The following is a 72,089-nucleotide window of genomic DNA, read 5'->3' on the forward strand; positions in this document are numbered from 1 at the left end:
TTGCATTATCTTCTGCAAAAGCAGAGTACATTTCAGCAACAAATGCAGTAGCATGTGAAGCAATGTGGCTTAGAAGAATAAGTTCCCAGTGGTTTTTATTGTGATAATATATGTCTATAATTGTAATGAGCACAAATCCAGGATTCCAGTTTTTCACATGTTTGTGGTATGAGCTCTTTATTATAAACAAGTGAAAAAATTATACTTATTTTGGATGGCCCTTGTTATATGAATTATTGAATTATGACTTACAAAATCTTTTATTTCCTGTATTTCTTTGTGTTTCCATGACTTGCATTTTCAGTTGGCACTATTGTCTATTTTATATGGATTTTTCAAAAGTAGTTGAAGTACACATGTCATACACATTATACTAGAACATGAATAAGTACATACACTTAAAAAGCATATCCAATTATTTAATTTTGATATAATATTGCTTCAAAATGAGTGGAATACCTGTATTAAAACATACACAAATTAGTTTACTATGTAAAATCAAATAAAAATACTAGATAATATGAAAATTTAGCAGTGTCCTAATGCCCTTATGTTTAGTAATTCACTAAGGGCCTTATTCTTCGGCGAATTCCTCTTGTTCCTGTTTAGTCCTCTTCGTTTCGAAAATTATTTCTTCCGCACTTACTTTCCTTTCTTCTGTTTTCGAGGTTTTTTTCACTTTCTTAGTAAAAATCAGTGACGGTATTTAGCCTAAAAAAAAGAAAGATTATATCATTAGGTTAGATGTCCTTTGACAAATCAGACCAAAAGATCACCTTATATATATATATATATGTATGTAAAAAAAAAAAAAAATCATTGCTTTTTTTAATTAGAACATTAATGCAAAGAAGGCACTAGACAAAATGTAGTGGGCACACGAGGCGGAATTAAATCTCTTAACTAAAGGGTAGAAGGATCCAGTCAAATATAAGGTTGCTCAAGGGAATAATTAAACGCGATTATCGATTTCCAAAATTATGAATTCCACACATTATGACTACATATGTGTGTATGTGTATATATATACACACACAATATGATAAGTAATAATTAGAAGAAATTGATATCAATTAAGAGATTGCAAAAAAATATATATATATATTCTCAATTAAGAGAGACTAAAACGTGTTCAGTACTCCATTATAGGTTCATAGATTTGTAAGTATCCATTGGTATCACACTATGATAATATATATTGTAATATTTTCAATTTTTACCATTTTCTGGAATTTTTCTGATTTTTTCGAGGGTATTTTAGTCTTTTCTCGTTTTGCGTACCGGACACCGTGGAGTGTACCAGGTGTGTTCAAAAGTTGGTTGGGGCATTTCATTGAGTTTATGACCTTTTGAAATGCAATGGTTGTCATTTCGGTATTTTTTCGTTTTTCAGACCGAAAAGTCCCGGGTGAGGTCTGCTACTGGAATTGTTGTGCGCGGTGGTTATGTCACGGGTTCATTGTATTTCATGTATAATTTTATTGTGTATAATTTATTGTTGTAAGTTTAATTGTGTGGTTGAAATGTAGTTAGTGCATGTATATGAAATTGTGGTGTAAAATTAAAGGTAAAAGATATTTTTTTTAGATGGACCCACCATTGACTTTTTTTTTTTAATGGCCATAAGGCCATTTAGGCCTCAAATTCTATCTCTGTCTCTTGGCAGATCTCTCTCTCCCTCATTTCTTTCTTTTTTCTTTTTCTTTCTTCTCAAATTTCAAGCTTTGATTACTCTCCAATCGTTGGGAGTTTGTTGGTGTCGTTTGCGGCAAATCGGAGAACTCGTTGAGATCTACGTTTTGATAGAAGCGAATCACATTTTTGGCCTACCTAGGGATTTCAAAAATTGAGCTTGGAATTGGGGCTTTCCCTCAAATTGAGGTATAGTTTGTCTAATTGTCAAATTTTTTAGTTGTGGTAGTTAATTGAATGTTTTTTTTCCCCCTCTTTAGCATGTCAATTTAAAGCTAAAATGCATGATTAAATTTTAGGGTTTTGGTATGTATATGAGTTTGTGAATTGAGGTGTTTTAAGTGATGATCTTGTTTTTAAATTGCAAATGACATGTTACTGGGTTGCTATGTAATGATTTATTTATTTTCCCTCATGTGGTTGTTGTGATGTTCTTGGTTATATACATGCTAGAGAACACTTAAATGTTGAAGTATGCTAAAATTATCAAATTATCTTGTTGAAACCTGAGAAATGTAAATTGTATTATGAAAGCATGATGATTATTGAGTATTTGAATTTGAGACATTTCTATATGCATGGCATAATGTTGTTCTTGGGTATGAGGGTTATGTGGAAGTGGAGGAGGGGTATGCGAAGGCGTGGGTGTGGTGGACTAGTGCATAGAGCATTTCATACAATTTATTGCATATGAATAGAAATGATGGTTGGAAATTGGAAGTGTCGCATATGAATCCCTTGCATGATCCCTTGCTCTTGTTTCTATTCATTGTATGTAAGACATGTGATTACTTAGCTTGCTTGAGGAAATGCCACTTAAGCAATCTCTACTGAGCCGTTGTGCTCACTCCTCTACTTACCATTTTTTGTCAGGAAACGAAAAAGGAGAAATGGATAATTCACCACCTTATTGATGTATTAAGGACTTCTTTTGTCAATTTGATGTTTAGCTTATTTTGAAGCATGAATAACATTCTTTTTGTAAAGACTAAGTGTAATTTGTATAATGTTGGAAGGATAGATGTTATAAAAATAATTAAACCCCACGGACTGTAAATTTTATAAATTTTTGTTCTTTTGTAAGAGACTATGAGGAATCATGCATGATCATGTTGTTAACGGACTTAAATGGGTATTGTAAATTCGTATCTCTATGATTTCATATGCGTTTGGACAGGATTTATTCAGTATAATGTTCGTGGTAGCCCCTTTATTCACTTCACATTCATAGCAGTTCATTTCAGTTTTCACAGCTCGCAGGACCATTTCGGTCGACTGATTTTTTCAGTGCCCTCACAAAAATTTTTGCTCATAACCGGCCGACCGGTTTGGCCATTTCAGTCGACCAGTTTATGAGTCATTTCGGTCAACCGAGGTTCCATTTCGGTCTACCGGTTTGCTGCCGACTTGTGTATTTTGTTTCTTCTTTCGGTATAATTAATCTTGAGTTCTGGAATGTAACTGCGATATCCATCGAAACCGAGACATAGGTTGATCAGGCCTAAGCCCAAACCTGAGGGAATATCAAACAATTAATATATAAACGAACACAGAATACAAATCGAAATAATAAGAAATAAATAATTAAAGGCTAAAAGAATTCTAAAACATAATCCTTTAAAATTAAATACCTAAAATTCAATAATCCAAAACCTCCATTAAATTAACAACTAAAATAAAATCTAAAGCTAAACATGGGAAGTAGTCCTACGTAGTCGGAGGAATGAGTGTTTGTATCTGCTCTGCACGATCAACCTCTAACCCTGGAACTAACGAGCACCTGAAAAATAAGAGAGTGGGTCTGGCTCACATGCAAGTCCTATTCTATTACGATCCATACAAAAACCCGATACGCAGATACATCCTAGATAGTTCAACAATATCTATAGTAGTCTACATATGTATAAGTATACACTATAGAACGCTCACTAGTCCAATAGGTCTGTCTTAGTCTGAGTAGAGATACCATACAAATCGCACATAACGTGGTCATGTGTATCTAGACCTATCAGGGAACAGCAATTGTTGTCCAGTTATCCATCCTAGGCGATATACGCACCCTAACCATGGTCCTTAGACTCAAGCTCATACCATGGCACCATAGCATAAATATATAAAGTCCATATACTCTTAATACAAAATATCATCCATATGGTATAGTGGCTTGATATATGTATAACAATCCATCCAGTAGGTCATTCAATTATTTTATTGACATGACACAAATATGAGTAAGACTTAACCTTTATTGTTAATCTATACTTCAATCCAGATTAGGTAGGACTTAGTATTTGAACTAATCCATCCCTAATATGCCACCATCCCATACCGGTGCATACAATCCTCCAATAAGTATAATTGATAAAATAACACTAGGAATTCATCAACCATTCTCCAAAATATGCATCAATATAAATTAATACCTATATAACGATATTAGGCATTCATTATAGAACCTAAAAATCATGTTCCAACTATTTAAATTACTAAAATAAATAAAAGCATTTAAATCCTTCAATTCGTTCATAAATTGATACAGTTTATAGCAAATTAAATACCAATTTAATCCCAGCCAAGTATAGTTAATTTGAAGCAATTCACTATAATTATATCTCTATTTAAATATGTTTAAACAGTATTAAATCATATTTACAAGAATCTTCAAGTTCTAGTATGTAAGTTGATCAACAACCAAAATGCAACATGTAGGATTTTTCCCTAGGTTCACACTGTCCATTCCTTAATCCATTCATGAATTATTGTTTTCCTATATTTTTACAGGTCTATGACAATCATATACGTCATTTAAAACAATTTAAACGAAGTAGAAATACCCTGTATAGTCCAAACGCAGCCTAAAAACCAACAGTATGCAAATTCCGGGCGAGAGCAAGCTCTCACAAATTGAGAGCCTGCTCCATTGGCATGGGAGCCAGTTCCCTAACTTTGGGAGTAGGCTCTGTGGAGCTAGGAGCCAGCTCCATTGATGAGGGAGCTGGCTCCCTCCTTTTGGGAGCCTGCTCTCTCACTCCCTAAAGCCGTTCTGCTTTTTTTGTTTCGTCTTCCTCACTTCCGGCGATTCCCATGGCCTCTATAATATTTTAAACACTTGTTCTAATGTTCATGTAGTGTCCCAGATTATTTTAAAGACATCAACATGCATCAACAATCTCAATTAAACAAGGCTTAACAACATATACAGAAGGATACAATCAAACGCTTTAAGAATTTTTAAAACAGTTTAATTCATCAAAGCAAATTACAGTTTAAACATGCATCACAGATATGTTTTAGCATTAATTAAACCCTCGGAGTCTACCTAGGCATGCACAAAACACAGGTTTAAGGGAAAGAGTTAGAATAGAGACTTGCATTTAGGTTTCCGTTCAAAACCTTAAACCTTCGTCTTTGAAATTTCCGACCACTTCCTAGACTGTCGTTCCCCTCCTCTGTTGCTCTTGGTTCAACCAAGAAGCACTCCGTCCCGTCCTCCTTGAACCTCTCTGTTTATCTCTCAACCTTCCCTCTCTATTTCTCTCTGCCTCTCAATACTTTCTGTTCGTGGTTTATGTCGTAAACCCTAGACAAACCAACATGACAGTATATATAGACTAATAAAAACCTTAGTCCACTTATAATTAGAGACGGCCTACCCTAATTATCCCACCACGTGAAACATATAAGAAAATAAAACCAAACCCTAATGTATACCAATTAACGTATTTAACTAATTAAAGCAATTACGTCCGTGAAAGAAAAATAATAATAATACAAATAATGTAACTACAGAAAATCAAAATATAATTAAACAATTAATTAATTTAAATAAACCCAATTAAAGAAAATAATTCATCAATTAATTCAAATAAACATGTAAATACACAATTAACCAATTAAAAATGCGATTAAACAACTAATTAAATACCAGGACTATCCTTTTAAAATTAGGGGTATTACATTCTTCCCCCCTAACAAAAGGAATTCCGTCCTTGGAATTCGCTCTTACCTTCTTTCAATATTTCAGGAAACTACGAGCGAATGACATCGTCCCGTTCCCAAGTAGACTCAGCCTCATTGTGATGACTCCACTGAACACGCACCAAAGGGATAACCTTATTACGAAGGATCTGATCTCGACGGTCGACAATACGACATGGTGGCTCCAAATAGGTTGCATCCGGCTGCAACTCAATCTCCTAAACATCGATATGCTGATACCTATCTTCATCTCACAGAAATTTCTGCAACATGGAAAGATGGAACACATTGTGTACGCGATCCAAATTATCCGGAAGTGCCAACCGATAAGCTACAGCGCCAACTCGATCCGTAATCATGAAAGGACCGACAAATCACGATGACAACTTCCCTTTCTTCCCAAAGCGCATTACTCCTTTCATAGGAGATACCTTGAGTAAAACCTGATCCCCGATCTGAAACTCTAATGCACGAGTACGATGATCTGCGTAAATCTTCTACCGACTTTAAGAAGTGCGCATGCAATCCCTAATAAGAGCAATCTTGTCAGAAGTATCTTTAATGAACTCAGGACCTAAAAATCTGCTCTTACCAACCTCTATCCAACAAACAGGTGATCGAAACGGTCGGCCGTACAATTCTTCAAAGGGTGCCATACCAATAGTCCTCTGGAAACTATTGTTTAATGCAAACTCCACAAGTGGCAAATAATTCTCCTAGTGGTGAAATCAAGAACACACGACCGAAGCATATATTCCATGATCTGATTAACCCTCTCAGTCTGTCCATCAGTCTGAGGATGATGAGCAGTGCTAAGATGTAACTCTATACCCAAAGCCTGCTGAAAACTCTTCCAAAATCCTGACACAAAGCTCGAATCCCTATTTGATATAATAGACAACAGAATCCTATGCAACTTCACAATCTCTGTAATGTAAAGTCTCGCCAACTGCTTCGAAGTAAAGTCTATGCGAATAGGCAAAAAATGAGCTGATTTAGTCAACCTATCCACGATGACCCAAATGGAATTATGATCCTTGTAGAAAGTAGGCAATCTTTCCACGAAATCCATAGAAATGCTCTCCCATTTTCACTCCGGTATAGGTAGTGGCTGTAGAGCTCCTGGCGGCAGCTGATGATCAATCTTGACCATCTGACAAGTACTACACTGAAAGACAAAAATAACAATGTCCTTTTTCATACCTGCCCACCAAAACTGCCGTTTCATATCCTGATACATCTTGTCTCCTCCTGGATTATTAGAAAACTTAGAGTAGTGAGTCTCAGTCATCACATTTTTTCTCAAATCATCAGCAGAAGGTACCACTAACCGTCCCTTGTACCTCAAACCTCCATCAGTCCCAACATAGTAAAATAGGACCTCACCAGAAGTTATCTCTGCAATTTTGTCTATGCACTGCTGATCTGTGAGTTGCGCCTTCAACACTTTTTGAATAATAGAAGGTGTAACTACCACGCAAGCTATGAAAGCATTTAATAACTCATCCACCGTATTCAAAGCGTTCCACTCAGTAGTGAATAAAGTAGAAAGACCACCAACAGGTCGACGACTGAGTGCATCTGCCACCATATTCATTTTCCCTTGATGGTACTGTATAGAGAACTGATAGTCTTTCATAAACTCAAACTATCGACGCTATCTCATGTTCAGCTCCCACTGAGTGAACAAATACTGTAGACTATTGTGATCACTAAACAGTCTGAAGGATTCCCCCAACAGATAATGCCTCCAAATGCGTAAGGCAAAGACCACAGCTTCTAACTCCAAATCATGTGTTGGATAATTAAGCTCATGAGGCTTAAGCTTTCGAGATCCATTAGAAATCGGTCGCTCTTCCTGCATCAAAACACATCCAAGACCTTACAAAGAAGCATCTGTGTAAACAAGATACTTAATCCCGCTCTGTGGAGTAGACAGAACCGGTGCAGAAGTCAACTTGCGTTTTAGTTCATCAAAAGCTTTCGGACAATGTTCATCCCACACGAACTATACTCCTTTCTTAGTTAGGTAAGTGAGCGGTCCCGCTATCTTCGAGAACCCCTGAATGAACCTACGATAATATCTTACCAATCCGAGGAAACTCCGAATCTCGGTAAGTGAAGTAGGCTGTCCCCACTCAACCACTGCTGAAACCTTGGTTGGATCTACCACTATTCCCCTTTCTAACACCACGTGACCCAGAAACTTCACTTCTCACTGCCAAAATTCACACGTCTCGAACTTGGCATATAACTAGTGCTCACGAAGCGTCTGCAAGACTATGCGAAGATGTCTAGCATGATCGTCCTCTGACTTAGAATAAATCAAAATCTCACCTATAAAGACAATGACAAACTGAATTAAATAAGCCTTGAAAACTCTATTCATTAAGTCTATGAAAACCATAGGTGCATTAGTCAGTCCGAAAGGCATAACACGAAACTCATAAGAACCATATCTAGTGAGAAACGCTATCTTGATGATATCCAGAATGAAGATCAATCTTAGAGAAGTATGTAGCTCCCCTCAACTAATCAAAAAGATCATCAATCCTGGGCAAAGGGTGTTTGTTACGAATAATAACCTTGTTCAATTCCCTGAAATCTATACACAGGCGAAGTGAACCATCCTTCTTCTTCACAAACAGAACTGGTACTCCCCAGGGTGAAGTACTCCTACGAATAAAACCCTGGCTGAGTAATTGCTGAATCTGATCCCTCAGCTCTCGCATCTCTATTGGTGCCATCCTGTATAGTGCCTTAGCAATAGGCGTAGTGCCTGGAGCTAAGTCAATCACAAAGTCGATCTTGCGACTAGGCAGCAACCCTGGAATCTTCTGAAATACATCCAAAAAGTCATGTACGATTGGTATGCTATCTAATGACACAGTAATGTCCTCCTCCGTTTCTTCCTCCATATGGAGCAAATATGTTCTAGTAACCCCGTTAAAACGCAGCATAGCGACGACGTACTTATCCTGACCAGGTATGGTAAAAATAACAGACTTATCATAACAATTAACTTGGGTATGGTAGTGCGATAACCAATCCATCCCAAGTATCACATCATAAGTGTGCATGTCAAGGACCAATAGATTGGCTAGAAATCTGAGTCTACCAATATCTAGTGTCACAGGCCCATCACTCTCATGTAAAATGGCTGTATTGCCTAAAGGTGTTGAAATATCCTGAGGTCTACTGCATACCCGCATCGTCATCCTAGATAAAACAACAAAAGATCTAGATACAAATGAGTGTGTAGCACCCGTATCAAATAAAACATAACCTTTTGAACAGTGAATAAGAAACATACCCTTAACAGCCTAGGGTGCCTGAATATCCAGTGGCATAGGGTTGTACACCCTGCCATAATGCAACTGCTGCGGTGCCTGTCCCTGAGGCTATGGCGGTGTTGGTAAAGCCGGATATGTTTGTCCCTGAATCCGTGGAACCTATGGAGCGGGTAAAGGTACTGGCGCCCTCTGCCCATACTGTCCCTGTCCCTGTCCCTGTCCTTGTCCTACTTTAGAACATTACAGGGAAGTATGACCATACTCACCATAAGTGAAGTAATTATCCTGGAAAGTACCAAATGGCCTTCTTTGTCGGTTAGCCGGTGGTTGACCCTGCCCTGCCTGTGGTCCACCATTTTGCTGCCTCTGAATATGTGCCCCATCCCTGTGAGCATCTGAACCACCCTTGTGCTTCTTCCAAGACTGATGTCCCTGGAATTTGCCTTTATCATTCTGTCAGTGTCGATTGCCATTCCCTTTCTCAGCTGACTGATTAGCAGAGTCTCTGTCACCCCGTTTCTCACCCTTAGCCTGTCTGAAGTCCACGGTCAACTGATACTGCTATAAAGCGGCGTCCACCACCTGAGCATAAGTAGTGTAGGCTAGACTACCTGTAATAGCTCGCTTAATAGACCACATAAACCCCTTAATGAAACTATTTCACTTCTTTTCCTCTGTATCCACCTCCTCTGGAGTAAAAAGAGATAAGCGTGTGAACTGCTGCTCATACTCTGCCACTATCATGTTTTGCTGCTGCAGATTAAGAAACTCTATCTTTATAGCTGCCTTGACTGCATAAGGAAAGTACTTCTCATCAAAGCGTGCACTGAACTGTTCATAAGTCAATGACATCCTCTCCTTTTGTAGTGGTAACTAACTCCCACTACTGTAGTGCATCTCCGACCAGCTTGAAGATAGCAAGCATCTGCTTCTGAACCTCCGTGCACTGAACCAGACGAAGATGTCGCTCGATGTCCTGTTTCTATTGGTGAGCTGCTTTCGTATTGGTTGAGCTTGAAAACTCATGTGGGCTCCCTTTTGTAAAAGAACTCCTAGCCTTTTCCCAAGTATCAACTTGAACAACCGGTGCTAGTATAAGCGCCTACTGAACCGGTGGTTGATTCTGAAGTGCAGCTATCACACTTGCTTCTATAGCCCAAGCAATGAGGTCATTGATATGAGGAGGATACTCTGGATCTCCTCATTGATCCTGAGTCTACTGAACTTCCTCCTGCTCCTCATAAAACTGACCATCATCCTCCTGAAGCTGCCTACGAGCCGCTTCCCTTCGTCGCTGATTGTTCCTTCTGGTTCTAGCATTAACCATTTTGTTAACATAGAAAGACAGACATCAGTACGATTTAAACCGAACCGTAAAGGAATATAATGAATCCTAAACTTAAGCTCTAAACAAGAGAATACGCTACGCGAAAGTCTTATACGATATAATCCTAGAGACACTTGAACCTGGAATGCTCTGATACCAACTGTGATACCCCTCGAATCCGAGACATGGGTTGATCAGGCCCAAGCCCAAACCCGAGGGAATATCAAAGAATTAAAATATAAATGAACACAAAATACAAATCGAAATAATAAGAAATAAATAATTAAAGGCTAAAAGAATTCTAAAACATAATCCTTTAAAATTAAATACCTAAAATTCAATTATCCAAAACCTCCATTAAATTAACAACTTGGAAATCCATCTCGTGGACCCCTAAATAATATCAAAAACCGAAACTGAAACAACTGAAATAAAATCTAAAGCTAAACATGGGAAGTAGTCCTACGTAGTTGAAGGAATGAGTGTCTGTATCTGCTCTGCACGATCAAGCTCTAACCTTGGAACTGACGAGCACTTGAAAAATAAGAGAGTGAGTCTGGCCCACATGCAAGTCTTATTCTACTACGATCCATACAGAAACCCGATAAGCAGATACATCCTAGATAGCTCAACAATATCTAGAGTAGTCCATATATGTATAAGTACACACTATAGGACGCTCACTAGTCCAATAGGTCTGTCTCAGCCTGAGTAGAGATACCATGCAAATCGCACATAACGTGGTCATGTGTATCTAGACCTACCAGGAAACAGCAACTACTGTTTAGTTATCCATCCTAGGCGATATACGCACCCTAACCATGGTCTTAAGACTCAAGCTCATACCATGGCACCATAGCATAAATATATAAAGTCCGTATACTCTTAATACAAAATATCATCCATCTGGTATAGTGGCCTGATATATGTATAACAATCCATCCAGTAGCACATTTAATTATTTTATTGACATGACACAAATATGAGTAAGAATTAACCTTTATGGTTAATCCATACTTTAATCCAGATTAGGTAGGACTTAGTATTTGAACTAATCCATCCCTAGTATGCCACCGTCTCATACCGGTGCATATAATCCTCCAATAAACATAATTGATAAAATAATACTAGAAATTCATCAACCATTCTCCAAAATATGCATCAATATAAATTAATACATATACAACGATATTAGGCATTCATTATAGAACCTAAAAATCATGTTCCAACTATTTAAATTGCTAAAATAAATTAAAGCATTTAAATCCTCCAATTCGTTCATAAATTGATACAGTTTATAGCAAATTAAATACCAATTTAATCCCATCCAAGCATAGTTAATTTGAAGTAATTCACTATTCTTATATCTGTATTTAAATATGTTTAAACAGTATTAAATCATATTTACAAGAATCTCCAAGTTCCAGTATGTAAGTTGATCAACAACCAAAGTGCAACATGTAGGATTTTTCCCTAATTTCACACTGTCCATTCCTTAAATCCAATCATGAATTATTGTTTTCCTATATTTTTATAGGTCTATGACAATCATATACGTCATTTAAAACAATTTAAACGAAGTAGAAATACCCTGTACAGTCTAAACGCAACCTAAAAACCAACAGTATGCAAATTCCGGGCAAGAGCAGGCTCTCACAAATTAAGAGCCTGCTCCATTGGCATGAGAGCCAGCTCCCTAACTTTGGGAGAAGGCTTTGTGGATCTAGGAGCCGGCTCCACACTCCTTGGAGCCGGCTTCATTGATGAGGGAGTTGGCTCCCTCCTTTTAGGAGCCTGTTCTCTCACTCCCTGAAGTCGTTCTGCATTTTCTGCTTCGTCTTCCTCACTTCCAGTGATTCCAATGGCTCTGTAATCTTTTAAACACTTGTTTTAATGTTCATTCAATGTCCCAGATTATTTTAAAGACATTAACATGCATCAACAATCTCAATTAAACAAGGCTTAACAACATATACAGAAGGATACAGTTAAACGCTTTAAAAATTTTCAAAACAGTTTAATTCAACGAAGCAAATTACAGTTTAAACATGCATCACAGATATGTTTTCGCATTAATTAAACCCCTGAAGTCTACCTAGGCATACATAGAATACAGGTTTAAAGGAAAGAGTTAGAATAGAGACTTGCATTTAAGTTTCCGTTCAAAACCTTAAACCTTCGTCTCTAAAATTTTCGACCACTTCCTAGACTGTCGTTCCCCTCCTCCATTGTTCTTGGTTCAACGCAGAAGCACTCCATCCCGTCCTCCTTGAACCTCTCTGTTTTCTCTCAACCTTTTTTGTTTCTCTCTGCCTCTTAATACTCTCTGTTCGTGTTTTATGTCGTAAACCCTAGACAGACTCAACATGACAGTATATATATAGACTAATAAAAACCCTAGTCCACTTATAATTGGAGATGGCCTACCCTAATTATCTCACCACGTGAAACATAAAAGAAAATAAAACCAAACCCTAATGTAAACCAATTAACGTATTTAACTAATTAAAACTATTACGTCCATGAAAGAAAAAAAATAATAATACAATTAATGTAACTAAAGAAAATCAAAATACAATTAAACAATTAATTAATTCAAATAAACCCAATTAAAGAAAACAAATCATCAATTAATTCAAATAAACATGCAAATACACAATTAACCAATTAAAAATGCAATTAAACAACTAATTAAATACCAAGACTATCATTTTAAAATTAGCGGTATCACAGTAACCTAGAGTCGTCATAGGACATAATTAAGACGTAATAATGATGTATCATCATTGGATTAGATGGCATCGACTTAGGTAACCTCAGGTTCGGGTAAGGACCCGGTTAGCGTCTCGGACATACGGGTTCGGGTCGTTACATATATGTACCTCAATTAAGAGCAATTAAAAGTTCAAAATTAATTTGTTGAATATGAGAGGCAACGAATCAAATATTTTTCACACCACATATATCCATATTGAAAGAAAATTTTAAAAAAGTGTAATGATACAACTATAGGTAGTATTTTTATTTTTATTTTTATTTTTATTTTTGTGGTGCTAAACAGTGTTTAACATAAGAATAAAATCCCTCTTCGCTTATGTTGATTATTATTATCTCAATAATGGCCATATCCCTCTTCGCTTATGTTCATTATTATTATCTCAATAATGGCCATATCCACAAAATAAAAAAATAAATAAATAAATGGAAGAAAGATGAAAAGATTGCAACAGAAATAAGCAATGGATTAACACAGAAGGTCAGGTCATTAATTGGCTACTCTGTGCATATTATGAAAACCTAAACCTTGGGTTAGAGGAACTCAGAAGGTCACACCATATCCATATTAAAAGAAAATTTTTAAAACGAGTGAGTAATGATAAAACTAGTTTTTTTTTTTTTTTTTTTTCTTTTCATTTGCTAAATAGAATATAACATAAAAATAAAATCCCTCTCAATAATGGCCATATCATTCAATAACGAAAATCAATTGCATTTTACTGTCACAGAAAAAAAAAAATGATAAAAAATGTTTACAAAGTAGGAATTTTGGTTTGTTGTTGAGGTGGTACTTCTGAAAGGCTCCAAGAGCTTATAACCAAGTTGACTTTCATATTGTCATGGGGCATTTGAGGAATCTTACAGAAGAAGGGTATAATCATTTGATGGAATTGCCAGTGTCATCATGGTCTAGCCAATGCAAGTAGTTCACACGCAACTTCAAGCACATCTCAGGTAATTTAATTATTTGGTTTAATTTAATTAAGTGTTTCAAACTGGTTGTAATTAAGGGCACCCCCAAGTATCTACCAAAAACACACATGACTGACCTAATCAAGTTCATTTGCATTGCTCAGGCTCTAAAGACCATAACACCTTACAATAACAACAACAACAATTATCCGTACCAGAAACCCTAATTACAAAAATATTCAACAGGCAAAGGCAATATGATAGTAAAAATACAACAACAACAATAATAACAATTATCTATACCAAAAACCCTAATTACAATAATATTCAACAGACAGAGACAATATGATAGTGAAAATAGTATAATATTCAGCAAACTGTAAAATATAGTATGTTTTGATGGTGTATATGCTATAGTGTGTGAAGCATGTCATGAAAAAGTAACTACTATGTAAATTTAGGAATTCTTCTCATTCATCAGCATCATCACCGGTTCCAACATGATATTCAATGGCCGGAAATGGAATTGCATTGGGCACCTCCGCAACTACCTCATCTAGTCCTGCGTTAGGCACCTCCGCAACTACTTCCTCTAGTTCTCGGGTGAGCGGCAAGCCAGCCTTGATAGAAGCCTCACAAATTACGACCATATCTAATAAGCGTACACGTTTGCCAATTTGGTGAACTGGGTACAAATTTGTCCATTCGCACATTCTAACGATTACCTTTATATCAATTGATTTTGTAATGGTGATTTCAGTCTTGATCTTAAATTTGTACATATTAACAATGGATGTCTTCAAGGATTCAGCTACTGATTCCTTTTGGCTGATTTCATTTTGAAAATCTGCTACATCTTTCTTCAATTCCTCTGATTTCCTAATTCTTTTGTTTCTAACCTTCCTTCCAATCCTCCTAGATCTGCCATCTACTTTCTGCCTCAAAACTGCAATGGAAGACTCCATCGCCTTCACCTCTCCTTCCTTTTCTGCTAATTTAACTTTTGATCTTTGATTGTGAAGACTTGTGCATTGTACCTATCATACGATATCGCAATCCCACTGCGGAAGGTAACCATCTCTCTCTCTTCACTCTTCTCTCTCACTAGTTCAATCTGTGTCGCGATCTGTACAATTGGGGACTAAATAATACCTTAGCATTTGAAAGCCGATCGTTGGCGGCAACGTGTGTAAGCTTGGGCCAATTCGAGTCCTGGTCATTTTTTATGGCTTGGAAAACTACTCGGGTCCACCAGAGTTGAATTCATCACCAAAGGCCTTATTCTTCGATGAATTCCTCTTGTTCCTGTTTATTCCTCTTCGTTTCAGAAATTATTTCTACTTCTACATCTATTTCTTCCGCCCTTATTTTATTTTTCTTCCGCACTTACTTTCCTTTTTTCTACTTTCGATGTTTCTTTCACTTTCTTAGTAAGAATCAGTGACAGGATTTAGGCTTATATATATATATATATATATATATATATATATATATTCTCAATTAAGAGAGACTAAAACATGTTCAACACTCCATTATAGGTCTATAGATTTGTAAGTATCCATTGTTATCACACTCTGATAATATATATGTACCTCAATTAGGAGCAATTAAAAGTTCAAAATTAATTTGTTGAATATGAGAGGCTACAAGTCAAATATTTTTCACACCATATATATCCATATTGAAAGAAAATTTTAAAAAAGAGTAATGATACAATTATAGGTAGTATATATATATATATATATATATATATATATATATATATATATATATTCATTATTTTTTTATTTTTGTGGCGTTAAACAGTGTTTAACATAAGAATAAAATTCCTATTCACTTTGTTGATTATTATTATCTCAATAATGGCCATATCCCCTAAGTCACATAGAGCAGGAGCGAGTGCGAGTGCGAGTGCGAGTGCGCGGGAGTGGGAGCGAAAAAGAGAGCGGGAAAGCGTCAAAGCCAAAAAAATTTGAGAGCGGGAGCGTCTGTATATTAGGTTTAAATAAAATTATATCAGTTGATAACATATATATTTTATATATTTTTATTTATTTAAATCTGTATGCAAATATATTCATGATTATTTATTCCATTAATGATATATGTAATAAATAAGCTAACTTTTCTCACATGCGTGATTTATTTGTAATATTCTCTAATTGGGAATTTTTTAAATTTAATTAATTAATGTATATATTGAGTAATAATGTAAGTAATAAATGCATATATGATAATATAGGTGTTCCATATTATTGAAATTTTAATAAATTTAGCTATATAAAGTAAATTAGTAGGGAAATCGCGAATTAGCAAAACAAATTAGCGAATTACAAAAATTGAATTCGCGGATTTTGTGCGAATTCGCTCCCAAATCGCAAATTCACCGTGTGGAGTCTCTTTCAACGGATTGTGTGACTAGGCATATCACTCAATACAATTTACTTTCCACAAAATAAAAAATAAATAAATAATGGAAGAAAGATGAAAAGACTGCAACAAAAATATGCAATGGGGGAACACAGAAGGTCAGGTCATTAATTGACTACTCTATACATATTACGAAAACCTAAACCTTGGGTTGGAGGAACTCAGAAGGTCACACCATAATCATATTGAAAGAAATTTTTTAAAACGAGTGAGTAATGAGAAAACTAGTCTTCTTCTTCTTCTTCCTTTTTCTTTTTTTTTTTTTTTTTTTTTTTTTTTGTCATTTGCTAACTAGAATCTAACTTAAGAACAAAATCCCTCTTAATAATGGCCATATCACATAATAACAAAAATAAATCGCATTTTACTTTCACAGAAAAATAAATAAATAAATAAATAAGAAAGAAGATGATTAGAAAGTAGGAATTTTGGTTTGTTGTTGAGGATGTACTTTTGAAAGGTTGCAAGAGCTTGCAACCAAGTTGACTTTGATATTGCCATGGGGATTTTGAGGAATCTTACACAGAAGAAGAGTATAGTCATTTGATGGAATTGGTTGTGTCATCATGGTCTAGCCAATGCAAGTAATTCATAGGCAACTTCAAGCACATCTCAAGTAATTTAATTATCTAGTTTAATTTAATTAAGTGTTTCAAAGCGGTTGCAATCAAGGGTACCCCCAAGTACCTACTGAAAACACACATGACTGGCCTAATTAAGTTCATTTGCCTTGCTCAGGCTCTAACGGCCATAGCACCTTACAACAATAACAACAATTATATATTCCAGAAACCCTAATTACAATAATATTCAACAGGCAAAGGCAATATAATATTAAAAAGACAACAACAATAACAATAACAATTATCTATACCAGAAAGCCTAATTACAATAATATTCAACAGGTAGAAACAATATGATAGTGAAAAGAGTATAATATTTAGCAAACTGTAAAATATTTTATGTTTTGATGGTGTATATGCTATAGTGTGTGAAGCATGTCATGAGAAAGTAACTTCTATGTAAACTTAGGAATTCTTCTAACTCATTAGCATCATCATTGGTTCCAACATGATATTCAATGGCCGGAAATGGAATTGCGTTGGGGACCTCCGCAGCTACCTCTTCGAGTCCTGCGTTAGGCACCTCCGCAGCTATCTCCTCTGGTCCTCGGGTGAGCAGCAAGCCAGCCTTGATAGAAGCCTCACGAATTACTGGCTGCAAATTTGTCCATTCGCACATTTTACCGATTACCTTCATATCAAGTGATTTTGTAATGGGGATTTCAGTCTTGATCCTAAATTTGTACATATTATCAACAATGGACGTCTTCAAGGATTCAGCTACTGATTCCTTTTGGCTGATTTCATTTTAAGAATCAGCTACATCTTTCTTCAACTTCTTCAATTCCTCTGATTTCCTGATTCTTTTGTTTCTAAACTTCCTTCGAATCCTCCTAGATCTGCCCTCTGCCTTCTACCTCAGAACTGCAATGGAAGACTCCATCGCCCTCACCTCTCCTTCCTTCTCCCCTAATTTAACATTTGATTCGTTAATTATGAAGACTTGTGCATCGTACCTCTCATACGGTATCGCAATCCCACTACGGAAGGTAACCATCTCTCTCTTCACTCTTCTATCTACTCTCTCTTTCTCTCATTAGTTCAATCATCTGTACAATTGTGGGCTAAATAACGCCCTAGAATTTGAAAGCCGATTGCTGGCGACATCGTGTGTAAGTTGGGCCCAATTCGAGTCCAGGTCATTTTTTATGGGCCCGAACAACTACTCGGGTCCACCAGAGTTGCATTCATCACCAAGGGCTTTATTCTCTGGTGAATTCCTCTTGTTCATGTTTAGTCCTCTTCGTTTCGAAAATTATTTCTACTTTTACATCTATTTTTTCTGCCCTTACTTTTTATTTCTTCCGCACTTACTTTCCTTTCTTCTGGTTTTGATGTTTCTTTCACTTCTTAGTAAGAATCAGTGACGGTATTTAGCCTAAATGTAGGAAAGCACATGGTCATTTTATTCAAAAGCTTTCAAAAAATATACATCGATTGAGTTTACCTTTACTTTAGATCATAGAAGAGGCTTCATTTCATTGAAATGTTATGACATTTATGCTGTGTTTGGTATGTATGAATGGAATGTAATGGAATAAGAATAAGAATGTAATAGAATGGTAATTTTTATTCTATTGTTTAGTTACACATATGAAATCTGCATAAATAGAATGACATTCTAGTGTTTGGTTGGACTAATTTAAATTTAAAAATGGAATAAATTTTAAATTGAATTTTCCAAAATACCCCTGTTAGTGACAAAAAAAATTAAATTAACAAAATAACATTAAATTTCAAATTATGTGTTAGCAAGCAATAGGCTGTTGAATTTTTTTATTTATTATTATTTTTTTTTCCCCTCTTTCTCTCTTTAGAATTTCCTCTCTCACACACACACACACATTGTTTTCTGGGTTTATTTTTATTATTTTTTTATTATTTTTTTTTTGTGGGTTTGTGATATGGAGTTCAGATGGGAGTCATCGGGAAACATGGGGGCGAGGAGCTTCGACGGTGTTGTCGATTCAGAACTAAATTTCGAATAAAAAATGAATTTTTTCCTCAAAAAAAAAAAAAAAAGACATATTTGGGGGTTCGAAGTTGATTGATATCTTTTGATCTTCTTATTCAAGTGGGTGTTCCAATAATTCTTTATATCATTGTCTGTTATTTGTCGGAGGTATTTAGCTATGGCTACCCATCTGCACCCACAAAAGTATCACAAAAGACTTGATAAAGAAGATAAAATAATTGAATATTTTGAAGAAGGTATATATATATATATATATGTAACTATGTATTCATATGAACATGAGCAGTTAGATATTGATTTTGTTATATTGTTGTTAGGTACCGGTTGTATTAAGATGCAAAATTTAATCTTTATATATTTAATTTTATTGCAAGTGGCGTAATTGAGTTCCATGCTTGACTCTGTGTGTGTCATAACCATAAATATTATCCAAGAATACTATTTTTTTTCTTTTAAGAATACTATTATATAAGAATAATTTAAAAAGAAAAAAGAAAAAAAAAAGCATAATAAGCAAGATTTGGGAACAATGGGCCTCAAGTTAGAGTGAGGGGACTAAAGTAGAGAATGGGCCCCTACTAGAACAAGAACAACAGACAGCAGACCTAGAGCTTAGCTGTAGCTAGGGCCTGTTGGCCCATTTAAGCTACCATTCTGTAATTGTGTTTATTACTGGGTCGGGTGCGTGGGTCCACCCGACCCAGTAATAGTCATTCTTATGCTAAGCTGGTTTAGCTTTACACGTAGTTTATTGCAGTGAGAACTATAATATCACACATACAGAGGATTGTCATAAAGTAAAGTAAAGAAGGTAGGGGAGGTAATAGCATGTCCCACACATATCACAACTGCATCTTTTGTGTGTCACATCTACTTTACAACATTATTATTATTATTATTAGGGTAAAGTGCAAAAAACTCCCCTGAACTATACTCTCTCTCCCTAAAATCCCCCTTGAACTTTTTTTTTAACATTTAACCCCCTAAACTATCCAAACTTTTGCAAAACTTACCCACCGATAAGGTTCCGTTTGGTTCCTCCTGCTAAATAAGCGCGTGATAATCACATGCCAGGGCTATAACTTTAAAATGACAAAGCTGCCCTTATTGTATAAAACCAAAATTTTTGATACTTTCCAAAAAAAAAAAATCCAAAATTAAAACCTAAACAAAATTAACCCCAAAACGTCGACTCTCTCTCTCTCTGTATCTTCTTCCCCAACCAGCCACTTCCACCATCCATGGACGCCACCACCGCCTCTCCCTCTCTCTAATCCAACTCCATCTCTTGAAGAAGATGAGGAAAAAAAAAAAAAATTAAGACAAACAACAACCCCCTCTCTCTGTTTTCTAACCCTAGGAATCCAACTTTTCTTGCAAAATCAAAGAGTTTGCAACAATCAACACCCCCCCTCTTTCTCTTTTCTAGACCTTGGAACCCAACTTTCATACAAAATCAATGCAAAAGAAGAAAACACACAAAAACACACATCTCAACCCTCTGCAATCCAGTCTGGTTGGGTCTCAGCAGGTGGGTCAAAATCCACAAGCACTGGACACAGCGATGCCAACGACGAACAACGAAGGCGACGACGGCGATCCAATTGGGTTTCAATCTGAACATTAATTCGGCGACGAGACCATGTTCTCGATTTGGGTTCACTGAAACAAGCAATTGGGTCTAATTTGAACCATCAATTCAGCAACGAGTGAAAGAGGGGTGTGTCGCCGGCTGAGTTACGGTTCCGATGAGGAGTGTAAGGGTATCGACGGAGAGGAGTGGTGAGGGTTTTGTTTGGATTTCAATCCCTCTGTTTCATATTCAACTATTTCTCCCGAAAATGCTTTCTCTGGATATCTTCAATTCTCTGGACAAGCACAGATATATATATAAAAATAGACACACACACATAGAGGGAGGGAGAGAGCTACTGTTTATGCTGCCTTAGTTGGAGCGGCGAAATCTTACGGTTAGGATTGATGAAGAAGATAAACAGTGTAATGATAAGGCTGTGTTTGGGTAATTAGGTGTAACAAGAACTAAGGTTGTGTTTAGGTGTGATTTGGGGATAAACCATCAAAACTGCATCGTTCCACTAAAGGATAATTTTGTAATTTTCTTTTTCTGGTGACGGAAACTTGCCTACTGTCCTTAAATGCAACTTTTTAATAGTTCATTGGTTAATTCAGGGGGGTTTTGTGCAATTGGCTGATAGTTCAGGGGGATTTTTTGCACTTTACCCTTATTATTATACATGCTAAAATTTTAATATTTAATAGTGTAATAAGAGTCAAGACTTCGTTTTTGATAAATCGGTGATGTGACGAATTTTATATGTGAAAAAAAAAAAATTATTATATTTATGGGTCAGTGGTCCAGTAATATAAAGTTCCTAATTTTTAAAAGAATGTAGGGATTCAAACCTCACCTAGCAATGGATCGAGAGTTAAGGCTCGATTATTTAGTACTCGATAACACTGCTGCACCTAAAAATAAAGAATAACAAAAAAAGGGTATTGATTTTATGTATCATAATAAATAGGGCAAATTACACGAAGGACTCCTCAGGTTTTTAACTTGTACATATAGATAAAAGATGTCCACAATATAACAGAAAGACCCAAATTAACTGTTTGTGGTTAGTGGATTGATATAAATTTATATTTTTGTCCTTAGAGTTAAACTATTTGTTTAATAAAAAAATCTAAAAAAATTGTGTATTGTTAAAGTTAAGGTTTTTCCCTTGAGACTCATTCACTTTCCTTCCTCTTACAAAACCATGTTTTTAATTCCACTAATGTCTGTTTATTTCTCAAATTCCTGAAAATTGGCCCAACACGCCTGAAATTATAGAAAAAGCTACTAAATTAACCTAAATTGACAACAAAACCTTACACCGCCGCGGCGCCACCACCACACCACACCGACAGTACGACATCAACGTCGCCACCACCACTATCCCCAAACGTACAATCTGCAGATAACCACCGGGCCTCCACCGTACCACAATCCCATTGTTGTAACTGCCACCACCATTCCCACCTTACAACCACCGTGGTGCCACCACCCCCACTATCCCCAAACCCACAATCGACAGCAGAAATTGATGGAGAGAGAAAATGGAGGCGGCGCCGCCTCCACCGTCAAAACCCTCTTTCTCCGCCGATCCCCTTCTCTCCAAGGGCCGCGATGCCTCCAATTCACCAAACCACCATTTGCCCGTCATCCCCGAATTCCTTGATTATGCTGTCAAATCCATCACCCACTTTTCACGTCACTGGCAGAAACTTGCTCAAATTGTGGCAGCCTCTCCTCTAATTGTATTTCACGTCGGAGATCAGCACAATTCAGGGCAGTATGGCGGAGATCAGCGCAAGCCAAAACTCTATGGTAGTGATCACAAGCTGGTGCAACACAGCGATGGCCAAGTGAAGGGCGAGAAAAAGAAGAAAAGGAGAAGAAGCAGCACGAGGACGGTCATGAGAGCAACAGCAGCATGACAACGATTAGATCTCATAGATCTCTCTGCTTCTACGCTCCTATCTAAGTATATACCGTATACGCTCCTATTGGTGGATTTGTAAGAGGAAAGAAAGTGAAGGAGTCTTAGGGGCAAAATCGTAACTTTAATAATACACAATTTTTTTTAAATTTTTTCCTTTAACAAATAGTTTAACTCTAAGGACAAAACTGTAAATTCATATCGATCCACTAACCACGAATAGTTAATTTGGGTTTTATGTTATATTGCAGTCATTTTCTATCTACATGTATAAATTGAAAACCTGAGAGGTCCTTTGTGTAATTTGTACTAATAAATATGTTGAGAGGAGAAGGTCTAAAGAATGTCTAATATTTTATTTTATTTTTTTCCCGAATTTTCAAGCAAATGGTATATATAAAAGTATATTTTATATTGTTTTAACAAAAAGTGACTATCCATACTATAATTTCCACTAAATTGTCACAAATCTTTAAAAGAGAGTTATGACATTTGTCCAAAAAAAAAAAAAAACATACAGTGTTATAAATGCAAGGAAGAAGAATAAGAAGAAAGAAGAAGCTCCATTTCATGACAACTTGCTGTTTGAAGTTGCATGTAAAACAGTGTTATAAATGCAGGGCAAGACTTTTTCAAGTCACTTAATGACCAAATTGACCATATCAACAAAACTATGCATTCTTCTAAAAATTACCAAATTATTGGGACAAAAATTTTAAGATACTCTTTCTAAAAATAGTTTTCGAAAACTTAAAAATTAAAAAATTATTTTTAGACATGTATAAAAGACAAATCTTTGAAATATAGTTAGGAGTTAGTAGTGGGGTTAGGGGAAAAATGGTGCCATGGTTCTCAATCGCAGTGTCAATCGCGGTATAACACACTTAGGCAAATATCGATATAAACGGGTCGAATCGGTCAATTTATGGAGGAGTGTAATGGTATCGGACCTTAAAAAAATGTTATGAATCGGACCCTTAAAAAAGGGTTACGAACTAATCGATACATCGCGTATCGACCGATACGGCGAACCATATTTGAAGCCTAACCCTTCACCACTCAGAACATCATCGCACATCATCACACCAATCTCATTTTCTGATTTGGAATAAATGAAATTTAAGATGGTGGGATAAGGGTAGAGTTGGGAGAACACACTTAAAGTGAAGGTGATCAAGATCTTACTATAAAAGAACTTTATTTTAATCACCACACTGACAAAAAAAAATGAGCTTTCAAACTAAAAGTCTAAAAATGTCTTTATACTGGTGAAAGTGAATCACTTTGTGATAATAATATCAATAAATTGCAACATGCTATACTTTGTCATATAAAACAGAATCAGCTAAAAAAAAGGGACATTTATTTGGCCAACTTTAATATAAATTAATTACCCATCCAATTAAAACTCTCTAAATCAAGATTAATGTAATCTTTAATTCTTTAACGAAAACTGGAAGTGATAAAATCTGAAACTTCCTTTTCTTTCGCTATCTTTATTTTGTTTCAGTACTTTGTACCACTAAATCTTAATATTCACATGCACCGAAATATGTTATTTTAACAGAAATTTTAGCTATAGGGTAGATTTAGCTATTATATACAGGGATTATTACATATAAATGGGGTTATGACACCATATTTACTTAGAAGCTGAGTCAAAGTCCCATAGTTTTCCTAAAATGAATTTGACCCAAAAGCTGAGATGGTACATGAATTTTTATTGTTTAGAACTTGTGGTACCTAAAATGCCCTTCCCCTTTTTTCTGTGTTGCCTAAAATGCCCTTTCTCCATATTTTAATATATTGACCTAATTGCAGCCCTAACATTCGTTCAGTGCAGCCCTCTCTCTCTCTCTCCGCCTCTGTAAAATCTAAAAGAGAAGAAAGCTTCTCAAAAACCCTAGTTGCTTCTTTACTATTAGTGATTCCACCCATCCCCTAACTAGGAACTGTAACAGCAGAACAACAAAGACTGCCCTATCCTTGGCCGCAGTCGAATCGAGAGGGGGTACAAGTACGCCAGTGCTTTTCTTTGGCTATCCCAGCTATCGAGCTGGACTGATTGACACTGTTTTACTCCCCGGTCTTTCTTTCTCTCCGAAGGCTTCAACGAGAAAAGAGGGGTTAATCTTGGCCCGAAGAAAGTCAGGCTAGCAACGCCAAAATAAGATGCCCTATCTCTCCCCGTCTCTATAACCCAGCCGTAACGGTATCCCTACTTCTCAAGTTCAGATTTCTACTATTCTTCTAACTCTCTACTTATTTCCTTCATAGCCTCCCTTCAGGTTCGTCTTTCTCTCTCTCTCTCCCCCCCACACACACAAACATATTGTTTTTAATCTCACTGCATAACTAGCTCTTACGATTTTAATTTTTTGTTTAATTTAAAGTAATTGTTATGCTTTTATTATTACAATAAGCTTATGTACACTCATTTTGCTGTTGATGGTACTATTCATGCATCATTAAGAATTTATTGGCAAAAGAAGGACAATTGAGAATCAATTTAGTGCTATCTAAAACGTAATGGAATTATTTGTTCCCATGGAATCCAAATGTCCCCATTCCTTTCCATGATTATATAGTATTGTCATTCTCATCATTTTATCAGTTAAGATAAAATTCCCATATTGGGAAACAAGAATAAAAGATGCATATTGCATCATTAATAAAGCATGCATAGACTTGAAACTTGAATGGCAACCAGTTTAGATGGAGGCCAAACACAAGTTCATGGTGATATATATATGTGTGTGTATGTGTGCATGTGCGCATATATGAAATTTCAATGTCAATTTATAATTCCCTTGACAAAACCCCACATTTAATAGTACATGACCTGTAATATGTGAACACAGAAGTGTTGCCTTCTGACATGAACAGAAGGTGCTAAACACACATCACCATACACATAAAAGGTGAATCTTGTTATATTTGAATATTTGAATATCCTATCCTTGTTGTAGAGACTTAAGTAGTGAAGAAAGTATAAAATAATAATAATAAAAAAGTGTCACTCACTTCTTATTTTGCATTATATAGTATGGGTGAAATCTAGTATAGAGTCAACAAGTGTTTGACACAGTAATACCAAGCTTGAGATCCAGGTTAGTAAGGGATGGTTTTAGTATTGTACTTGTAGTCTGAACTTTCAATTAATATTAAATAATGGTGCTTTTAATGGTTTGAAAGAGTATTAAAATGTTAAGCTTATAATCTGGTAAATACAGATCAAATTGGACAAAGAAAAGAAAATTATTAGGCTGGCCGTGATAAAGGGATAGGTATGACGAAAGAGGATTTGATTAAGAACTTGGGAACCATAGCCAAATCTGGAACATCAGGTATCTTTATTTGTTTATTTATTTTTGATAAATTTAGGTATCTTTATTTTGTAAAGGATGAATGTATTCCAATTACAACATTGACTTTTCTTCTTTCCTTTGTGGGATTGAGGAATGATAGGCATTGATTAAATTTACTTTTCTATACAGCTTTTGTGGAGAAAATCCAAACAAGTGGAGACCTTAATCTCATTGGTTAGTTTGGTGTTGGGTTCTACTCAGTATATCTTATTGCTGACTATGTTGAAGTTGTTAACAAACATAATGATGAAAAACAGTATGTCCCTTTGGGTCATTTCATTTTCAAGCAATTGTTACTATCTTATGGTAGAAATATGATGTTTATTTAATTATTTCCTCAGGTATGTATGGGAATCAAAGGTTGATGGAGCATTTGCTATTTCTGAGGATGTTTGGAATAAGCCACTTGGTCGTGGAACTGAAATCAGATTGCATCTTAGAGAAGAAGCCGGGGAGTACTTGGAGGAGATCAAATTAAAGGTGTGTAAACTAAAAATGTATAATGGATGATAATTTTCAGTTGGTTTTTAGATTAGTACCTTTGTTTTTAGATTATAATGATTTAATTGAATAAATGATGTTATAATAAATTAAGTAGTAATTTATCAAAAAGATAATTCAATTAGCCCCAATTGGATTGATGAAGAATCAAGTGGATGTTATTAAGCATGGAAAAGTCAAATGGGTTTCCAATAAAAGAGATAATGGTTGTGAAATACGAAAAATGAGGATAGTCTGAAGAATAATGTTCCAGCAAACTTCACGAAGCCATTATTCCATCTTCCAGCAATCCTCACTCTGCTAAATCCTCTTCCACTGGTTTTGTTTCCAATTCAAAATCTTTCATCCCAGTCAAATCCATAGCTACCAAGGTCATCTCTGAACCCATTCTCTCTAAATCAACCATTATCTCTACCAAACAAATTCTTAGCACCAAAACATATCTTTCTTATTTCACTAATGAGATCTAATAATAAAAATGGTTATGGAAGAGTCAAGTCATTAGAGAAACTTATTTGCTTTTGTTAAAATAATTGTTAGCACCATAATTGAGAAGATCTATTACCAATCAATAGAAACTGTCCATGATACTGGAACAATCATAGCTCTGTCCTCCAGTGTCTTTTTTATCGCTATGTCCATGATACTGGATCAATCATACCCAATCCATTTTTTTTTTTCTACTCTCTCTCCCAGATGTTTCGGGCATAATTTTATTGGAGAGGAAGACTTGAACACACAAACACACCTAATCGAGGATACTTAAATCCTAAATATAGCAGTCTAGATCAAGGATCGAGTATCACATAATATCAAGAGAGGGATTCAACCTTACTTATCAAAAAAAAAAAAAAAAAAAAAAAAAAGAGAGGGATTCAAAACAAGTGTTTTTATTTATTTATTTATTGAGGTACAAGATATTCAAAACATAATTTCAATACTGCATCATTTTCCTTATCCTACCTAATAAAGGTAGCAAGCAAGGGAAGGTAAAATTGCATCTTGACGACATTAATATTATGTGTGTATAGTATTGAAATATATATGTAGTATAAAATAACTTCTATATAGAAATTTATATATTTTATCGCTATGTCCTCCGGTGTATTAATTTTTTGTTTTTGTTTTGTGTCTATGTGTGCGTTCGTGTCCGTGTCCGTGTCCGTGTCTTGTGTCAATATCCATGCATTTTAGCAAACCAATCTTGAGAAGCTCCTTTTACTTATAGGGGTAGCTAGTTTATTCCAACCTGAAACACGTCTTCTGGATGTACAAATTAAAGCTTTTGCCTGATAACAAAGCCCCCAAAAGACTCCCAATCTCATCATCCATGGACAAAATTGAAAAGCCTTCCTACAGTGAAGAAAATAGAAAAGCTGATAAGGATACTGAAGAATAAGAGAGGAAGCCTTTGGTCTGAAAACAAGAAACGCTTTAGTTGAATCTTCTCATTTCTTCATTCAAAATAAGAGAGGAAGCCTTGAGTGGAGCATTTGTGTGAAAATGGTATTACAAAATTCCCTAAGAAGTACATATTGCCCATTTCAGACCGACCCAATTCATTCAAAGGAAAACTATACCAGTCTCAGCTTAATCTCAAGTTTCCCATCATTGATTTTGCTAAATTACAAGGTCCAAACCGGTCCCAAGTCCTCAAGTCCCTCGCCCATGCTTGTGAACAATATGGATTCCAAATAACAAAAAACTGAAAAAGCCATAATATGTAATTAGAATGGTGGAAAAAATTTAGGGTTCGGGTTGAGTCCAGCCCAACTCGAATATGTTTGGATTTTGACAAAATCTAACCCGAACATAAACCCTATTTGTGAATTTAAAGCCTCAATTTTAAAATTTCTAAGTTGGGCTTAGGTTGGGCTGGGTTAGCCAGCCCAAGTTACAGCCCTAGGTATAAGGGTTATAATTACTTATAGAGCATAATACGTTTTGATATGTCGTCTCTTCTATTATTGTGCAAGCATTTGAGCCTAGTCTTGCTTCATCTAGTGCATTGCTATTGATTGATGTGATCAATTGTGAGTAGCTATCAATTATAAATGTCTAGACACCATCTCATTACTAGGTGGTTGGAATAGGAGGATGAGTCACGCTTATGGTGGGGTTAGTGTTTTCCTAAAACCAGTTGTGGAATGGACAATTGATAGGAATCACTTGATTTCATAGCTTATTATAAGAAGTTGACCTATTTTGTAGCGAGAAACCAAATATTCTCTTCCTAGAATTGTTTCATTCATCAAAGACAGTAGACAAGCTAGAACTTCAGAATTATGTGACCTCAATTAATGAGAGAGGATTTTGTTTTGGACCACAAAAAAATGTCGGTTCGTTGTTTTAAATTTAATTTAATTTGACAACTGTATTAGAAAATTAAAAAAAACCAAAAACTGTCTTGGTATGGATGATGGCTTTAGGATACTGTTGAAGAAAATACTAAAAAAAAAAAACTGTGTTGGTGTAGGAGTGATCCCGAAGTAGGGTTATGAAAGAAATTAAAGGCTCAAAAGGTGATGTTTAACTTGTTGATCTTGAAATATAGTTGCAGTTTCTTTGTCCAGTTCTTTTATGATCCTGTTTTCTTACCCTTTGCTGAAAATATCCCATATTGGATCTTGGTTCCCTTTACTATTTAGTCTATTACTGCTTGCATATCTTGTTCACTGATAATCAAGTTAAATTATACCTGTAGTTGAGAATCCAATATAATTAATTAGTCTCTCTAGGTGTATACCAAAATTTACATGAAAATACAAAACGGGTCACGGGGATTTAGACCTCCATTACCCAATTTAGGGTTTGATTATTAATTGTATGGGAAAGCAGTATTGTTTATCAGGAGTAGGCGGAATTAAGTTGCCAAATGCCCAAATTAATTGGTCTCTCTTGTCTTGATTTTGTTTATTTATGTATGTTATTTTGTTCGTACTTTTTGGTAGTAGTTTCTTCACTACATTTTGTTTGTCAATGATGATGATATCTATTTGATTCATAAATGACAATCTTGTTCTTTCCCTTTTGTGATTAGCATACTGAATTTGAGACTTGTGTGATGCAGTTACTTGCTAGGATTTTGTAGCATGGACAATGAGGTGGTTTTTTGACAAGTGCAGACTTAAACTCAAGTGCTAGAAGGTTTATAAATTTGCTAAATAGAAGTGCTAGGAAATTGATGATATTCTTGACAAATGGATTTAGTTCCTGTTTTGGAACATTGATGAATGGTAAATTGTTTTGGAATATTAGTAAATGATGAATTTTTTAATTGTAGAATGAATTTTTTTTTGTAGTGATAGGTAGACACCATTTATGCACAACTTGAAAAAGTGATGGTTGAAATAATTTAAAGATTATCCAAATGATATAAATAATTTATAGAAGGAAATCTATTTAAAAAAGAAATTAACATTACAATAGTTTTGTTAAAATAAAAACATTAGATGAGTAAATTGCACTTACAAATAGGGATGCCAATACTCTGCCTCATGACAACAATGCCACTATTTATAACTTTTTCAAACACTAAGGCTTTTTCTTGATGATGTGACCATACCTCTTTATCTGCCATGGTCTAAGGCTGTTTTACATTATTTGGCTTTTTGTTCAATCACATGGCTAGTCACAGAATAGGACTCTTACTGAAAAAATTAGCTCTTGTAGATACACAAAACTAACCCACTTTCTCATCTTATCATCATATGGCTAAAGTTAAAAATAGTGGTGCTAAGTGCATAAACACGTGAACTATTATGCAAGACACCCCTATAATGCCAAAGAGAGAGAGAGGTGTAAATCCCTTTTGTCAAATTATCACATGGGTAAAATTCATTCACATGTCTATGAATTGGGCTTTGTAAGTAGACATATGGCATATGCACAAAACCATAACATTAGCACTAGTAAATCTCAAGTACTAAGTTTTTTTTAGCAATAACGGGGAAGTGGAATTCATAAAAATATTGCAAAAAATTAGTAAATATTCATACATTTCATATAAATACTGCATAAAATTAAACTCAACTACTAAGTTTTTTTAAGTTTTTTTGAGCAATAACGGGGAGGTGGAATCACAAAGTCATCATCCCCTGGATCTGAATAATCTGATAACTCTGAATCAACTTATAAGTCTGGATTATTAGTGATGGCTTGAATAACTTCAGTTGGATCCTTATGCATTTTCTTTGCAATGGAAATGCTCTCATTCCTGCAATATCTGACATATAGATTTTTTAATAGCTTTGATTAAATATGAGAAAAAATAAAGATGCTACATAATCAAAGTGCACTTAGAAATCTATTTAAAATAGAAATTAACATTATAATAGTTTTGTTAAAATAAAAACATTAGATGAGTAAATTGCTTTTACAAATAAGGATGCCAATACTCTACCTCATGACAACAATGCCATTATTTATAACTTTTTCAAACACTTAGGCTTTTTCTTGATGATGTGACCATACCTCTTTATCTGCCATGGTCTAAGGCTGTTTTACAACATTTGGCTTTTTGTTCAATCACATGGCTAGTCACAAAATAGGATTCTCACTGAAAAAATCAGCTCTTGTAGATACACAAAACCAACCCACTTTCTCATCTTATCATCACATGGCTAAAGTTAAAAATAGTGGTGCTAGGTGTATAAACACGAGAACTATTATGAAGACACCCCTATCATGCCAAAGAGAGAGATGTGTAAGTCCCTTTTGTTAAATCATGATATGGGTAAAATTCATTCACATGTCTATGAATTGGACTCTATAAATAGACATATGGCATATGCACAAAACCATAACATTAGCACTAGTTAATCTCAGTTGTTGATGTATGGACCGAAAGTATATAGAGCAAAAGTACTCGTTAAGAGATGCGTGGATTGAATTTAGTTGTTTTACATTCTCAATCATTCTCAAAACTATTCCATTTTTAACTCCTCATATCGATGGTTCATTTTTTTATGTAACACTAACCTGGCATATAATCGTCATCCCCTCCATCGAGATTTGGTGTGTATTTATTTTTCAATGTGTTCAAGTGTGTATTTATTTTTCCTTCAATAAATGTTTTGATTATGTTTCTATAAATGTACCCTGTATTTATTTTCCTATTATTTGGCTTCTATTCATTATAGCATTATAAGCTATTCCATTTTTAACTCATCATATTTGAAACTATTCCATTTTTAACTCCTCACGACTTCGTGAGGCCATGAGACCCCTCCAACGTATAGGAATTTACTAGCTTGCCATTGTCTTCAACCAACAAATGTTCTTCCTTCATATATAATAAAATACTAGGAAATCTCCTCACTATATATAATAAGATACTAGGAAATTTTCGAACTCTAGTGAATTGTCTTCCATAAATTCATGCCAACCCTTGTAAAAATATTTTGTGTTGTTAACCTCTCTCACTTCAACCCGCCACGATTTGCTTGCATAACTCCTAATTATAGACTTAGAAGGTAAAACTCTATCAAATTACTTAAGGAACGCTGGTGGAAGTTGCAGTCGTTGAGAGCTCCGTTCCGGGAGAAAAACTTTGAAGAACTAAGGACATTAATCAGGTAAGGAGAACTTTTTGCAAAGTACTATTCCATAATGGAACTGGCTTAAAAGCAGCTTTTTTACCTATCAGGTAGAGAATAATTGTTTTTAGGATATCTTGTAGAATAAAAATAAATAAATAAATTAGCAAAGAAACAATATTTCAAGTGATGTTGGAGTATATTTTGTACTATTCATTCCCTCAAGTTAGCTAGATTGGAATAAAGTTTGTACTCTTTATGGCACTAATGGATTTATTTATGGATGTAATGTGCAACTTAATTAGCGGTGTGGGGTGTAATACCATTTTCAATTGTAAAAATAAGTCCATTTTGCGAAGGTACCACTTTTTTTCCAAAAGTACCACGTTTTTGAACTAAAGGTACCACTTTTTGGCGTCCAGGTACCATGTTGTGATGCCCATCGACTCTAGAGCCACGGGTGATCAAGTCCGAGCACAGATCCGAGAGATACCAAACAATTAATATGTAAACAAGCAGAAATAAAACTGAATTAAATACAAATTAATAATACGCTGAAAGAAATCTAACATAAGAATCCTCAAACTTGAAATAAATAAATTAATATGATTTAAAACCGTACAACTCGGGAATCCACCTAGTGGACCCCTAATCCCAAATCCTTGAATAAATTTACAGAATTAAAATCCAAAATTTAAAATAGAAAGGAAATCCTATGTAACCGGAAGAGTGAGTGTCTGTATCTGCATCAACATGATCCAGCTCTAAGACTGGTACTGTCGAACACCTGAAAAATAATAGAGTGGGTCAGGCCCATATGCAAGTCCTGATCTACTACGATCCAAATAGTAATCCGATACGCAGATACATCCTAGAAAGACTCAACAATATCTAGAGTAATCCATATACGTATATATAGTACACGCTATAGGACGCTCGCTAGTCCAGTAGGTCTGTCTCAGCCTGAATAGAAGGTAACATGCAAATACGCACTCTAAGATGGGCATGAGTACCTAGACCTACCAGGGGACAACACCTATGTCTAGTTATCCATCCTAGGCGATATACGTGCCCTAACCATGGTCCTGAAACTCAAGCTCATACCATGGCACATATAATATATATATAAAGTCCGAACTCCTCCTAATACAATATACCATCCATCTGTGTAGTGGTTTGATATATGTATAACCAATCCATCCTGAAACCATAGTAGATCATTCAATTCACAATTGATACAACACATGTAGGTGATGGACTTAACCTTTATGGTTAATCCATACTTAAATCCAAATTGGGTCAGACTTAGTGTTTTGAACTAATCCATTCCCAATATAGGTAGGTCTTAGTGTTTTGAAGTAAGCCATCCCTAATATGACACCGTCCCATACCGGTTCATATACATCCATAGAAGTGGGACTTAACCTTTTTATGGTTAATTCAACTCTTTTCAAATTAGGTAGCATTTAGTGTTTGAACTAATCCATACCTAGTATGTCACCGTCCCATACCGGTACATACAATCCTCCAGTTCACGTCGTTATCAACACAATATAATTATTTATCAACCACATCCCAGAATAAGCATAAATATAGTTTAGCACGTATACAACCAATTTATGCATCCAATATAACATTTAGATATCTCATTACAGTTCTTCATATATATGAAAAGACTGTACAATTAGCCCCTCTAGCTAACCTAGTTGACGAAAACAGTATTAGATACTAATCAACCATAATCCATTATATGCATAATTATCACTTAATACCTATAACAAGTCAATAGGAATTACTACAGAATCCAACCATCACATTTTAACCATTTAAAATGCTAATACAAGGCGTAGTAATCCAATCCTCCATAAACTCCTTATATTGAACAGAATTTATAAAAGAAATATATCAATTAACTCCAAATCAAGAAAAGATGGTTTCAAGCACTTACTATTCTTATACTTCTGTTTAGATATAATGAAACCATAAATTATATATGCCAGAAAAATTCCAAGTTCCAGTAAATGGTTTGAATATTCAAACAGTTAGCAACACCCGATTTTTTTCCTTAAATTTAATTTGCTCCAATCCTTAACCCAATCATGGATTAATATTTTCCATAGTATAACAGGTTTATTCCAGATCCAACAACAATTTAAAACAGCCTAAACAAAGTTCCAAGAACTTATACAGACCAAACAGTGCACAGAAACAAAATTTGGTGCGTTCAATTGAGAGCAAGCTCATTCAAACAAAGAGCCTGCTCTATTTTTTCAAAAGAGCCTGCTCAACTAATCTAGGAGCTGGCTCCTAGATGCTAGAGCCGGCTCCACCTTCCTTTGGAGCCGGCTCTAAGGTAGAAAGAGCCGGCTCCTCCTCTTCTTGGAGCCTGCTCTTCTCCCCTTAGTTGCCGTCGTCCGTTCTACTGCTTCTTCTTCGACTGCGGTGTTTTCCAGACCTCTGTAAGGTTCTTAATGGTTGTTCTAGGGTTCAATCTTAGTTCTAGGGTAATCTTAACCCACTGATATGCAACCACGATCTGAACTAGACACAAGTCTTACAGCAACGATTACATAATTTCTGATAACAACTTTAGACAACTTACAACAGATTTATTTAGTAAAACTCAAAACTGTTTTAAAATCTTGTTCTAGGGATTAAACTCATTCCCAGAATAATTGTAAGGCATCCAATCATATTACTAATCTCAATAAAACAGGCTTAAACGTAAAAGACACAGATAGCAGAAAATCAACCAGTATGCAAAACAGTTTACTCACTGAGATCAAATAAATTCATATCTGCATGGAAAACATGTTATTATGTTTGTGTTAATCCGTTTTATCTTTTATTAAAACCCTGAAGTCTAACCAGGCATGCACAGAACACGAATTAAAGGGAAAGAGTAGAACAGAGACTTGCCTGCAATTTCAGAGTTTGAAACTGTAAACCACCGTCTCTGAGTCCTCCGTCAACGTTGTCGACTACTGTTCTACACCTCCGGCGCTCTTGGTTCAATCCAGAAGCAACCCCGTTCTTCCCCTTGAACCTCACTATAAATCCTCAAAGGTCTACTCTCTGTTTTCCTACAATTCCTCACTATTGCACTCTGTATTTTCTCTCTGTTTCTTAGGTACGTGAGAAGAACTTTGTGTACTTTTATAAAACCCTAAACCCACATTAAACTATATATTTATAGAACAAAAAACTTAACCTAACTTTAATTCGTTTACAAATAGGAAAACAAAAACCCTACCATTCATTCCCTATTATATCGGCGACATCCGTGTAAAATAAAACCCTAAGTTTCCATAAAGAAAATACAGTACATTAATTAAATTAAACAATTAAATCCGTATTAAAAATTAATCAAGTAATATATCATTAAAACAATCTCAATAAACATGTAAATTAAATACACACAAATATTAATTAAATCAATTAAGCAACCACAATTAATCACTTAAGAAAAACAAAACAGCTAAGTCACATAACTAAATCAATTAATCAATGAAAAATTAAATTAAATTTTCAATCCTATCCTTTTGAAAACTAGGGGTATTACACATGTTTTCTAAATACTCGCGTAGCTAGCATGGAGAATATTTTGTATTATTTATGGCCCTAATGGAGCTATTTATGGATGTCATTTGCAACTTAATTATAGGTGTGGTGTATAATTTTTTTTTTTTCGATTGCAAAAATAAGTCCCTTTTTTGGAGTCTACGCATTGCGGGATTTTCTAAACACTCGCTTAGCTAAGTTGAAAAATATTTTGTGTTATTCATGGTGCTAATAGAGCTGTTTATGGATGTAATGTACAATTTAATTAGCAGTGTGGAGTGTAATACCATTTTCAATTACAAAAATAAGTCCCTTTTGCAAATGTACCACTTTTTTTCCCAAAGGTACCACGTTTTTGAACTGAAGGTACTACTTTTTGGCGTCAAGGTACCATGTTTTCTCTAAACACTTATTCATGGCGCTAATGGAGCTATTTATTGATGTAATGTGCAACTTAATTAGCGATGTGGGGTATAATACCATTTTCAATTGCAAAAATAAGTCTCTTTTGCAAAGGTACCACTTTTTTCCCAAAGGTACCATACTTTTGAACTGAAGGTACCACTTTTTGGCATCAAGGTATCACGTTTTCTCTAAACACTTATTTATGGCGCTAATGGAGCTATTTATGGATGTAATGTGCAACTTAATTAGCGGTGTGGGGTGTAATACTATTTTCAATTGCAAAAATAAGTCCCTTTTGCAAAGGTACCACTTTTATCCCAAAGGTACCATGTTTTTGAACTGAAGGTACCACTTTTTGGCGTCAAAGTACCACGTTTTCTCTAAACACTTATTCATGGTGCTAATGGAGCTGTTTATGGATGTAATATGCAACTTAATTAGCGGTGTGGGGTGTAATACCATTTTCAATTGCAAATATAAGTCCCTTTTGCAAAGATACCACTTTTTTCCCAAAGGTACCACATTTTTGAACTGAAGGTACCACTTTTTGGCGTCAAGGTACCACATTTTCTCTAAACACTTATTCATGGTGCTAATGGAGCTGTTTATGGATGTAATGTGCAACTTAATTAGCGGTGTGGGGTGTAATACCATTTTCAATTGCAAAAATAAGTCCCTTTTGCAAAGGTATCACTTTTTTCCCAAAGGTACCACGTTTTTGAACTGAAGGTACCACTTTTTAGCGTCAAGGTACCACGTTTTCTCTAAACACTTATTCATGGCGCTAATGGAGCTGTTTATGGATGTAATGCGCAACTTAATTAGCGGTGTAGGGTGTAATACCATTTTCAATTGCAAAAATAAGTCCATTTTGCGAAGGTACCACTTTTTTCTCAAAGGTACCACGTTTTTGAACTGAAGGTACCACTTTTTGGCGTCAAGGTACCACGTTTTCTTTAAACACTTATTCATGGTGCTAATGGAGCTGTTTATGGATTTAATGTGCAACTTAATTGGCGGTGTGGGGTGTAATACCATTTTCAATTGCAAAAATAAGTCCTTTTTGCGAATGTACCACTTTTTTCCCAAAGGTACCATATTTTCGAACTGAAGGTACCACTTTTTAGCGTCAAGGTACCACGTTTTCTCTAAACACTTATTCATGGTGCTAATGGAGCTGTTTATGGATGTAACGTGCAACTTAATTAGTGGTGTGGGGTGTAATACCATTTTCAATTGCAAAAATAAATCCCTTTTGCGAAGGAACTACTTTTTTCCCAAAGGTACCACGTTTTTGAACTGAATGTACCAATTTTTGGCGTCAAGGTACCACGTTTTCTAAACACTTATTCATGGTGCTAATGCAGTTGTTTATGGATGTAATGTGCAACTTAATTATCGGTGTGGCGTGTAATACCATTTCAATTGCAAAAATAAATCCATTTTGCGAAGGTACTACTTTTTTTCCCAAAGGTACCACGTTTTTGAACTGAATGTACCACTTTTTGGCATCAAGGTACCATGTTTTCTCTAAACACTTATTCATGGTGCTAATGCAGCTGTTTATGGATGTAATGTGCAATTTAATTAGCGGTGTGGGGTGTAATACTATTTTCAATTGCAAAAATAAGTCCCTTTTGCGAAGGTACCACTTTTTTCCCAAAGGTACCACGTTTTTGAACTGAAGGTACCACTTTTTAGCATCAAGATACCACGTTTTCTCTAAACACATATTCATGGTGCTAATGCAGCTGTTTATGGATGTAATGTGCAATTTAATTAGCGGTGTGGAGTGTAATACCATTCTCAATTGCAAAAATAAGTTCTTAGCGTCAAGGTACCAATTTTATCCCAAAGGTACCACGTTTTTGAACTAAAGGTACTACTGTTTGGCGTCAAGGTACCACGTTTTCTAAGCACTCACTTAGCTAGCTTGGAGAATATTTTGTGTTATTCATGGTGCTAATGGAGCTGTTTATGGATGTAATATGCAACTTAATCACATTACATATATATGTTTATTGAGATAGTGTGCTATTTCTTTGACAACTATTGAGATTAAATTATCCATTTATCGACAACATGAAACTAAGGAAACAACAGGCCAATTTTTCATTCATTAAACTTCTTCAATTTTAAACTCGATCAAATTTGAAATTAGTATATTAATATAATAGTGAAAGAAAATTCAGTGAGACCCTAATATAATAAGCCATATAATACTAATTCATAAAAACCCAAAAGAACAACTTCATTTGATTCTATCTAAGGTAGATACCAGTATAATAAGCCATACAATAGTTGCAAAAACATACCAACCTAATCCACAATCAAAAGTTGCAAAGCTACTCTTCTTTAAAACTTAAAAAATAGCTAACACCAACAGATTGCAAAATATATGCAAAAAAAATTGACACTATTTAACATTACAAATGTCCCATATCCCACATCATTTCAAGTACTTTTTAGAAAATTCAACCATCCTCCTATCCCACTTCCTCTAGCTTTCAATTGGGCAAATGTAGGTATGTATTTCCTTGTTCTGTGGTAAACCAATTTGTTGCCCTTATCCTTTGTGTGGTCCTAGTGAGAGTCCTCTTGTTTGTGTATTTGATGGATATGCATTCTTTCTGTCTCTGTGTAGTTGGAACAAATAACCATTTTATCTCTGTAACTGTCACATGCAATAAAAATTAAAGTATTAAGGCATTGTATAATAATAATAAGGAACAAAAGCAATATAAAAACAGACAATTTGAAACTTTGAATAATAATAATAATTTTAAAAAGAATCATCAAAATTAAAAAAGAATTTATAATTTGCCCAACACCTTGCAATTAACCTCATTATCCAACTTAGCAGTACTGCTTTTAAAACATGTTTGAACAATTACATAATAATTTTGAGTTTACTTAAGAGGTTGAATATTTCCATTGGAGCTCTTGACAAATATATCACATGGAAAAATGCAAATGAATATTGAGCTATAGTACTAACAACTAAATTATACTAAGAAATTGTTGTACAACAAAAAATTATATTAGAAAGTCGAGGAAATTACATCTTATACGCCTTGATGGATTAAGATGGAGATAGTGAGGTTACTTGAGGTAAATGGTACCTTGTTGGCTGATGGAGGTGATGTTAGAATCATCAAAATAAAAATAAATAAATAAATTACTAACCACAAGTAAGCTGATGGAAGCTTACTTGAAATCAACGTGCTTAACCACATGTATAAAGTGCTTCGTTCTTTACAAAATTCTTCATTTTGTTATTGTCATCTAAAAGCAAATTTGAAGCAATAATTGCACGTAACTTGTCAACGTCCACCTATACATTAAACCAGGTAATTTCTTTTCATGAGTATAGGATATGGAAATGGACTTCATGCGTGAATACATATAAGTGTAAATAAATAGAAATCTAGTGTTACAGAAACTATATATTTACTCACCTTATTGAGAAGACTTTGGATTTCACTGACAGAAAGGCTGACAGCAGCAAAAACAATGGTCCCCAATTTCCTTTTCTCAGCACTTGTCACTAAATAACCACCTTTGCAATAGTTCTTCGTTGTTCCAACACTTGTTTAACAGCAAACTCAAACGGAACCTGGAAAGATAAATATTGTGCAGAAGCTATGTTGATCACCACAAGCCAGTTACAAGAACTCCAATTACCAAAAAGACATTTCCTCCATTTCTCGCTTTGGCAGAAAGGAGGCAAGGAACTGAAATACTTAAATAATAGTTTGTAGGTGTGTAAACATGTTACACTATGTTAAATGGACCTAGATACCTGTGTTGGGTATGGATATGTATCCACGCATTAGACGTGTCAAATATCTAAATAGTGGACACAGCTAAATATTCATGTTGTATACTAATTTTTTTTTTTTGAAGATGTTTTCATGCAACATTGTGTCCATTCACTCATTTTAAAGGTAATAATAAAATAAAATTGAATTAGTAGATATGCTTTTCAAGTGCATGTCCAACAAAAAGTGTCGGACACATATCCCATACCCATGTCCGAGTATCGTGTGTCCGACATGGGTGCTTCACTAGTTTTGAAGAGTCCATTTAACATAGGTGTTATAAGCGCCACATAAAAATGATATTAACTTAAGTGGATTTTGACGATGGTCAGGTGAGTGCACATAAAATCAAACTACTGATCTAATACGTAAGGTAAATTGAAGGCGATATGGAGCTATTAAACACAAATGCTATATATTAACCTATATAGAATTAAGATATTAAGCATTGCCAAATAGAACCTCTCGTAATTGATTCTCCCATTTAGCCCAGTCCTTGATATATGATCCTTTGGTGGAATCCAACCTAGATTCAGAATTGGAAGGAGAATAGTAAGAGCTTCTCACCACTAATAATTGGAAAAGTAAAATTGATGACCATAAAAGTAATCCTAAGACAAAAGGTCGATGGCTATAAATAACCACTATCAAACATAATCACAGCACCAAGTCACTATTTCAATTCCGCTACAATCTTGGATACTAACCATTAGAACATCAATTAACTAAAGATGGAAACATCTTCCACAAGAAATGAAGAACAAAAAAAGTAACACCAATTGTAACATCATTATAAATATGTTTGTGTTTGTAATATTATTTTAGGTAATTAGTATGCAGAGCTGATTTACTTGTTTCTTACATTGCTATAGACATTCTATAAGATACATCAACTAATTAAATTTTCCAAAATATTATTACAGAAAAAAATCCAAAGTTCCAAAAACACAGCATCTGAGAACAGGTTGTACATTTTTTTTTTCCCACAACAAATACATAAAGTTTAGGTGTGACCCATAATCCTATCACTAAAGATCATGTATCCAATTTTGAGAGAGTAACCAGTTTTCATAATGCGAAAAGGTGAGAGGTAGAGGCAGAACTCCTTTAACAACAATGAGGAGAAGCCCAAGTCTCAAGCATAATGCCAATCATGAATTTTTCAGTTCATATAAGCATGATAGCAAAAAATAAGGGGAGAATGCAAATATATGAGAAGAAGTATCCAACAATTTGCTTCAACATTCGAGAAACAATCTTAGTTTTGCAATATTGGGAAAATTTAGAGACTACTAGACCATAAAACCACAAAGGAAACCCCGACTACAGCTATTAATCAAAGATTGGGTTGCATTTATGAGTAGCCCTAGTCTTATCCATAGTAGCTTCCATAATATTGGGCTTATAAACCCAATGGGCAGGATATTGGTTTGATTGTTAGACATATTGAACACCAAATAAGTCAACATTGACATATGAATCATGTTTTGGAAGCCAAACATCTTGTAAGAGCGAAAAGACTATTGACTCAAAGGTTTACTTATTTCTAGATAATTGTTAAAACTATCTGTCTTATCTGACAGTCGCTGCATTATAGATAATTGCTAAAACTATCTGTCTTATTTGACAGTCGCTGCATTGTTAGAAAGTTTCTGATTTCACACACACACACACATGCACGCACGTATACACACACCCACCCACACGCACGCGCGCGCACACATTATTTTTTCATTAGTGGACAAATTAAAGTTTTTGATCCACACACACACACACACACAGAGTATTTTTCCATTAGTGGACAAATTAAAGTTTTTGATCTTTATGTTGTCTTTGAAGTTTTTGGCATCATTTTTTTTGTCCACTTCTTGTAGACACACACACACACATACTATTTTTCCATTAGTGGACAAATTAAAGTTTTTAATTTTTATGTTGTCTTTGAAGTTTTTGGCATCCTTTCTTTTGTCCACCTCTTGTTGTCTTTGAAGTTGTAAGTTATGTGGTTGGAACATAATCTTCTTATTGAGTTTGCTGAAATCCTTGTGCCACCTCAGCTTTTGGCTCAAAATCATTTTAGGCAAATTATGGGACTTTGACTCAGCCTCTTAGTAAATATGGTGCCCTAACCCCATTTATATGTAATAATAACTATCATATTTAACTTTGGAGATTCCAAAGACTTTTGTTTTCCCTTCCTTAAAAGCCTGTCAATTCAGTTTTCGAAACATATGTTTTTTTTTTAGTTTAGGATTTTGATTGCTTTTAATGAATTTGCATCAAGTGTTCCTATACTTGATCTTTCCCTTTTTATCTTTTTTGGTACATCAGGAAATGGATATATTGTTTCTTGTTTCTGTTTGTTGTTTGTATAATGGAAATTTACTCTTTTGATTTGGATCTTAAGAGACGTTTGGACTCGTAAACAAAAAAATTCTGCTAAAGTGTATCTGGTCTTAAACTAAGGAGATGACATTTGTGTAAATGACTTGAGTAGTTATATGGAACTCACTTTTCCAATTGGTAAAATTGACAAGAATATTATTCAGAATTATAAAAATAAATTTCCTATACTTTTTTGACATCCATAACAAAGAATATCTCTTGGTTGATTTATTTAAGTGTTTATTAGGATTTATTTTTTACAAATTGAAGTAGTATATCATACTTGTACTGCTCATAGATGTTCATTGGGGATGGAGCAAAACTTGTTCGTGATGTTTTTCAGCTTACGAAGGAGAAATCTCCTTGCATTATTTTTATAGATGAATTGATGTTATAGGCACAAAGCGGTTTGACAGGTATGCCATATCTCTATTTTATGTGTAATTTTCTAATCTGCCTTGACAATTTTCTGAATCTTGGTGTAATGGATTTTGGATTGAATACTTAAGAAGTTACGTCATAATGTGACTAATTGATTGTAAATTGTTTCTTTCAATGCAGTGAAGTCAGTAGGAATAGGGAGGTCCAACGGACAATGTTAGAGTTACTCAATCAGCTTGATGGATTTAGTAGTGATGAACGGATAAATGTATTTATCTTTGCCTTTAATTAAACACACTTTTAGTTTCTGGTCACTCGTTCAGGCAATTGTGAGCATTTAGAAGGTTTTGAATTCAATAATTAGCAGAGTTTTATTTGGTCCCCATATTTTTGGCATGGACATTGTATCTTCAGAACTTCTTTCTTTGTTGAAGGGTCAGATATAATTCTGGGCTATGGTTTCTACATTTTGAGTGTCTTCAGATTATAGTTTTCCTCACCGGCTGAGTCATAGCAGACTCATCTGTGCCCGTGTCTATGAACCATGCTTCAGATGCCACCAACAAATAGCTACTTCACTAATAAAATTTCAGTTAACTTAAATTATTATCTGAGTTAGTAATTCAGTATTTCATAATCTCATGAATTGCAGGTAACAAATACAGCTGATATTTTGGATCCTGCACTCATGCGTTCTGGTCGATTGATAAACTTATTATTAGGCAAGGTAGGTTAGGTGACATGACTAGGACATTAGGGACCGACAGTAACATTGCTTGAGTGAGGCAATGTGTATATTTTGGTCATTTATATTTATTTGTGTACGTAATTTGGACATTTTCGTTAGACTTTTTCTCAAATATCACCGATTCCATTATAATCTAAAAATATTTGTGTAGTTCAGAATGAACTACAGATGACCTAGGCGAATATTCTGGAATTGTAGTAGCTTTAGTCAATGTAGGAGGTGTGGAGGTTTGGATTGGTGAGACATGATATTCAATGTGGTAGAAGAACCGTGTTTTGAGGCAAAAATGAATTAATCATTTGTTGGCTCTCTATGTTTTTTAACATTCCTTCTATAAGAATTTATTACTCTTCTGTTATGCTACTTGGTATTCATATGTGTTATAATTTGCAACCACAAAAACTGAAATCTAATTCTTTTCATCATTGTTCATATTTCATCTCCCTTTTCCAATAAAAATTCTTTCTAATGAAATGAATTTATTCTTTGTTTTTTGTATCTCAGAAGAAGAAGTCCTTTCAGCTCCTCTAAAATTGGTGTACAGTAAACTAATCTTGCAGTTAGCCCCTTGATTATTTAAGTTAAATAATCTTAATTTAATTCTATTATTGTTGCCTAAGCAAGTCATAGCTAACTGTGTTTCTGTTCTTTATTGCAGATTCACAAGGAAACTTTTGGTTGCAGTTGTAGAGAAGTGGGACAATCATGTGCTTGTCATTGACAAAGTTTGCCCCCCTAATTGGAAGGTTTGATGTGCAACTTAACTATATAAAATTCCCAGTTTCCTTACTGTACTCTCTTTATTTTAGACTATAGACTCCGTTTCTCTTAAGTGAATGACTTAAGTATAATTCTTTAGAACCTGAGCTCCATTCTGCATTGATTCATAATTTTTTCCCCCTAGACCTTTTATATCTTTCTTGGAGAATTTCCATAGTGGATATGTTAATACTATTATTTGTAGAAGTAGGAAACTTCTTCCAATTGAGAATTACTATGTCAAACACTTGTTGACTCTATACTGGATTTCACTCATACTATATAATGCAAAATAAGAAGTGAGTGACACTTTTTTTATTATTATTATTTTATACTTTCTTCACTACTTAAGTCTCTACAACAAGGATAGGATATTCAAATATAACAAGATTCACCTTTTTTGTGTATGGTGATGTGTGTTTAGCACCTTCTGTTCATGTCAGAAGGCAACACTTCTGTGTTCACATATCACAGGTCATGCACTATTAAAGGTGGGGTTTTGTCAAGGGAATTATAAATTGACATTGAAATTTCATATATGCACACACACACACACACACACACATATATCACCATGAACTTGTGTTTGGCCTCCATCTAAACTGGTTGCCATTCAAGTTTCAAGTCTATGCATGCTTTATTAATGATGAAATATGCATCTTTTATTCTTGTTTCCTAATATGGGAATTTTATTTTAACTGATAAAATGATGAGAATGACAATACTATATAATCATGGAAAGGAATGGGGACATTTGGACTCCATGGGAACAAATAATTCCATTACGTTTTAGATAGCACTAAATTGATTCTCAATTGTCCTTCTTTTGCCAATAAATTCTTAATGATGCATGAATAGTACCATCAACAGCAAAATGAGTTTACATAAGCTTATTGTAATAATAAAAGCATAACAGTTACTTTAAATTAAACAAAAAATTAAAATCGTAAGAGCTAGTTATGCAGTGAGATTGAGAACAATATGTTTGTGTGTGTGTGTGGGAGAGAGAGAGAGACGAACCTGAAGGGAGGCCATGAAGGAAATAAGTTGAGAGTTAGAAGAATAGTAGAAATCTGAACTTGAGAAGTGGGGATGCCGCTACGGCTGAATTACAGAGACGGGGAGAGAGATGGCATCTTATTTAGGCGTTGCTAGCCTGACTTTCTCCGGGCCAAGGTTAACCCCTCTTTTCTCGTTGAAGCCTTCGGAGAGAAAGAAAGACCAGGGAGTGAAGCAGTGTCAATTAGTCCAGCTCGATAGCTGGGATAGCCAAAGAAAAGCACTGGCGTACCTGTACCCCCTCTCGATTCGACTGATGCGGCCAAGGATCGAGCAGTCTTGGTTGTTCCGCTGTTACAGTTCCTAGCTAGGGGATGGGTGGAATCACCAATAGTAAAGAAGCAACTAGGGTTTTTGAGAAGCTTTCTTCTCTTTTAGATTTTACAGAGGCAGAGAGAGAGAGAGGGCTGCACTGAACGAATGCTAGGGCTGCAATTAGGTTAATATATTAAAATATGGAGAAAGGGCATTTTAGCTAACACAGAAAAAAAGGGGAAGGGTATTTTAGGCACCACAAGTTTTAAACAGTAAAAATTCATGTGTCACCTCAACTTTTGGGTCAAACTCATTTTAGGAAAACTATGGGACTTTAACTCAGCCTCTAAGTAAATATGGTGCCCTAACCCCATTTATATGTAATAATCCCTTATATATATCTATATATAACACCCATATATGTAATAATCCCTTATATGTAATAATCCCTTATATATATCTATATATAACACCCATATATTGATATATATAATTGTTATGTTCACAGTCTAAGCCAAAGCTTGATAACCAACCAGTTTGCCAAACACCCTTCTCTTCACAATCAAGTATGAAAAAGTTCAAGCCCAGACCACTTCCATTTTCCTTCATTTTCTTGCTCTTTCTCACACTTTCTGAGCAACAACCACAACAGAACCAACCCATCAAAACCATTGTTGTGTTGGTTCTGGAGAACAGATCTTTCGATCACATCATTGGGTGGATGAAGGAATCCATCAACCCTTCAATCAATGGTGTCACTGGCAAAGAATGCAACCCGGTTTCAACCAAAGCTCCGAACAAAGACTCAATCTGCTTCACAGATGATGCAGAGTACGTGGATCCTGATCCGGATCATTCATTCGAAGCTGTTGAGCAACAGGTGTTTGGTTCTAGTCCTAGTTCTAGCCCAATTCCTTCCATGAATGGGTTTGTCGAACAAGCACTTTCAGTCTCACAAAACCTCTCCGAGACTGTCATGAAAGGGTTTAGGCCTGAGAATGTGCCGGTTTTCGCCACATTGGTTCGAGAATTCGCGGTTTTCAATCGGTGGTTCTCTTCAATCCCTGGCCCAACTCAACCCAACAGGCTGTTTGTGTACTCTGCAACTTCTCAGGGCTCAACAAGCCATGTCAAGAAGCAATTGGCTGAAGGGTACCCACAGAAGACCATTTTCGATTCACTCCATGAGAATGGATTGAACTTTGGTATCTACTTTCAAAACATACCCTCAACTTTGTTTTATAGAAACTTGAGGAAGTTGAAGTATGTGTTTAAGTTTCATCCCTATGGTTTGAAGTTCAAGAAAGATGCTGGAAATGGTGATTTGCCTTGCTTAACCGTGATCGAGCCGCGGTACTTTGATCTGAAGGGAGCACCAGCAAACGATGATCACCCATCGCATGATGTTGCTAATGGGCAGAGGCTAGTGAAGGAGGTTTATGAGACATTGAGGTCAAGCCCTCAATGGAATGAGACCCTTTTGGTCATTACTTATGATGAGCATGGTGGGTCCTTATCAAAATGTGCCCAACCCAGATGGCAACACTGGTCCTCCTCCAGATTTCTTCAAATTCGACCGGCTTGGCGTTCGTGTGCCGACGATTATGGTCTCTCCTTGGATCAAGAAAGGAACTGGTAAGCTCAAGGTTTAATTTTGAATTTTTGTGAACTTTTCAATTTGAATGATCAATGAATGTTGGTAGTGTTTGATATAGAATTGGTTCATGAGACATGAGAGTGTATGGTACTAGTAGTTCTATTTAGGGCTCGGCTCGGGCTTGTTTGTTAAACAAATGAACCGAACTCGAACTCCATTTCTAAGCGCTCGTTTAGTAAACCAACCAATCTCGAGCAATGTTGGGCTCGGCTCCTGTAGGCTTGTTATAGGGCTTGTTTACATTTATTTTTATTTTTTAATTAAATTCTTTAATTTTTGAAAGTATAAGATAAATATACAATAATTTACTAAATGAGCTGGCGAGCTTGACAAATTTTGACTATAAATTCAATTTATTTTCTTAAATGAGCCGAGCCTGATCATTTTAACAGCAGCCTGAGCTTAGTTTTTTGAGCTCGTCACGAGCCCGAGCCAAACTATAAACAAACGAGCCCGAGCAACCTAAGGCTCGGCTCAGTTAATTTGCAGCCCTAGTTCTATTTATCCGTACCGACTGTGATCGACTCAATTGCACCTTTTTAGATGGACTACACGTTTGAGAATTTAGTGGTTAATTTAGTGATTTAGTTTGAATCATTTTGTATAATATAATATGTTCTTATTGGTCCTTTTCTAATTCATTGATTGTTGTTGTAATTGAGAGATGATTTTACTAAATGTATCTAAGTTTTCGTACAGAAGTAGACATGTTCTTATATTTCTTTTTCTTGTTCTGATGTTTCAATATATACTTGCTTGTTCTCTGCTGTGAATGTAGTGATAAGCCATCCAGGGGGACCTGCTCCAAATTCTGAGTTTGAGCACTCTTCAGTCCCTGCTACCATAAAGAAAATGTTCAACCTCTCCTCTAACTTCTTAACTCATAGAGACACATGAGCTGGCACGTTCGAGCAGGTTGTCGGGGGGATTATCATCTCTCAGAATCGATTGCCCAGGTACATTTTTGGATTATCATTTTTTTTCTTAGTTGATACTCACAGGCACACACCCTTTTTGGATTACCCGTGACTATTGCAATAAAAAAAATAAAATAAAATAAAGTTGAGATTTTTTTGGCTGCTAAGATTATTTTGGAATTTGTGTTTTGATTGGAAAACTCCAAGTTGGGAAAGAAAGCATACTGAACTTAGAAATAGTGGGGAGAGAGAGAAAATGACTAGGCACATTGTATGAACAATCTTCATTCAGGAAAACAAAGAGCACAAACATAAAGAATTAATCATCATTTTCAGGATTTCTGTAACATACAAATCAGTTGTAATGGGTATATATATGATGAATGAAGAAATCAGTTATTTGTGGAACTTTCTCGAAAAATTGTCTGGTCAATTTATTTCGTTTTTTAGGGTTCGATATTATAAGCTCTTAATTGCAATAAGCTTTAAGGAATATGTCCTGTTAATTGATTGCAGAGGTCCTACCAGATGTGGCATCCTTGAGAAAAACAGAAGCAGATGAAGACAGGGAGCTGTCGGAGTTGCAGAGAGAGCGAGTCCAATTGGCCGCGGTTCTTAATGGCGACCACTACTTGAGTAGCTTCCCGGATGAGATGAGCAAGAAAATGAGCGTAAAGCAAGCTGATGAGTATGTGAGAGGTTCGGTGTCCAGGTTCATAAGAGCAAGCAAAGAGGCAGTCGAGTGCGGATGAGTCTGCCATTGTAGATATGAGGTCATCTCTCACTACCAGATCCTCAACCCACAACTAATAAATCCATTTAGGGCCTTTCCCTCCTCTTTTTGTTCATCTATTCTCTCCATGTCTCTAGTTTATGCTCCTTAGGAATGTCTGTTTTTAGTGAAGGAATATAACAAAATGCAACAATTACAAGGGAAGATTTATTGCCCAATATAGTTGGTTGCTTTCAATACTTTTCAAGTGTGTGTTTGTGTGTGTTAGAGAGAGAGAGAGAGAGAGCAACACAAGTTTCATATATACACAAGAAGGTCAAACAAGAATGTGCCTAAGAAACGAAAACAACGCTATATCATTACAAAAAAAAAAAATGAAGAAGAAGAAGAAGAAGGAAGGAAAACAAATTTTGGGTACTATATGAGGCTTTACCACAACGTTAAAACATTTGTCAGTCATATAGCAAATTTATCAAGAAATTACCATTGAACAAACATTTCATCTATAACGTTTAACATATTAGGACACTCAAAAACTTTTAGATGCTCCATTTGTCGGCATTTTCCATCTTTATCAAATGTATTGTTGCATAAATCTAACCTACCTCCCTCTGATTTAATTTAAGAACACCTTAAATGAATAGATTTTGCAACTTCGCAGACCAAAAATGTTGAAATGAAGTACTATCACGTCATACTGGTTCTTGGACTCAAGTCTCCATTGAAAGTGAAAATTTCAAGACGAATGCATCTCCTCTCAGCTTTAGACAGAACAAGGACTTTGCCAAGTTGATATGTCGGTTATAAGATCTCGCAGCTGATCTATGAGAAGCTTAAGATACTCGTTCTTATGAGAAAGCTCCTACAATCAAGAAACAGAATATCAGTAAAACTGTAAGAGATCTATTAGAAATTTCCAAATTAAACAGAAATTAAATATAAAAAAAAAAAAATAGAAAAAAAATAGAAAAGCCCCCTTCAGTCTTTAGGACATGGTTCAAATTACTGATACTAATAATGACTGATATTTCTGAAAGGTTGACAGTTCTAGGGTACCTCACTCTCTGAATATATGCATAAATATCTCTCTTTTCTATTGGGTAGCTGGAAATAAGTCATCCTACTCAATCCCGCCCCTTGGAAACGGGATGCTCAAGATAACGCCAATGCAAAACCCAGAAAGCATAAGTACAAAAGAATACCTTCCTTAAAGCAGAGGCTCGTTCTTCCATCATCTTTATTTCAGCTTGATCTGCTGGAGATCCTGAACTGCTAGTTGTTGAACCCATATCATATGCCTTAGCCTATAATAAGATAGATATAGATAGCATAATGTCAACTTTAACACCAAATTACAGAAAACATGGTTTCCAAATTGCAAGCTAGACCTTCTCTGTGTCTGAGGAAAGCTAAAATTTGTCAGGTTGTAGAAAGGCAAGAACTACAACCTTTGCATAAGAATTTTTGTTTCTTTAAGATATATGCATTAAATTGGAAACTACAATATTTTAAATTATGAGTTAAACTACAGTGCTCCAGTGAGCCAAACTTTAAATTATGAATTAAATTACTATTATAGGTAAAGGCAAGCTTTTGCTGAATCTGAAAACATTAATCATAGATTGTTGGTTGATCAAAACTTTTGCAATAGGATTATTCAGAGCATTGTAAAAGCGAAAAAGATAGAAGCCTTTCAACTTTTGGACTGGCATGTTTAAGTGTTTAGCTCTCAAAGGCTATGTTCTACTTCAACATTTTTATACCATAAGAAACTTTAAAGGTAAGAGGCACAAAATCTATTCTTGAAATTTCTTAGGTTATTTATCAGGGGCATGTGAAGTGTCAAAACTTTACCAAGAGGATGAGTGAGAAACACCTAACACGAGCTTTGATGCTCTAATTGGTGTGTAGCAGTATTGCCGAACAAATTACAGATCAGTCTGAGATTAATTGTGTGGAATTGGTTTAAGGAGCTTATAAATTTAGAATTTTAATATGTGGAAGAAAGTTTGTAAGCTTTATTAATGGGAAGAGGTTGAACCTAACTAAGTTTTAGAAGTGTTTTATTAACGGGAAGAGGTTGAAGCTAAACTAAGTTTTAGAAGTGTTTGGTTGCAAACTTCAGGAAAAATGTTGCTGAAATTCCTAGACAAATGTTCTTTAAGGGATCGGTGCTATAGCAAACACATAAAGGGAAAGGATTAGGGTTGATTGGCAGTGAATCCCCCTGTTAAGTAGTCATGCATTACGATAGGAACGCCCAACTCTCTGGCAAATACAACCCTTTTCATCATTTCTTCGCATGTACCTGCAGTAGCATTCAAGTAATGCCCTTTGATTTCGCCTCTTTCAGCCTGTGCTTTATAAAGTGCTTCTGCACAAAATAAGAAACGGTCTCTCCAACGCATAAATGGTTGGGAGTTCACGTTCTGATCATCTTTGGTAAAATCAAGTCCACCGCGTAGACATTCATAAACCGCTCTACCGTAGTTTTTAGCGGATAACCCCAATTTAGGTTTGTATTCATTGAACAAAGGGGGAAAAAATGAATTTTAGCACTTAAAGAAAAGCAGGGAGATGCAAAATTCAGGGGGCTGTTTTGGGATGTGAACAGTAAAAAGGGCAGTTTTGGGATGTTAGGGTTAATCTTTAAGGAAGGAAAACGATTGGACCTATCAAAGTAGGATTTAAAAGGGTGGATCAGTGAGAATTAGGATCTGATTGCAGGCCAATAAAACAGTAAGAAAAAGCGAGAGAGAAAAATAAAGAAGAAATTGCAGCCATCACATGTCGGGTTAGAATCATCATACAATCCCAAAGGGTTTCAAAACTTCTGGAAATTCTCTTTATTGAACTCTCTTAGATTTGAAGGATCACAAGGGTATTATTTAGGCTTGCAGGCTTTCATAACTCTAATAGAAAAAAAACTCCGTAATTCCAAATCAGATACTTTGACAGGTAAAACCCAACATGAACCTACTGAAATCCAGAAATAAAAGCCCAATAATGTAACTTGACTAATATTTGACTCATAAAGTCTATAACATGTGTCCAGCAAAACAAAAATAAATTAATAAAATACACTTCAATCCAAGAAACTTAATATAGCATAAATAAAATTACACAAATAAGAAGCTAAACTGAAAAAGCATCACAGAAGACTAAACACAACTAAATTAGCTGTAAGAGGTCCTAACTGAGCTGTCTTAGAAACCAACTGTTGTACAAAATGTGCCTTTTCTTTATATATGCTTTCTTGAACTTTTAATGGACTACATCTACATCAGAAAATAGGTTTCAATGAAAAATGAAGAATCCAGTAAGCTTATGGTCACACAGAACTCAATGTTGCGAAGGACTCCACACAGTTACAATGACAAACAATTAGCTTAGCTACCCTGAGAAGGGGAAGTGAACTTGAAAATAGATGAACATAATCATTTAACAAATTAGTGTGGCAACCAGAAAGAGCAACAGATAAGAGGATATTAACGAGTTAGCTATATGGCTCATTTACTCCTCTTAGAACACACTTGACATAAGAAGTATTTCTCTCAATTATGCATGAGTAAAATGACTGTTCATGTTGATACCTACATGTTCCTACACTAATTTGTGATTTTGATATTAATTCTAAGCCTAACACATTTAACTAAAATTAAAAATATATAGGTATTCTTCAAATAAGAGCTCAACACTTCTTAAACTCTTGAAACAAATTTTTATGAACAAAAAAAAAAAAAAAGAAGAATAAATTATTAGAGGAAGAAAAAGGGTGAAGCCCTAGTGCAAGCAATGCACGTGGAGAACATTAGTAACACCAAAATCACATTTTTAGGTTTTTAAAAAAAATCCACAAATGAAGCTCAACTCCTACATTCCCCAAAAATTTTCAAAGGGAACTCTTTCCAAGAGTAACAAGTGTCAACATTGCACATGCCATTGCTACATCTTCAAAGTTTCTTCTATTGTCTTTATTAATATTTCAGTAAAGAACATGTGGCAGCCCATTGCACACTTTAATCCACTAATTTGAAAGACAATAAAAGGTCCTTCAAAGCAATGCTCATTAAATCCCAAAATGGAGAAATAAGAACCTAAGTAGCCGTTACTTGGAAACGAATTAAGAGGTGATCTGCTGTCTCAACAACCTTATTACCGACAATGCATCTATATTTGACATGTTTCTACAGATTAGGTACTTAATAAATAAAAAAATAAATTTCCGCAGGTTAGCCGGTTAGGTAATTTCCCGTTAAACAGTAATCCCCATTCCCTTATCACTAATCAAGCAAATAATACAAAATATACAACCTTTTTAGGATTTAATAATGACAATTATTTTTCTCTCATGGTACTAGACGAACATAAATTTTAGTTCGCTTCAAACTTCTCTTAGCACTAGAGATTCAAGCTTCTATTGCATAATACTATTCAGAGTTGCTTTTCACCGCACATTTTCCGAAATGAGAGCATGCAAATTTCCACCTTAGCAATATAATTCCTGGAATTTTTCATAATATCCCAAACTGTCATTCCTGGCACCATAACTTTCTTGAAAACTCCCATGGAAGTTTCATAATCCGAGACAAAGACATATTCAAACTGGGTCATTTTTAATGCAATTTTCAGGGTTTTAGGAAATTTTGGTTTTACATTTATTTCAGAGACCAAAACAAAATAGAAACATAAGGCTCAAAATTCAAAACTCATACTGATTTGCCTAAATTTTCTCAGCAACAAAACAGAGCACGCATGATCAGCTCACATTATTATATGCATCAACAAAAAAAACAAACACAAAATTCAAATTTTTTGAAACTATTTTTACCTTATGAGAATTGGGTATTGCGGTGAGAACGGAACGGAGAGAGGCAACGGAGGATTTGTAACGGAGACGAGCCTCATCAAGAGCTCCGCCGCCGATCTCGAAGTGGTGGGTCGAATCAGAGGAAACGTCGCCGTTTACCGCAGTGGAGCCGTGATGTCCATTGTTCACAGTACTAGTAGTTGTAGACCACAAGGCTGGGTCGCAGAGCTCGTCGTTCATGGAAGAGAGTATTTGAAACGCAGCTTCAATTGTGTCTTCTAAGTGCCTTTGCCCCTCCACTGCTAGCTCTTGTGTAGTCTTGGGGTTTGCGATTGCCACCTTCTCTTCCATTGATTCAAAAATGTGCTCAATCCAACAAAACCCGAATTTTTGGGTGACAAATTGCAGAAGAGAGAGAACAAAACCCTAATTTTTTATTTTTGGGTGACAATTGCAGAAGAGAGAGAAACAGCGTCACTCAGACTAGTACTACATGATTTGCTACTTATTACTATTAATTTGGATGTTTTATTAATAGCAATATGAAATAAGAAAAGAAAATAACAGTTATAAAACATCCAAATAAATAAATAAAGTAAATCTAACATTAAATAAGAAAAGAAAATTTATAAACATCCAAAATAAATAAATAAATAAATAAGAGAGTAAAGTAATTGGGGCACTATGAGTATGGGTTCTAAATAATAAAATGATTCTAAATAATAAAATAATAAATAAATAAGAGAGTAAAGTAATTGGGGCACTATGAGTATGGGTTCTAAATAATAAAATGATTCTTTTATGTTATTATTTGTTTACTCTATTTATTTTTAGGATCTCTTTTATGAATTAATAATTAGAAAAGATATAATAATAAAATGTATAATTGATTTATTAATTTGTTAATTGATTGAATTTGAATCAGATTATTAAAATTTGGACCCTGTCTACAATTTACAATATCAATCATTAAATCAAATTTAGATAAATTTCTCCACCTACCCATCAATAATATCTTGGAGTCACTTTAGGATGGGTGATAGATAGGTTTTAATATATATTTTTTCTCTATTTATGAAAAAAAAGAGTAGAAAATAAGAATGAGATAGAGGTTTTAATTTTACTTTTTTTTCTTTAGTTATTATTATTATTATTATTTTTTTTTTTGTCTGTTTATGAAAAAAAAAAAAAAAAAAGGAAATGTGTGTGTGTGTGTGTGAGAGAGAGAGATAGAGAGAGTGAGAGAGAGGGATGTTACGTTGGAGCTTCAACACTTGGATGAGTTGGATTCATTTGTTACCTCAGCATCCCCACAAGGCTCATGTCCAAGCAGAGGGTTAAAAAATGATAACAAACATGAGCTTCAGTGCTCATTTTCCTCCCCCAAATTCCCCAACCTCCAAAAACTCCATCGCCAAATCCTCTCCTTTCCCTCCAAATTTAACACCCAATCCACAAAACTCCAACACAAAACCATTTCTTTTATCCACTCTACTCCCCCTAGCCATTTCACTCACCCTTTCCTCTCCATTTCCTTCCTTGGCAATCCCTTCTCTCAACTCTCCGTCCAATTCTGTCTCACCTTCCACTCCTTTCTCTCAATCCAAGAACTTGCCTACCGGATTGGAAAATGGGTACTCACAGAATCTATTTTTCTCTGATGGGTTTATATTGTTTCTGCTAATTATGTTCATAATAAGTGTAATCTTCATGGTTTTGTGTCAATATATAGTTTTATTGCTCTGTTCTTGCAGAAAAATTCGGCCTTGTCCGTCGATAAATCCGGGCTGTATATCGTCGAATCCAAAATCGTCATCATTTGCATTTCCATGGACAATTCCTGAGAATTCTCTGGAAAATCCTATTCAGGTCAAGGATACATATACATTTTGAATTTGGAGTTAATTTTTTAGTTTTGCAAAATATGGAAATGATTTTATTTTTTTTATTTTTATTTTATTGCAGAGATTGCAAGAAGCAATTCTAGAAACGCAGAAAAATGTGAAGATTCAGGTTGTTGAAGATACACCAGATGGTAATCACACTGAACTTCACTCCAAAAATTGTGCAATTGATGTTTTATACACTTAAATGCATCCATGTGGGTATAGATATATAAAGATAATGCATCCATATAAAATTGCTCCTTTGTGACCTAAAGGTTAAGGATTCAAAATCTCGCCATCGAGAGGTAAAACTGTACTCATTTGACCCTCCACAATGGTGGAAGTCTCGTGCACTGGAATAGCTTTTTATATAATTAGATATGCTTTTCTTTTTTGCTTTGGCAAAGTGTTTAAGATGTGCTTTTCTTTGTGTGCAATGTGACCCATAAATTTTTTTGGGTCTGATTCTATTCAAATAATTATCTGGTGGTGACTTTAACCACTGCAAACTGGACAATGAAAAAATACACACTAGAGGCTTGAAATAGGAAAGTGAAAGTGAACTATGAATCAATTTTTGACTTCTTTATAAATTTACAACATCTCTGTGTAGTTGTGACCTGAATTTTGTTTCAGCCCGGGTCACAAAACGACCTGGTTTTGACCCATTTTTGTCTTGCGAGTTGTGGACTCGGAATCTAGTATACAAGGGTGCTAGGGTTTGTAGTGTTACAAAAAAGAGAGAATATTGAAACTTGAACAGAGTGAGAGAGCCTGGGTTGGAGGCTTGAGAACTGGTAATCTCCATTTGTTAGTCGCATAGTGAAATCTCTTCACTGATCTTTAACCCTATGTCAAATCACATAAATTTTTGTGTTCTGTGTGGTGTTTCTGTCAATCCGTGATTGTGTTCTTGGTTAATATCAATCATAGTATGATCATTAATTTGTTAGTTATCTTTCTCCCAAATCTTCACTCATAATTGTAATAAATGCAGGCCAATATCTGCAAGCTGAGGTTGATGGAGGGTTTGGGCGAGATGTGCTAGAATTTTTGGTGAAAGGAGATGTGGTTTCTTATAGGACTATGGCCACAAAAGTGACCTATGTCTACCCCTTCACCACTGCCTTAGGGAATTCAAAGGGACAGGAAGAAAGAATGAAGAAGATCATTGACCAGTTGGGGTGGTATGCCCCAAGCTTTGATTCCATGGATGACGGCCCAATTTATGATTCCTTGGAATAAATTTGTTTCATAATGTGTGTCCCCAAGAGCTTTGAGAGCTTGCTGGCATCATACCCTTTTTTTTTCTTCTATTAATTTATGTTTACATATCCAATTTCAGATACAACTGGCATGTTCTTATTTTTTTTATGATGGTTAATGCTCAAGAATTTGATTCCAGAGAAATGCAATTTATTCATATGAATGTGAATGTGATTTTTTTCTTCTTTTATATTGAGTTTCTCCTCTTATTGCTTCATGATTATGAAAGTTGACGAAGAACACCGGGTATGATAGATTAAAAGGTTTATCCAAATAAGTGTGTTCGATAACGCAATCCTGATATCAATTTAAAAAATTTAAGTGTTACTGGAATATTTTGCAATTACCATTTAAAACTTCAGCTCTTAAAATTATCTGTTTTATCAGATGCTAAATTTGTTTGGTGATCAAATTTCATTGTCTAGCTTGTGCCTAGCAGTGGTCCCAAAAAAAAAAAAAAACTGTCAAATTCCGGTATCATTATGTTCATGTTATGTTTGGCGATATCGATTCGATACCTTAAATTTGGAGTTGAAGAAAGTTTAGTTCGTATTTGATACTAAATTTTGACAATTTTTAAAGAGTGTGGATCCTCTACATTTGGGGATTCGACAGTTTTTTGTGACATAAACTCCACTGTCAAAATACATTTGGAGTGAAAAAAAAAAAACTGTCAAATACATTTGGGTCGTACACCAAGGATGGAGATTGCACTGTCACGTGGAGTACAGAACCCACTCGCAGAAGCAGAGTGCAAGGCCCCATTTGGCCTATATATATATATATATAGTGTGTCTCACGCACAAGCATATAACACACTCAAGTTTTCAAATTTTCTCTCTAGCCTAGGTTTTGTATTTTCTTGTTGAAGTTCACTCTTTCATATCTTGTGGGTACATCATAGAAGTGAAGGTTTGGAGGTCTCTAATGCTCTCAAACACCATTAAAGAAAGCTTGAAGATTAAAAAATGCAAATTTTTCACACCAAGACCAGCAGTCACTAAAATGGGTGTATCTTATTCGTTACAAGTCGGATTGACTTGAAATCAATGGTGTTAGAAATCTAACAATTGCGTCTCCAACATATCTGAAAATCAGAATTTTTGGAAGTCAATTGCACAATCAGCGGAAGTTTAAAGTTGTTGCACCTATTCTGCTGTTTGGTAAGAAGAGCATAAAGATTTTCAAATCAAAGAATTTACGTTTGTTGGCAATCCACGAATTGCTCAAAGGTACTAAATTTTGCTCCTCTTTAAGGTCTTGAATTTACTACAACTAGTGAAAAGGATATTAAAAGTTTCGCAGACTTGCTTATCAACACGGATCAATACATTATGATGGAAATCCTACCTTTTAAAATTGTTAATAGATGCCGTGACTCTCTTGGAAGTTGAGTGGAAATAGGAATGGGTAGGGATGGCAATTTGACCCGCCTCCGCGGTTACCCGCCCTACCCCCTACCCCGCATTGTTTTTGACAATTTTGGGGGACCGTTTTACTTATTTGGACGGGAATTGTTTGATGTAATAAAAACCCGCATGGGTTTAGTGCGAGGGCAGGGGGAGGTCGCCCCGCCCCGTTTAGATAGACAAATTACTTATGTACCTATATTTTATTAGTATATATATTCCCACTATATATTAAGTACCCTGTATAACAATATTAAAGTAAAAAATGAATTTGTTTAAAAAGAAATTTGCAATGGTGAAGAATTGAAGATGAGGGGGAAAAAAAGAGCGCAAATCTATTTCAACAATAAATAAATTATGGTCTTAAATGGGATGGGGCGGGTACCCGCGGGAGTAAAAATATTAAACGGTTACGGAGATAGGGTGGAAAGTACCCCCATTTTTACGGTTTCGGGCGGGGATAGGGGCGAGATTTTTAAACCGTTATGGGGGCGGGAGAGGGTACACCTGCCTAAACCCGCCCCCGTTGCCATCCCTGAAAATGGGAATGGAATAATCATTCTCATTCTATTGTTTGGTTACAAATATAAAACAATATTAAAATAGAACGATAATAACCATTTTAGTGTTTTTGGACCAATTAAGATCCAGAATGGAATTTCAAAATGCCTAACAAATAAATTAAATTAAAAAAATAACATTCTTTCTATAATTTTTTTTAAAAAAATAAATGATGGTGGTGGAGGTTGAAGGCTGTAGTGGTGGTGTTTAGAGACAACTGTGGTGGCAGTGGAAGAAGCAAGTGGTGGGTGGCGGTGAAAGGCGGCAGTGGTGTAGGTGGTGGTAGTGGGTGGTGGAAGGCTGTGGTAAGGTGACAGTGGTGGATGGCAATGATAATGGTGGAAGATATTGGCATTGGAGGTGGTGGTGGTGGAAGGCAGTGGAGGTGGCGGCGGTGGTGACAGCAGCGACGACAATGGTGGCGGTAATAGTGACGGTGGAGGTGGCAATGGCGATAAGGGAAGGCAGTGGAGGTGGCGTTAGTGGTGAAAGAAAAGATAAAAATAAATTAATTTTCTTTGTCAATCTTTTTCCTTTAAGTGATATGTTTACAAAAAATAATAATAAAAAATAATAATAATAATAATTCTAGAATTATATGTCAATCATCAAGTCTTGAGGTGAAATGTAAAATTGGGACACTTGGAATATGCAGGCGTGCCAGAATCTCGGAAGATTAAGAGAGGTCAAACAAAAAGGAAGATCCTTTTGGAATGATCAAGCGATTGTGAGGTTTCAGATTTGCCTTCGATGAAAGGACTTTTAGTTAAGACTACAATGTTATCTAGTGAATTGAAATGCAATACTGAAAGTAAGTGCATAAATGTAAAGGAATTGAAAAGACTTGTATTGAAATTGCTTGCATTGAAATACAAAGTATTGAATGTTGATTGATGCCGTTGAGAGAGTTTACAATATAGCCCCAAGCAAACTATTTATAGGCATTAAAGCCTTACAAGAAGGACCCATGTTATTTTAAGCAACTGCCCATCTATTCTTTACAAGACACTTGTCCTATGTTCAGCAGCAGAAATCTAACTTCCAGACCCACGACCTTTGAACTTCTTCCACTGCTGCCATGTGTCCCATGTTCTTTAACTACTTATCTGAATATATATATATAATTGGAAAGTGGTTCCTCAAATCTAGGGATAATGGGATCATGGTTAGGCAAGCAATCCATTTCAAAATGAATGAAGCAGCAGCATTTGAAGGACGTGGTATATATACTGCTTCATTCATTTTGAAATGGATTGCTTGCCTAACCATGATCCCATTATCCCTACCACGTCCTTCAAATGCTGCTGTTTAATTCATTTTGAAATGGATTGCTTGCCTAACCATGATCCCATTATCCCTAGATTTGAGGAACCACTTTCCTTAACTACTCTTCAGTTTTAAATCCCTTAAAAATAGGAACTTCTGAACTAAGCTAGGCAGTTTATAGCAGTTCTTATACATGTCAAACTTGTTAGGTTAATCCCCTCCTTGATTATAGGAAACAATCTATCCAAGAATTCCCATTGCCAGCGACAGAAGTTCAACTTCCAGACCCACGAACTGTTTCCTTCTTCTATTGCTGCCATGTGTCCCCATGAGTTTTTCCATGATCCTTCAACTGCAAGCTTATTATCCAAATAGAAGATATATATATATATAGTCTTCGTAACTTACAAACTGATTGTTAGCCCAGTACCTTCAAAATAGGCCTTCATCTCTTATCCTTATCTCTGTGATTGCCAAGTGTCCAACCCACTTCCTTGTTTGTAGCATTGAGTTGACCCATCATCCCTCTTTTTTAGGACTTGTTTGGAGTACTAATTATACCCATTTTGTGGCAGACTTATATAGTTAGCTGTTACTATATAATTAACTATATAACTCTGCCACATGTGAACTTCTGCATTCTTCCAAGTGTCAGTTGAAATATTACACATTTGTTATCTGCCGGACTACACAAGTGTTGGAATTTTATTTCCCTTCAATGAAGCCCACGTGTCAATTTATTGTTTGACCATGAATTTGGTCCCCTTGTCTCTCCCTCATTTGTCCACGTGGATACCAAAATGGCTGCCACTTAAGCTGCTATTTTTGTGTATCAGCACTATGCCCCCCAAATTTTAAATGTCTTATAGCTGCCCAAACCGATAAGATTTTTTGAAATTTTAAAATATATAGGAAAGGACCATGGCTAAATTAATAGTTGGAATAAAATGGCAAACGAACTCCAAAATGATATCAACTTCTTTTATTTCGAACCATTAGGATGATGGTATTTATTTCATATCAGCCTGCTACCCTGGCCGATCACGTTCTTCCATAACTTCTCAAAAAGTTAGCTGATACCCTTCAAGGTTTCTGCCATTTACAGACCAAAAATGGACTTCACCATCAAAGTTTTCAAACACTGCTAACAAGGCATGATCGTGATCGGCCGGAATCAAGTTGTTATGTAATGTCATTTTAGCCGATCTAACCGAAAGAATGGCATTATTCCGATATGGAATTATTCTGGTGCCTGATCTTCTTGAATTTTTGTATGCCCATGAATCTTTTGACATCAATTCATGCCAAGTCTTTGGATTTGCATCTTCTTTAATAATTTTAGCCACGTCGGCCAAAAACATTTGCAATAAAATTTCTCTAATGGCTGATTGTTTCTCAGCTGAGTAAGCTTTTAACTTAATGGAAGTGGCTCGGAAGGCCTGTTTCCTATTTGATTCTTTATTGGCCTCTTCCTCCATCACCAACTGTTTGGATCTTAACAACCGGCCGTGGAAGATCTATAATCAGCCGTGAGATTTCTCTAAGTAAGTTGTTGAAATTAGCATCAGCCAGACTTATTTTCATAGTGGTCGATGTTGGTCGCCCTATTTATTCCATGCCTTTGAACCTGATAAACATATAATTCTCACTATAGAGAATTGCATCGGCTATGTAAGACTTTCCACAGGATAGCCGATGTACTTCTTTCCACGAACTCAAAGTTACGACATGAGTAACGTTAATGGCTGAAGCACCCTTTGACTGGCTGTCCTTCCACCCAAACCTTCACATAAAACGGCCTTAACTGCTGGGTCATGGCTAATTGTGGTTTTTCAAATACCACCTTATTGGCAACATCTGTTACTTTCGTAGTAACCCTTCCCTTTTTGGCCGAATTAGTGTTCTTCATTGTTGACTCAACAACTATTATTTCTTCCTTAGTGGCTCTGAGTGGTTCTTCTGTCTTAAGACTTTCTTCCGCTGTCACTAACTGACATGGAATAGCCTCAAAGACTACTGGCAGAACAAAAGCCATATTGCAAGCCACTTCTTTCAGAGAACTTTTAAAACGAATTCTGTATTTAGGAGCATGCTTGGGATCTATATTTGTATCAGTTTCATGCCCCCCGGGTGCAGCCTCATCATTAAAGGCAATGGCTATGTCCATGTCTTCCAGTTGATTCTCTAATTTCGTATCTCTATTTACGGCCGATTTAGAACAGCCGTTATGAGATTCTTCCTTCTTCCACCCCTTAACCCTTCTACGTTGTAGCGTCCTCTTCTGGGTCTAAGTGAGGCCATACATGGCCGAAGGCCTTTTTTTTAGGAACTTTGGATGTTCCAGTCTTTTCCATCTCTCGGGCAAAGTAACAAAAGGTCTCACCATTCGGAATTTGTATGAAACATCACTTTTTTGTACCCAAACCTCAGATGGAATCTGAGGTCTCCTTTTAAAAGTAGGAGAATGTTGGTTTGAACGTACCACTGTAATTCCCTTTTGCCGGTCATGAATCGGCCGCACATCCATCAGCCGATCATGAATACTTCTTCTCAAAGAATGAGAATCCTTTCTATGATCATGCTGGTGCTTTCTATTATCACGGCCCTGGTAGTCTGGGCATCGGTCGTGATTAATAAGAGCAATCTGAGCATCTTTCAACTTCTTTTCCAAGTCTGTTATTACCTTACTGCTGGAAGATTCTGGTTCTGGCTTAATTGAAACTTCCTGCATCTACTTCTCATCCTCAATATCAACCTTCTTCCTTAAAAAATTTGGAGCAAGGCTGATCATATTACTAGTAACAATGGTAGGAAATGGGTCACTATCCACTCCCATTACTTCCGGTTTCTTTTCTGGAAATTTCAACATACCTTCATCAATGGCTTTCTGCAAAACATTTCAGAATACAAAACAATTATTAGTACTATGATTCCAGGAATCATGGGATTTGCAAAATTCTTTTCCTTTCAACTCATTAGACATAGGAATAATATGTTCTATAGGCAACGATATTTGTTTATTAGCCATAAGGTGATCAAATATCTGCTCCGTTTTGGACAAGTCAAAAGGATAAACTTTTCCAGAATCAGCCATTCCTTTCTTGGTTGAAGAGGAAGATGTTTGTCTACCACTTGTGGAAGATTTTGATTTGACCAGATGCTCATAAACATAAGGCTTCTTGATATGAACATCTACCACATTAGCTTCTAGATCATCTTCCAACTCTGTTGGGAAAACTTCGTAGTTAGGATCTTTATAATAAGTTCTTTTGGAAGAATTCTTTCTATCATTTTCTTCTTTGAGTATGGACTCAAATCTGCTGGCCTGTCAGCCAACTCAAATAAGTCTCTGAACTCTATTCCTTCAAACCTCTTCCGAAGCTCAAAGTCAAGGGCATTAAGGGCCAGCCTAACATACTTCCTTTCTGGAAAAGATACATGACATTTCAATTTGGCCCTTCTGAACCTGGCAATAAACGTTTCCACAGATTCATTGGCCATCTGGCATAGCCAAGAAATATCGGCCAAAGTTGCCTCTGATTTTGTTCGGTAGAACTGTGTATGGAAGAGCTCCTCCATCTGTTGCCAAGAATGAACATAATCTGGTGGTAAGTGAATATACTAAGAGAAGGCTGATCCGGCGAGGGAGTTTAGGAAAATCCTTAATTTCAACCGCGGACTGGCTCCTGTTTCCCCACATCGAACAGTGAACCTACCAATCTGTTCTACGGTAGATTGGTTACCTTCCCCATTGAAAGTTACAAAATTTGGAACTTTATACCCTCCAGGGAACTCAAATTCATCAACTATTTGGTATAGCTTTCTATAAGCCGGTCGGCTTACTCTTCTAGTGGCTAAACCAAATTCCCGATCTACCAATTCCGTCAACTGGCCTCTATCCAGAAAAATTAGTTGGGCCGGTTGATTAATTCCTGGCGGCTGGTTAGCCGTTGGTGGTTGATTATTCTCTGGCCAAACTGGTTGATTGGCCATTAGTTGCCCACTGGGTACAACAGGTGGTGGCACTGGTGGGAATGGTGGGTTATTCCTCCATCTTCCATAATTGCCCCCCGAGTCAAGATAATCTCTTCCAGGGAAATTTGGAAGAAACACTTGAGGCCTTGGAGGTGGCTGGTAGGTGGCTGTGGAAATTGCTGTCATACCGGCGGCTGTGGGAACGTTGGAAACTTTGGCCAAGTCACTGGTGGGTTTTGTGGAAAACTCGCCACTGGAACTTGCTAAACTGTCACCATAGGTGGAGGATGAGGAATCGGCTGAGGTACCGATTCTTGAGCATTTGAACTTCCAACTTGAACCGGCCGATTGTAAACAACGGCTGATAGTTGAGAGATCATCTGAGAGTTCTGAAAGAATTTGTGATCCATGTCATCAAGGCGGGCAGATATCCTACCCAATGCCTCGGCCAATGGTGCAACCAGTGATTGCATTTCGGCATGTACTCCTAATTCTTCAATACCAAGATTAGAATTTCCAGCCTGAGTCGGCTGAACTTTTTCTTCTGGCTCTTCATCACCAGTTGTAGTTTGACGGGTCGGCTTCGATTTTGGCAGCATTGCAATCTCTACCTGGTGTCTAGCCAGGCGTGCCAATTAATGTTTCCACAAAATTGGGATACTTGGAATATGCAGGAGTGCTAGAATATCGGAAGATTCAGAGAGGTCAAACAAAAAGGAAGATCCTTTTGGAATAATCAAACGATTGTGAGGTTTCAGATTTACCTTCAATGAAAGGACTTTTAGCTAAGACTACAATGCTATCTAGTGAATTGAAATACAATACTGAAAGTAAGTGCATGAATGTAAAGGAATTGAAAAGACTTGTATTGAAATTGCTTGAATTGAAAGTATTAAATGTTGATTGATGTCGTTGAGAGAGTTTGCAATATAGCCCTAAGCAAACTATTTATAGGCATTAAAGCCTTACAAGAAGGACCCATGTTCTTTTAAGCAACTGCCCATCTGTAGCGACCCCAGTTTTTTAACCCGGTTCGTTAGTGATGAACCGAAAGTTGACCTAATAACGAGTCCGAAATGCGGAAGCAAAAGATAGAACTAAAGTCTATAGAGATATAGACCATCTCTAAGACACCAATGTGACCTTCCATGAAGTCACGAAGCTCAAACAGAATGAAAGCAGAAACAAAGGTCGAAACGGACAAAAACCGTGAACCAAGGGGCAAAATGGTCAACTCACCATTAAAAGGAGAAACTTGACTCTAAACACGTCAAATAAGGTGAAAAAAAAACCTAATCTAATCATTTCACAACAATCCAAGAGGTTCTAAGAACATTGGACAAGAATCCCACAAACGCCCTTTCCCGATTTAAGCGAAAACCGACACCCTCTCACCAAAACTTGAATAACTCCCACTGTGATTGGAATCTAAGAATGGCATTGGTACCATTGGAAATCTGACTCAAAATCCATGAATTTAGGCTCAAGAATCACCCCATTTGGATTTAAAACGAAGGAGTTATAGTCATTTGAAGTCGGAAGAACAGCGCTAAAACTGAATTAAAGCTACTCTCGGGATTTAGCTATTTCGGTTGACCGAAATGGACAAAATTTCAGTTGAAAACAAGTCTTTAAGTCTTGGTTGGTTTGATACACCAAAAGGAACCATCGGTCGACCGAAATGAACCATCAGTCGACCGAAATGACCCTAAGTGCTGACTTTGGCTACTAGAAAGTGAAGTTTCAAGGTTCAAACAAAACGCAAAAGGCTTTGGTCGACCGACCGAAATTGCATTTCGGTAGACCAAAATGACTCAAGAAAGTGCACTAACCTCCTGTTATGCACCCATGGCTGAAAGTCCACTTGGAAAACCCCATGGCATGTTCAATTTACATTATATGTGAGTATGTGATGATGTGGACATGCACGCAAGTGTAAAATGGATATTTAAACATGCTACAATGGCCCATGGCCTTATTACACTCCATTTACAAAATTTGTCATGCTAAACCTCAAAGTTGGAAAAGAATACATTTCAAAACAAAACTTGAAATTTAAATACATACACTTGAATCTTTAAGTTTGTGGCCCTTCGCCTCACGTCATACACATCAAATACATTGCAAGGAGTGTACTTACGTACACTTTACATGATTAGAATCAAATATACATGCCTTTGACATATAAAGCAAAAATGAAATTTCAACCAATCTTCACCAAAATGAAAACCTTCAACTCCACAAGTTATCCAAGCATAATAGGAGTCTCAACTTTAATTCTTATACCTGAAATATGCCCCAGTAACGTAGAGGTGAGCAACATAAAGCTATTCGTAGGAAATGAGCATGCATCGACCTACGTTTTACAATTTTGCATGATTTAATTATTGTGGTTCATTCCACCAAACATCTATGTCAATGTGAGACCCAGGGAGTATCCTAAGCTACCTAAGATCATTACTAGTATAAAACACATCCTTTATGCAATTTCAACAACACAAGAGCATGCTACACATAGCAACACGATATAACATGCTTACACAAGGCAACTAGCTATAAACATGCTTACACAAAGCAACAATATAAGAACATGCTTACACCAAGCATCAATATAGGGATATGCTTACACAAAGCAACAAGATATAGATTTTCCAAGTAATCAACTTAAAATCTAAAATGGGAGATCAACTAAATATAGCAATTTAGTATAATTAGAATATCTAATACCACACATCAAGACATAGATTCTCTAGACTATCAACTATAAATCTAAAAGTGTGCAATCAACTAAATATAACAATTTAGCACGGATGTACTTAACAACATCAAAATCGCCAATAGCCAAAACCACAAGTCAACAAGATAAACATGATTGTCAACTTGGAATTAAATGCGAAAACAAATAGTGGGAGACTTGGACATCACGTCTCGGATTTCCGCCGAGAATAAAATGGTTGTTTCGGGTACTAACTCGTAGGGAAAAACCACCCTAAGTGCGCACTATCTCAATTGGGGATAACTCATACCTCCCGCACTAGAGCCAAACTCTAACCATGTCACATGTAACAACAATATCCCAAGAGAATCCAAAATATACCAAATAAGTTCACAACTTATACATATCACTATTACATAGTAACAAGTTAGCAATATAACTCTCAATTGTGCATAATAAGTATTTCATATTCATAATGCTATGATATCACAAGTCAACAATATATTCATATTAGAAACATATTCTCATGAATATAATTTTAACAACAACGTTTTTCAATGCTTAAAACATAACCAAGTGAATACACCACAAGTCTAAATCCATGATCTTAAAATAGAAGAACTCCTAAAACATGATTAAATCCATGGATAAACAAGATAGAATTTAATTACATCAAAATAATCAAACTCTCTAGATTTCAAATCATTTCCAAATGGCCTCAATTTAATATATGTTAAAAGACATATTATGATCATTACATATATTCACACAAAAGCTTAATTAGGCCCATGAAACCACAAAATAGATTTTAATTAATTCTCTTAATTAAAGTTTCTAGATTTTCAAACTCAACCAAATGCTCTCAAATTAAAGTATGTTAACAAATATATTAAAAATAAACTTTCTAGCATGCCACAATTCAAATCAAAGTTATATATCATCATAAATTTTAAATCTTATACAAAGAAATAAAAATTTTTAACTTTCTAGATTTGATACAAGGCATACATATATGTTGTATAATCATGGCAAACACACAATATAACACACAAATAATCCAAAAACATTCCCTACCTCCATTTGAAATGAAATCTCAAATCCCCACCAAAATGGAAGTGCTCCGAATCCGACGAAACTTCTAGGTTTTGTCGGGGACAACACCACGAACAAGAATCCGAAGAAATGCCCATCAAAAACAATCTTCACCTTAAACCCAAACTCAAGAAATGGCCAAAACTAAAATCTAATAAGAAGGAAAGGTAGAGCACGGCGAAGGAAACAATAAACACTAAGACACTACACCTTTTCAACCAAGGGAAGTGATCGGAAAAGAAGAGAGAAGCATGGCAGCCATGGTTGCCATGAGATCCGGCCAAGAGAGAGGAGAGAGAGAGAGAAAAAAATCTAATATTTTGTCTTAAGTGCTCCTATTTATAGAAAATCTCAAAAAGTGTCCCGAAAGGGCCCAGCCAGGTCCAGAAAAGTGAAAATCGAGCAGACGCGCTCAAACGGCAAAACTCTGTGAATGAAAAAGATTCAAAATGAGAAAAGGTGAATAAAAAAAAAAAAAAGAAATGGCGTCAAAAACTGAGTCCCAAGCAGGAAGTTATGCCTTAAACAAATTTGGCGCAAATTGGGGCCAAAAACCCTGAAACTGGAAAACATCGACCAGGAGGAAATTCCAAGAGTACACGACTCGATGAAAAGTGAAAATAAATTCTGTATAAGGATCCAGGCTCAAAACAAGACATTGAGTAATAACTTTCACTAATTGCACAATGGCCCCTCCAAAAAGTGAAAACTGTGAAACTGCCCCAGAATGAAAATATCTTCCAAAAAGATATTTTCTTAGAAACCCTTGAAATAAATATCTTCAAAAGATATTTATGAAAAATACCCCAAGAAAAGAAAAAGATTCCAAAGAACTGTGCATCCGTGCCCCTATGGACACCGGAAGCAACCTGAGTACTTTACTACAAAAGTAAAGATACGTATTTCATGCACACCACTGAGAATGAAAACACGTGAAGTCAAAAACCAACTCCGACCACAATAAGTGTGGTTACGCCAACAAAGTGGCAAACGGGGAAAAGACAAAATAGGGAAAAAGACAAAATAGGGAAAAGGACGAAAAGTGAATAGTGTTGAAAAACGAAAAATGTGGAAATGACTCGATCCTAAAAGGAAGTTGTCAATTCAAATAAAAGAGTCTCAGAAATCATTTCAGAGCACTCGAGATGACACTAATCGACAAGGAACTGAATTCAGAAAGGAAAAGACAACGGAAAAAAATTATCCAAAAAATCCGGGTCATTACACCATCTATTCTTTACAAGACACTTGTCCCATGTTCAGCGGCAGAAATCTAACTTCCAGACCCACAACCTATGAACTTCTTCCACTACTGCCATGTATCCCATATTCTTTAACTACTTATTTGAATATATATATATATATATATATATATATATATATATATATATATATATATATATACCACGTCCTTCAGCTGCTGCTGCTTCATTCCTTTTGAAATGGATTACTTGCCTAACCATGATCCCATTATCCCTAGATTTTAGGAATCACTTTCCTTAACTACTCTTTAGTTTTAAATCCCTTAAAAATAGGAACTTCTGAACTGAGTTAGGCAGTTTATAACAGTTCTTATACGTGTCAAACTTGTAAGGCTAATCCCCTCATTGATTATAAGAAGCAATCTATCCAAGAATTCCCATTGCCAGGGGCAGAAGTTCAACTTCTAGACCCATTGTAATACCCCTAATTTTAAAAAGGATATAATTAGAATTTAAGTATTTTATTTTATTGTGTTTTAGGTGCTTATGTGGCTATGTGTTTCGATGGTTGCATGTTTTTATTGATTTAAATTAATTGTTGTAATTGAATTGTGTGCTTATATGGCATTTCAGTAATTGATTTATTTGTTTAGTTGAAATTCGATATTTAAATGAACTTAAAGTAAATGTTAAATTAAATATTTATTTATTTATGTTTTTATTTGTTAAAGAAGTTGGGCTTGGACAGTAGTGATGGACCAACCGTTTGGGTCTCACGGATTACTCGGATAGGAGGGTAATGGGTACAATTAATACCCATGGATGGTTATACATATATTTATGGGTATATATGTATATAGGGTAAATCTAATTAATATGATTTTAGGGTTTTATATAAATATGAAATCCGTAGCCGACTTATATATTTTTATTTTTTATTTTATTTTATTTTATTTTTCTGTTTTCTCTTAGAATTAGAATTAGGTTTTGCATTAAGCTTATATAAATATAATATTACAGTTGCTTAGGGTTTAGAAGCAACAAAACCCTATTCACGAACAGTGGGGTCTGAGAGGAAAAACAGAGAGAGGAAGCTAGGGTTTTGGCCAAGGGTTGAAAGGCCGGACCATAGAGGAATGAAGAGGGTCTATTTATGGAATAAAACCGGAGCGATAGAAGGCTTGACAACAATTAGATGTCGTCAGAAAGTCTAGGCAGAGGACGGTTAAAGATTTCAAATCGAAACCTAGAGGCAAGTTTTATTCCTCGCTCTTTCTCTTTGATCTGTGTTCTGTGCATGCTTAGATGATCTCCAGGACTAATTCTAACTTTAAAATGGAACTTGTATGATTTTAATTCAGTGTTTAAATATATTCTTTATTTTGAATCGAAATTTGTTATCACATAAACTGATATATTCTTTGTTACTCTGAATTGTGGTAAATAAAACATACTGTGCTTAAGTGTTCTGGAATAAATTCGGGCATATATTGAACTCCTAGGAACTATACTAAGAACTTATAGAGGTGTTTATACATGCTAGAGATGGGGACGAAGAAGTAGAATTGGAGGAACGGGTGACAGGGCTCTCAGAGGGGGAGAGAGCCGGTTCCATGGAAGTGGGAACCGGCTCCCCTTTGTGTAGATTCAACTCCAGGTGATGGGGAGCCGGTTCCCCATTGTATAGAGCTGGCTCCAAGGTCTAGGGAGCCGGCTCCATGTGTGTTGTGAGCTTGCTCTCCAGTTTTGTGAGCAGGCTCTCTTGTTTTAGTACGTTCTGAAGTTATTTAGGTACTGTTTGGACAAGTTGAGGTTCCCGAATTGTTTTTGGAGATTAAGAGGGTTCTAAATATTAATTCATGATGTATTAAAACCCTATGATTCATAGTTTGAGTTATAAGCTAAAGATTTTGAACAGTATGGAAGTTTAAAATAAGTTACATGCTGTTAACGGATAAAGAGAATTCAATTACTTAATTTGATGTAGCAATTTAAATGACTGATATATGATTTTTAAATCTATATTGGACGCATAATAGGGTCATGTATCTATTAGACTTTATTTGCGCTTAGCTTGGGTTTTAATTAATGAACTATTAAATTCTGTTCCGTTAATTAAATGGATGTTATTCTGGATTTTAATTGTTAAAATGCTTTATCTGTTTCATCAATTATTGGTTGAATTTATGGATAAAATAAGCATGTTGTTTCATATAATTTCTATTATGCTTATTAGGAATTAATTGATGTTTACATACTTTATACGTGTTACCAATTATATGGACATTGTTGGAGTAGTATCAAATAAGCATGTTAACTTATATATTTTGTTATGCTTATTATGGAACAATTGATGTTTATATTTAATAATTTTATTATCAATTGTTAGATTTATGGATTAGTTGATATTTACATTCATGGTCTATACTATCAACTGCTGGATGTATGGATTGTATGCACCGGTATGGGACGGTGGCATACTAGGGACAGATTAGTTTCAAAATACTAAATCCTACCTATTCTGGAATGAGGGAATGGATTATAAAATAAATCCTACTTATACTTAAGTTAGATTAGATGCATAAAGTTGAGTGACTTACTGGATTTCTTGTTATTTATATTTAAGTCAGATCAACTACATAAAGTTGAGTGACTTACTGGATGATTGGTTATTTGTAGTTAAGTCAGATCAACTGAATAAGTTGAGTGACTAACTGGATTAGTTAATCTTATGTCAGATCAGTGAACAATTTAATGACATACTTTGATTTTGGACGGACTTTAAATATATATTTATGATACCACGATATGAGCTTGAGTCTCAGGGTCGATGGTTAAGGTGCATATATGAAGTAGGATGTGTAACTGGCTATGATAGGTTGAGGTGTACCCTGTTAGGCTTAGGTACTCATGCCCACTCAGGTGTGTTTTGCATGTTGCATTTTATTCAGGTTGAGACCCCCTATGTAGTCTAGTGAATGTCCCTTAGTGTGGATATATATATATGTATGGACCAGATAGATATTGTTGAGATATCTAGGATATATCTGCGTATCGGGTCTTTGTTTGGATTGCAGCTAGGATCGAATTTATTCATGGGCCTGACCCAATATTATTTTTCAGGTATCGAACGGTTCCAATCTTAGAGCTTGTTCGTATTGAGTAGAGACGGTCACTCATTCTTCCGAGTGTGTAGGACTGTTATTTATATTTAGTTTTGGATTTCTTTTTAGTTTAGTTTATCTTCAGTTGGGTTTTGAATAAGGGTCCACCAGATGAATTCCCGAGTTGTATTTGTCTTGGAGGTT

The 72,089-nt window shown here is 35.6% G+C and overlaps 2 protein-coding genes, 2 long non-coding RNA genes and 1 pseudogene across 11 annotated transcripts; 3 read left to right on the top strand and 2 right to left on the bottom strand.

Annotated features, from left to right (window-relative positions):
• The first annotated feature begins 24,340 nt into the window (after positions 1-24,340).
• Positions 24,341-29,693, top strand: LOC132284288 (uncharacterized). 6 transcript variants are annotated; one of them, XR_009472239.1, is made up of 6 exons: positions 24,341-24,799; positions 25,557-25,621; positions 25,745-25,858; positions 26,009-26,135; positions 26,221-26,359; positions 29,451-29,693. It is a non-coding gene; the product is annotated as an uncharacterized LOC132284288 (long non-coding RNA). The 6 variants fall into 6 exon arrangements; XR_009472237.1 differs by having other exon boundaries at positions 24,341-25,621; XR_009472236.1 differs by having other exon boundaries at positions 25,557-25,858.
• Positions 29,694-38,121: 8,428 nt separating this feature from the next.
• Positions 38,122-45,467, bottom strand: LOC132284637 (uncharacterized). Of its 3 annotated transcripts, none has more exons than XR_009472331.1 (6): positions 44,998-45,467; positions 40,128-40,230; positions 39,342-39,499; positions 39,095-39,217; positions 38,946-39,013; positions 38,122-38,557 (listed from the first exon to the last, which is right to left on the bottom strand). It is a non-coding gene; the product is annotated as an uncharacterized LOC132284637 (long non-coding RNA). The 3 variants fall into 3 exon arrangements; XR_009472329.1 differs by having other exon boundaries at positions 40,167-40,230; positions 44,998-45,466; XR_009472330.1 differs by lacking the exon at positions 38,946-39,013 and having other exon boundaries at positions 40,167-40,230; positions 44,998-45,465.
• Positions 45,468-45,745: 278 nt separating this feature from the next.
• LOC132284695 (non-specific phospholipase C6-like) lies at positions 45,746-48,883 on the top strand (annotated as a pseudogene).
• Positions 48,884-48,993: 110 nt separating this feature from the next.
• On the bottom strand, positions 48,994-53,923 carry LOC132284696 (mediator of RNA polymerase II transcription subunit 30). Its single transcript, XM_059786816.1, has 3 exons — positions 53,430-53,923; positions 49,801-49,902; positions 48,994-49,460 (listed from the first exon to the last, which is right to left on the bottom strand). Exons 1-3 carry the CDS (start codon positions 53,757-53,759, stop codon positions 49,362-49,364), a joined length of 531 nt encoding a protein of 176 aa, XP_059642799.1. The 5' UTR covers positions 53,760-53,923; the 3' UTR covers positions 48,994-49,361.
• Positions 53,924-54,699: 776 nt separating this feature from the next.
• LOC132284765 (thylakoid lumenal 17.9 kDa protein, chloroplastic) lies at positions 54,700-56,750 on the top strand. Its single transcript, XM_059786890.1, has 4 exons — positions 54,700-55,042; positions 55,163-55,277; positions 55,374-55,443; positions 56,292-56,750. The coding sequence occupies exons 1-4, from the start codon at positions 54,753-54,755 to the stop codon at positions 56,537-56,539; spliced, it is 723 nt and encodes a 240-aa protein (XP_059642873.1). The 5' UTR covers positions 54,700-54,752; the 3' UTR covers positions 56,540-56,750.
• The last annotated feature ends 15,339 nt before the right edge of the window (positions 56,751-72,089 follow it).

Source organism: Cornus florida, unplaced genomic scaffold (assembly GCF_030987335.1).
Source record: "Cornus florida cultivar Cherokee Brave unplaced genomic scaffold, ASM3098733v1 CherokeeBrave_3.0.0_Hap2_Chr11, whole genome shotgun sequence".
Lineage (NCBI taxonomy): Eukaryota > Viridiplantae > Streptophyta > Magnoliopsida > Cornales > Cornaceae > Cornus > Cornus florida.

Coding starts and splice junctions, on each gene's coding strand:
- LOC132284765 (XM_059786890.1), top strand. CDS start 54,753: ATGATAACAAACATGAGCTTCAGTGCTCATTTTCCTCCCCCAAATTCC. Junction 55,278..55,373: donor CTCTGGAAAATCCTATTCAG/GTCAAGGATACA, acceptor ATTTTATTGCAG/AGATTGCAAGAAGCAATTCT. Junction 55,444..56,291: donor TGTTGAAGATACACCAGATG/GTAATCACACTG, acceptor TAATAAATGCAG/GCCAATATCTGCAAGCTGAG.
- LOC132284696 (XM_059786816.1), bottom strand. CDS start 53,759: ATGGAAGAGAAGGTGGCAATCGCAAACCCCAAGACTACACAAGAGCTA. Junction 49,903..53,429: donor CAATACCCAATTCTCATAAG/GTAAAAATAGTT, acceptor ATCTTATTATAG/GCTAAGGCATATGATATGGG. Junction 49,461..49,800: donor GAGCCTCTGCTTTAAGGAAG/GTATTCTTTTGT, acceptor TCTTGATTGTAG/GAGCTTTCTCATAAGAACGA.